Here is a 70,331-nt window from a genome sequence, read left to right as displayed (position 1 = left end):
CGAAACTTAAAGCCACCTCTTCCAAAGGCTTGGCAGAGTTCTGAAAAAGAGCCTAGGAATAGAAAAGCAAAGGGCCACAGCTGGAGCCTTGTGGCAGTCCACTGCCAGGGGGAGGGAAACGCAGAAGGGAAGCTTCTCAATCCAGCCCAGAGGCCCCAAATCTAAGGCTTCTTTCCTGGCTATAAACTGTACCACTCTCCTTTCCCACCTGATTACGAGCCTCTTGAGGGCAAGGGCTGTGTTATTTACTCCTACGTTCCGTGCCTAGCATATGGTTGGGCCTAACAAATAAATGTTAAGTCAATCCTGGAAATGCCTCTGCTCCTCATGCATAAGGAAAGACAAAGGATCGGAAGAGCATTTACAGTTAGAGCCCTCTTCATTCAAGGCCCTAAAGACTGGTATTTAGACTTGGTCTTCTATCAGAGATCTACTTTCTGATCTCCAAATGCTACCCCCCGACAAGGTCATAGCAACGACTCTATGGGATGGGAAACTGTGGAAGGAAACACCCCCAAAGAAAACAGGTGCTCCATAAAGGAAGGCAATCAAGGCCATGAGGCCTAGGTCAGTAACCACGCTTTCCAGAAGGCGGACCCACCCTGTTCTCTTACCTGGGAGGCTGCAGGGGGCTCCGCATTGGGCGGCTTGACAAAGAAAGGAATCCGGCCCCTCTGCCAGTCATTGAGAACCATCTTACCCACAGTCTGCAAGTCAGGCTCTCCACCCTGTCACAGGAAGACACCGGTTACATTCAAAGAACAAAACCACCTCCCAGCATTTTAGCTGCCCTGGTTGTTCATCACCATCTGCTTGCCAAGTTTCATACCGCTCACACAACACATACAAAAAAGGGTCCAGGGGCGCCTGGCTGGCTCAGTCGGTGGAGCATGCAACCCTTCAAGCCCCACATTGGGTGTAGGGACTACTTAAAAATAAAATCTTTAGGAGCGCCCGGGTGCCTCAGTCGTTAAGTGTCTGCCTTCGGCTCAGGTCATGATCCCAGGGTCCTGGGATCGAGCCCTGCATCGGGCTCCCTGCTCGGCAAGAAGCCTGCTTCTCCCTCTCCCACTCCCCCTGCTTGTGTTCCCTCTCTCGCTGTCTCTGTCAAATAAATAAATAAAATCTTTAAAAATAAATAAACAGAATCCTTAAAATGGAATAGACAAAAAATCCCCCCCACCCCCTAAAGAAAAGAAGGCCCATAGCACATACACACGTCTGCCGTGGGTCCTGGTCTACATTTGCACAAACCCTCGCTCACCTTCAGTAACTTCCCAGTCCGGAACGCCAGCTTCTCAAGAAAGTCCTCAGCATTCTCCCAAGAATCAATTTTGTATGTCTTGCTGATATATTCCGGCTTTGCTCGTTCAAGTACAGCACCAATGTGGTCTTCAGGAGCCTTTATTTTTTCAACTTGAACCTAGATGTTAACAGGAAATTTCTGCCTTACAGACTTTACATGGAAACAGTGAAGTTCACATTTGTAACAACATCTGAAAATAGATTTCAACACCACGATGCAAGTGGAGTGTAGCAGGGCCGGTCTCCGAGGTGGCCAGCTGCAGTCGGCTGAAAGGTCCCTGCACGCTGGCCACTGCCACAGAGCCCAGGACTCAGCGCTGACCCCTGCTCACCACAAACTAACTGTGTGGTTCTGCAAGCAGTCTCAAGTTGGACCGTCTCACGCTACTCACTTGTAGAAACAGCGAAAAGCCTGCCAATCCCAGGACACAAAGAGAACTCGATAGTTTAAGGAAAGAAGGGAGGAATGTGCACACGATGTATGGCCAGCAGCCCTGGCTAAGGTTAAGTGGAGCCATTTAAAGGTTTTGGTCATATTCAGAAACAAGTGAGGAAACGCCTGAGTTCCAAAATGACTCAGCCCATAAACCCTCGAAGATGAATGATCACTAAACATAAACAGGCCCCGCTTCTCTCTGGATCCCGTGTGTAAACTACAAACTCTTTTGTGGGATGACATTGACCAGATCTGCCCAGGGCTCCAGAGACTCCCCAGGCAGGCTTCAGTGGAATGGAGAGGCCGCCCTGCTGAGCGTCGTGTTCCTAAAGTCGTTCAGACGGGATGACCCCAAACTGCCTTCCCAATGAGTGAAACGCAAAGGTATCCAATGTTCCCCCACAGAATGCTCCCCACAAAGGGCAAACAAAGAGACTGTCAGGACCAAAAATACTCACCACCCCTTTCAGCACAATGTCTGTCTCCGAGTCTTCAGAGGGGTAAACCACACCTGGACAGTCGATAAGGAATATCCGACGCATCAAGGTGATATACTGCCAGACCTGAGGTCAGAAAGAAAGCTGGAGACTCCCCTGGGTCAAACACTCAGTCTAATCTCGCAAAGCTACAAAGTCTCTCCTCTACTTGGGCCTTGCATGAGGCACTTCCACTGAGTATAAACTGTTTCCACCAGCAAAGAGTCTAAAAGTAAGGCAGATAATACCAAGTCAACCTTTCCCTGACTTTTCAGAGTACTCTTCAAAGCTTAATACCGTCTGACTCCTCTTCCTTGCAGTAGAAGCATGCCGCTCCCCAAACACTCTATGCTTCAGGGTCTGTGCCCAGCTGCCAGAATCTACCGTAACACTGACTTTTCTTTCATAACCCAGGCACCAAATATTCTTGGGTTAGTTTTGTTTGTCAAATAAAAAGGCTGGAGTGACAATTTAAAACAGACTTAAAAATGAACAGCACCAATAAAAAATTTTTTAAAAATTAAAAAAAAAAAAAAAAAAAAATGAACAGCACCTCCCATATCATGCCAAAGGCACACAGTGCCATACAAAGTCTTCTCGGTCTTTACCCAAAAGGGCAGAGACAACTCTGGTACATTCCAAACTATCAATTGGAGACTAAACTCTCAATGGTGGCCTTCATTCAAAAGAAGTAGATAGAAATCTTCACGGCCTAAATACCCACCACCCATGGAAATAACACACGGAGACATAAGTAAGGCCCCCTGGAGCTGGACGTACCTTTGTTTCACCTGCAATGGGGGCCACGTTGCAAACTTTCTTGGAGCGCAATGTGTTTATCACAGAGCTCTTGCCAACATTTGGATAGCCAATGAACCCGACACTGATCTGCTTCTTGTCAGTGTGCAACTGTTCAAAAAAAGAATACATACCACATACACACAGTTATGAACATCCCCTGGGAAAAATAGGTTGTGTTACTTTGCTTTTATTAAACAAAGAATACAGGGCAAAAGTGTCACTAGAACTCGATCTAAAGCTTAGACACACACCACCTACATTGTCTGAGTGGGCTGCACACACACACACTTATTAATAAATCAGAGGTGACTCATTTCCTTGGTTGTCCATGTGTTATTGTTCTTGAATGTTTTAAGGTTCAAAGTATGTAGGTCGAGAAGCAAAGGAAGAAAGAACTTGTCATCAGTTTAGAATACCATCCACAGATACACCAACTGGCAATCCCAAGACCTATCCCTCCTTTTCTCTGCACAATACGTTTTACATTTTCACTGCCAAAGACAAACGACAGAAGAAGAAAAAAACCACCTCAGAAGTTAGACCACTGGGTGAGAGTCTCAAGGAGACAGAGCTCAACAACAGTCTATAGCTAGTTGAGGACTTCTGATTAAAGATGGCGGACCGAACGTCCACACTGGCCTCACTCGCGCCACAAACTCCACTATGATGACAGCAGTGGGAATGGACACATAGGAACCCCCAGAACCAGGCATATAAAACCAAAGAATGAGCTGGAAATGAGACAATAAAAACAAACATATGATGTTGGCAAAATACTAGCAGCTAAAAAGTAGTATCTAACTTGGCCCGCTACAAAGATAAAAGCTAAGGTAGAAAAACTAAAAATCCAGCAAAAATACTGCCAAAGAATCACAAAAACCCTCAGGAACTGGCAGGACAGCTACCACTAAGGGGGTCTGAAATCAAGACTAGCAAGACGTCTGCGGAGCAGTGACGCCGCTCTACCCCTCCGTCCCCCAGCACGGGCACCCAGCTTCTCTGCCCCAGCGCCTTACAGATACTGATTTTTTTTTGAAACCCTGCACCTCTGGAAAATATCTTTCATTCTCAGATCTAAATGGGAACCTAGATTTAGGGATAACAGCAGCTGAAGGCAAGCGTTCCCAGTGTGATTAACTGAAAGTCTTAAATATCGACAACCCTACCCCCGCTGAGTTCCCAGAACCCTGGCAGTCGAGCTTATACATCCCTGAGCTGGAGACTGGAAGACTCCTTTATGGGGAAAGTCACAGATCCAGGAGTAAAGACCTATAGACACTGATACCGAGGGTGCCCTCCAACAAAAGACTGGGTTTCTACCTAGTTACCCTACAGTGAAGTCTATTATTCAATAGGCCCACCCCCCCCCATAAAATTTCCATTGGCTTTTTAGTGGCTCACCCTTAAATATGAACAAAAAGCCAAGAATAACCAGGAATTTAAAGTGTGACACTAGTACAAGACAGAAAAATACAAAAAAAACTGGCAGGAAACAGAGTCAATGTAGGGAGAAAGGAAAATTTCAAAATACATTACCATTATCCTTCTCAGAAACAGATGATAGTTCATCGGTGAAACAAGAATAGGGGCAGGGCAATTCTTAAAAGTGAGAGGCAAAATAAATGTTGCTAAGAACAGCTAGATGATCAAGTCAGAGAAACGTCCCATAACATAGAGCAAAACATCACGAAGGCATTGAAATAAAGCAAAGAAAATTCAAGAATTAAACCAAGAGATAAAACCAATTTCCTGAACGAAAACAGATGATGGGGTGGAGGGCGGGAGGGATCTCCAAGAAATAATACGGGACAACATCAGACAAAGTCCCGTCCAGTGCCTAACTCCCTGAACAGTGAAAGACTCACCTTAAAGCACATCACTGTGAAACTTAAAACGGGAATTTTTTAAGAGATCCCAGCCACAACAGATCAGGAGTCACAATGGCCTCAGCTTTCTCAATGCCACACCAGAAGCCACCAGAAGACAATGTAGTGGTGCCCTCAGCATTCTGGGGACAAACAGTGTGAAGACAGAATAAAGGTATTTCCAAAACACAAGGTCTCAAAAAAGGTCTCCTCCAAGCACTGCTTCTCCAGAAGCTTTTGGAAAATATGTTCCATTAAAAGGAAGGAGTAAGCCAGGAAAGAAAAAAAAAACAAGAAAGAAGATCCTGTGTTGGATCCCTTGATCCCAATGAACAAGGGATCCAACCCAGGAGAGAGCCACGGGAATGCTCAGGATGACGGTGGAGGAGATCCCAGGAAGACGACTCTGCAGCCGGCCTAGGAGCAGCAGTCCCAACTGAAAGGGAGGTGCCCCAAGACTCTCAAAGCTCCCACTCTGCCAGAGGATTTGGTGACACGTTAGTGACAAAAGACAAGGAGCTAATTAACACCAGAGAAGACAGAAGGTTCTATTAGAAAGGAATTATAATCACAGCACTGTGTGGATCAGCTGGGACTGATATTCCACAGTCATAATAAGGTAAACGCTGAAAGAAATAGTCATCTAGCCAGATGATGTATAACGACAGAGGGAGAACAGAGGGAGGGGAGTATGTGTGGGGAGAGGACAGCTGTAAGAAACTTAGTCCTCACTTTCCATAGCAGAGACTCAGCAAGTGTCTAAAACAGCAGGTGGTGGGGCATGGGGAATGGGTTGGGGGAGATCAGAAATAGAATCGTAAGCAGGTATTAAAAATATGGAAGAAAATAATGGAGGTAACTAACAGCCAAGAGTTGGAAGTGTCCGCTTCCGGGAAGTGGGGAAGGGTAGGACAGAGGACGCACGTCCTTTGTTCGAAGCCAGGTAGAAGGAACGAGACATGCCAACACCAAGCTGCAGGTACAGAACGTGAAGCTCTGAGAACATCTGCGAGGGCGACCTGGTCGCAGGGCTTCCCAGAGAAAGGGCCATCAGACCAGGGATCAGCAGGGGGCCTCCCGGGGAGGGGGGCAGTATAGAAACTGCACAGGCCCGAGGTTGGAGGAGGCATGGCAGGCCTCGCAAAGCCAAGATGGGAAACACAGGGAGTGTGGGGAGGGGCCCGGCCCTAGGCAGAGGAGGGACTGTCAGGTGCCAGGTGCCAGGGATATGGCAGAAAGGGGAGCAATGCTCGTCAAAGACAGGGGCGCTGGCTGAGCTGGAAGATACTTTCCGAAATCCCTTATAACCCTGAGGCTCTGGAGGTTTTACGGCTCTCAAACCCACACTTCTCATTACCAAGATGGGGGAAGTGAGGTGCGTAACGTTCTGATGCACACCGGCAAGAGACATTCTTCCACGGACCCACAGCTCCACACTCCAGGAGAGGCAGGTCAGGTCCCAGTACCTTTCCAAACTGCCGGAGAAGCTGAATAAACGCTCCTTTGCCAAAGGGGTTGGTAAGACTTGCATGGAAGGCAAGGGTCGGATAATCCTGGGAGAGGACAGCCACCCAACGTTTCTAAAGGGGGAAGAGAAGATACTTGTTTATTCATAATCCAGGAAGACTCAGAGCTTGAGTTATAGACCATTTTTCACATAGACAGCTGTCTAAGGAAAATGTTAGCTGTAATTCTTTAAAATATATTTCTTTAAAGAACGACAGTTAATGCTTTGTTTTTTGTCTGACAAACACGGAACAATTACAAAACCGGCTTCGGTGTGACCGAACGCCGCTAATGTAACAGATGTGGAAAAGGCCTGTGGCTGCGGCACCTTCTCTTCCCGAACGGGCCACACCGCCCATCCCGTGGGTACCGCAGCCGTCCCTTCGCCAACCACCAGAGGGTAAAACGTGACTCCACTCGCGGTCGGTGAAGCACATTTTAGTTTTGTTTTCAGTGAGAATGCTCCCACAACTACTAGGTCAAAAAGTCCAGCACTTTAATGTCTCAAATCCCAAAAACCAGGAACGGCCTTATTGACAGAGAACTTGGCCTCCGACGAGCCAAGTGGCCTGGCAGTCTGTTCTGGGTAAGCAGCACACTTACTGTCGCCCACGTTGGAACAAGGTCACATTTGTTAAGAACAAAGATAAGGTGTTTCCAGGGTTTTTCCTTCTTCAAGTAAGTCTCGATGTGAGGGGAACGGGTACCCATCGGATCTCTAGCATCAAGAACTTGAACTACAACATCTGAGGAGTCTATCACCTGTGATTCAAAGAGGCGAAAATGAGTTGCTTTAGTACAGATGAGAAGTGGGAGACAGAGGACATTTAAAGGAACCAGGGAAAATAAAACAGTGAGAACTTCAAAACACGGGTAGGTTGTGGCCAATCTCAGTGCCCAGTGATCGGAATTCAAAACTTTTTCCATCCTGTGAGTAGAAGAAACTTGTCTAATTTCAAATAGGAAAACTAACTTAGATATAACCCACCTTACTAACGCGACTACTATTCATTATTGAATGAAATCATTTACTTCTTAGACTTCTAAAGGTTTCTACTGTCACAGGGTTTATGTATTTTACAAAAAACTAAAACATGTAGTTTGCCTTCAGGGTACTACTTTCCTGTTAGGTTACTGTTGGATTATGGGACTGTGCTTGAAAGCCTTTAGTCACCAAGGATTATCTCTAGTACGTGGACAAAACTCAGCCAAGTTGAAGAGCACTGGACCAGGACTCCGGACACGCGAAGGCTCCTCCACGAACCAGCTGGGTGAGCTGGGTAAGGTATTCAACCTTTCTACATGTGTGTTCTCATCTATAAATGACAGGGCTGGACTAAATAACTTAAAAACCCCCATGCAGCTCTAACCATGTATGATAAATCTAAAGTCTATGTAATGTAGCTTTTACTATTAAGAAAAAAAAAGGGGAGGGGCGCCTGGGTGGCTCAGATGGTTAAGCGTCTGCCTTTGGCTCAGGTCATGATCCCAGGGTCCTGGGGTCGAGCTCCGCATCGGGCTCCCTGCTCAGCGGGAAGCCCGCTTCTCCCTCTCCCACTCCCCCTGCTTGTGTTCCCTCTCTCGCTGTGTCTCTCTGTCAAATAAATAAATAAAATCTTAAAAAAAAAAAAAAAAAAGGCAGTTATCCAGAACAGTGGTAGTATGTGCTTAGCCACACCTGTCCTGGTTTTGGAGGGGAATGAGGGCAGTGGAGTTTGTGCTTTATTTGAGAGAGCTTCCATATATCAAGATCAGTTTTCTCATACAAGATCATGAAAGCCAAAGGAAGCAATCAACAAGAAGGAACTGAAAGTCTTACCTTATAGAGCTCACCCCATATTCTCTTGGACTGTCCCTTTTTATAAATCTCTTCTTGGGCTTCATTTCTAAATAAGAAAACACTCAAAGTGAGCAAGTGGACCCTATAAAGAGGATGTTTAGGGAGAAGTTGACCACATGCCACAGGAAAGGCATCAAAACTACTTGGAGATGGGGCAAAAGCAAATTTCATTGAAAAAGTGACTATACCCAAATGTCCATCAATGGATGGATGGATTAAAAATGTGTTGAACGTATAACGGAGTATTATTCAGCAACGAAAAAGAATAAAGTACTGACACAGGCTACAACATGGATGACCCCAGCGACATTCTGGTCATAAGCCAGACGGACAGAAACTGTAGGACTGCACCTAACATCAAGTACCTCTAGTCAGAGTAGTCAAACTGCTAAGAGACAGAACACAGAATGGTGGCCACCAAACGCTGGGAAGTTATTGTCTACAGTATATACTTTCAGTTTGGGATGACATGAAAGAGTTCTGGAAGCGGACATGGAGCCGTGAAGGCTGCAAAACCACATGGGTGTGCTTAATGCCACTGAACTGCAGGCTTCAAAATGACTGAAATGATACATTTTATGTACAGTTTACCACAGTAAAAAAATTTAATTTAAACAAAGTGACTCAAGAGGGGCGCTTGGGTGGCTCAGTCGTTAAGCATCTGCCTTCAGCTCAGGTCATGATCCCAGGGTCCTGGGATCGAGCCCCGCATCGGGCTCCCTGCTCCGCGGGAAGCCTGCTTCTCCCTCTCCCACTCCCCCTGCTTGTGTTCCCTCTCTCGCTGTGTCTCTCTCTGTCAAATAAATAAATAAAATCTTTAAAAAATAAATTAATTAAAAAAGTGATTCAAGAAACACCAGGTATTGACAAGGATGTGGAGAAAGGAGAACCCTCGTGCACTGCTGGTGGGAATGCAAACTGGTATAGCCACTCTGCAAAACAGAATGGAGGGTCCTCAAAAAGTTAAAAATAGAACTACCATGTGATCCAGTAATTGCACTCCTGGGTATCACCCAAAGAATACAAAAACACTAATTTTTAAGAGATATATGCAACCCTATGTTTATAGCAGCATGATTTACAGCAGCCAAATTATGAAGGCAGCCCAAGTGGCCAACAACTGGTGAATGGATAAAGAAGTTGCGGTACACACACACAATGGAACATTACTCAGCCATCAAAAAGAGTGAAATCTTGCCATTTGCAACAACATGGATGGAGCTAGAGAGTATAATGCTACGCAAAATAAGTCAGTCAGAGAAAGACAAATACCACAGGGCTTCACTCATATGTGGAATTTAAGAAACAAATGAGCAAAGGGGGAAAAAAAGAGAGAGAGAGAGAGAAACAAACCAAGAAACAGATTCTTAACTCTAGAGAACAAACTGATGGTTACCAGAGGGGAGGTAGATGAGGGGATGGGTGAAAGAGGTGATAGGAGTTAAAGAGTGCACTTATCATGATGAATAAATGATAAAAAATTTAAAAAAATTTTTAAACCATAGATCATACATAAAAAATATGAAAACATTTAGAAATTTCAAAAATAAAAATATTTTATTATTTTTTAAAGGCATGTTTTATTTTTATTTTAAGATTTTATTTTTAATTAATCTCTACACCCAATGTGGGGCTCAAACTTACAACCCTCGAAATCAAGGGTCACATGCTCTAACGACTGAGCCAGCCAGGTGCCCCCCAAAATAAAAATATTTTAAAAAGTGACTGCAGGTAGGGGCCCCTGGATGGCGCAGTCGGTTAAGCATCCAACTCTTGGTTTTGGCTCAGGTCATGATCTCAGGGCTGTGAGATCGAGTCCCCATGTCCAGGATGGGAGTCTGCTTGAGTTTCTCTCTCCCCTATCCCCCCCCCCCCACCCACCACCATACACTCACTCTCTCTCAAATTAAATCCTAAAAAAAAAAAAGTGACTGTAGCTATGTGACATGTCACGGAAGATTATGAAAAGGAATTGGCAGGACCTGAGTCATAATCTATACTTCCATAGGAAGAGTATTTTTCTGATAAGGCTGAGAATCTGTTTATCCACTAGCCTCACAGACATTTATCCAGTGTCCTGGAAACAAAAATGGTTGTCTTTTCCCCCATTATCTACTGCACCTTTTGGAGGAGGAAAAATTCCTATCAGCAGAAGCACACAAAGTCCAAATACTTCTACGAAGAAAAGAGCTGCCTCTCTTGCCTGGCCTCAAATGGCCTGACATCATCGGCAGGAGGCACACAGCTAGACGTGGGCCGTCCACAGCACCGGGGTGGCCCTGCTGCGGTTAAGTGACAGCACCTCAGTGCTGAGGCACCTGGCGCACTCACGAGGGTGAATAGGGAACACTGGTCAACCCTTTTGGAGGGTGCCAGGCAGCTGCCTGCCAAAAACACGCCTGTTCTCAGACATAGTCATTTCCCCATAAGAACGTATCTTAGGGGAAGAATTAAGAAGATTCCATCACACTCATGTTTTACCCTAGCCTTACTTACCACAGGGTAAAACTACAAACAGCATAAATGTTCCACAGCCGGACTGTCGATTAAGTACTGACACAGAAATCTATTGTTAATAATTTAGAAAAATATTTTTTCTAAATATTTATCTAAAATAAAAGGCCAGTTAGGGCGCCTGGGTGGCTCAGTTGGTTAAGCATCTGCCTTTGGCTCAGGTCATGATCCCAAGGTCCTGAGATCAAGTCCTGCATCGGGCTCCCTGCTTGGCGGGGAGTCTGCTTCTCCCTCTGCCTGTCCCCCCTGCTCATGATCTCTCTCTCTCTCTCTCACTTTCACTTTCTCTCTCAAATAAAAATCTTTAAAAAAATAAAATATTTTTAAAAAATAAAATAAAGGGCAAATTAAAATACAGTCTTAAGGTATTATATTTATAAGTGAACATGGAGTGTAAAAAAGATCTAGAATAATCTAGATTCTTGACCTTCCTTTGGGTATGAACTCCTATGAGAACACAAAGCTATCGATCCTTCTCCTCCCCTCCCCAAAACAAATATAAGACCAACAAAACACCACCACCTTTATGCTTGTACATACATTTTCCATATTATCTTCAGAGGGTCACAGGAAACTCAAAGGCCATCCGTGAATCCCCAGTGGTCCAGAGTCTCTGTTTAAGGAAGCCCTGACCTTCACAATTTTAACAAGTAACATGGTCAGTGGGATTATGAGTTCTTCTTAGTTTCTTTGTGTTGCATTTCTAATTTAACTATATATTCAAAACTATCTTTTCCTAGACTTTACTGCTATTATAATGAAGTAAAGAAAACTATTTATTTTTATTTGGGGAGTGAAAAAAGAGACCCAGAGGAAATAAGCCACCTCAAATTATTTTCATTCTGGCCCTAGCTTCACAAATTTTTCTAGTCAAAGGGAAGAAGAGCACTATCAATCTGGGAGTTAAAGCACCGGGGACGCCTAGGTGGCTCAGTCAAGTGTCCGCCTTTGGCTCAGGTCATGATCCCAGGGTCCTAGGATCGAGCCCTGTGTCGGGCTCCCTGTTGAGTTGGGGGGCCTGCTTCTCCTTCTCCCCGTGCCACTCCCCCTGCTTATATGCTGTCAAATAAATAGTATCTTTAAAAAAAAAAAAAAGGAGTTAAAGCACTGAGCTTCATGTGGGTAAAATAAAGGTAAAGACAATGTTTTGTTGCAGAAGAGCAAATGAGAGTGGTATGAACGTTCAAACTGTACCTGACACCAGTGTCTTCAGTGACCAGGTCACGATCCTTGCCCTGGTCGTAGCTCTCAGTGGACATTTCTGCGTTTTCTAGAAGAGACTGCATATCACTAGCAAATAAGTTTGGTCGCTTCCTCTGTGACTTCGGGCCGAATGTAGTTTCAAAGCTTTCAGTATCAAGAATGTGCACCTTTGAGTTCTAAAGAGAAAAGAGAATTATTCATAAAGCTAAGGAAGGCGCTGAGCAAAAGCGAAAGTGAAAAATCGACCCGGGAAAGGTTTTCTTCCTTTATTTTTCCAAAGCTCAACCCGTACCAAAAACTACAACATGGATGCAGCTTGGTTTCAAATCAGCCTGAAATCACAAAAGCACTTGTTCCCCAATTCTGAAATTCTGTAAGCCTCCTTGGAGAAATACAAAGTAATACAAATAGTCAAAGCAAGTACGAATAGTTGTGTAAGAGTTGCCAAAAACTCTGCTTTATTTCATTTATCATAAACTTCAGTCAAATGTAATTAAGGCTACAATGATGAACGTTAACTTATCTTTTCAGACTTTTTTTTTTGAGCTTTCAGACAAGTGCATAAAATTCGCCAAATTCACAGATTTTGTCAAGGACAATCATACTCAAATTTGTGTTTTTTTTTTTAAACCAACTGTAAATGCCAACTTTTTCTTGGAAGTTAATTTCTTTCATGGCTAAAAGGAATTGCTTGTTTTGTAAGATGCATTTTAGTTTCAGATAACATTTTCCCTAATTGAGGTAACATTTTTATTAAATGCACATGGAAAGTCTTCAGATGAAAAACATCTAGCAAAAGTCCAAAATAATAGTTTAGATGTGATAAAAAGGAACCTGATACTAACTAGAACTTGCTGTGCCTGTAAAGGAGTTACGGGCATAGGAATTTTTGAAGCAGGATAAAAGTCAAAGTTTGAGTTAGGATCTATCACGTAACAGATGTTAACAGCCGGCAGAGAATGCCCTCAAAAAAAAAAAAAAAGTGCCCTCTGCCCCGCAGTACAAAGCTCCTCTGTAAGCACCAGCTACTAAATGCGGATGATGGAGCCACGCCTGTGGCTTCTGACTTTGATTCTCCCCTCCAATTCCCAAAGATCCTTAAGCTATGGTCACCTTTTCAGATTCTCTAACCCATCTCCTCTTAGTTCAATTTTACCCACTTGCTACCCTCCCACAAGGGAACATCCCCAAACAGAAGGGTCGGGTTTTACATGGGAACTAGGGAACTAAGTACTAATGTCACTGGGAAAACTGTGATCAAAGTTATCCTTGGAAATCTCATAAATCACCTACAAAGCACAGTACACAAGGAGGTGTGCATGGAAAGCTAAACATTAACAAGTACCATGCAGTTATAGGCAGTAGGCAATAAAGGACACAAATCAAATCAGTTACAGTATTTTTGCTCTATTGCTACAGAATTAGTCATTTTAATGTGCACAAGCTAAAAGTTAAAGCATATCTGATTTGACTCCACTGTGCAGCCATCTCAGAATTAAGTTTTATAACCAGTAGTAGATACGGCACTAAAATAAACAGGTAAGGTTTCAAGGCCAAAGCACAAAACTCCTCCCTTATTCTGAGTACCAATCTGCATCAAAATCCCAGCTGACTGCTGCAGCTGTGGACCCTTCGGCCTACAGATCAGCGATTGAAGTCTGAATTTTAGAAGCACTGAACAACTGGAATGGGCAACAAAGCAATAAATCCATAATAAAAACCTCTCTGTTCTTCCATAAACAAGATTCAATAGTTTGTTAAAAGATGGCTTTAGGGAAAACAGACAAAAGAGAACAAGGGAAATGAGCAACTTGTCTGTGGTTCATGAATTACACTCATGTGTTTCCCTGAAAGAAAACAGTCATTCCACTAATAGGCGCCATTCTTCTAGTCCGTCATAAAACAAAGCATAATTGACAAAACCTGAGGCAATAACCAGGCCTTGGTTTTTATTTTGTTCTGCGAGTAAACAATTTTCTTTGAACTGTTTAATCCATGTATGCATGTCAATGTTTCCTTCCCCTCCTTACATTGGAACCAAGGCTTATGTACTGGCTACATTTCTGGGAATTATTATTCAATGCAAGTAAAAACGTGCAAACATTAGGCCATTTTTTTGGTTATGTGTGAAACTCATTCCACTTCAAGCCCGATTCCATCCTTACTGTCCTTCAACTCCAACGATTAAGAACCAATCTGACCAGCACCCTTTCCTTCACTGGAAAGAATTCCAAGGGTCTCACAGAAGCTGAAAGTACACAGCACCAAAGGGCTCCCCCCTATCAACCCAATCCCGACTCTACATTTCCCTAAAGTTTGATGGAGTCACCACTTAAACTAGTTTGCCTAACAAAAAAATGTACAACTAGTACTAGTAATAGCCATGATCTATTTAGCTATTAGGCGGTGTGCTATGTGCTCACTATATGCCAAATGCCTCATCTGCATCTGATCACCAAAGGAGGTAGGTTTCCTTGACTTTACAGCCAGGGAAGTGAAAGCTCATGGAGAAACCTAAGGCTCTACACGTCAGGGGAGAGCAAAAATTAAGTCAGGCCTGACTCCCAAGCCTGTGCTCTGATCCACTAGGTACTGCACCTTCCTGACACGATGTGCTTCATACCAAGGTGAGAGCCCTAACAAAGGGGAAAGCTCATCAGTACTGCATGATGAGAAGAGCCACTCTTCTCTACTGAAGAACAAAAGACAAAGCTGGTCGAGAAGGCTTGGCATGAACTGTGCCTAAGAAATTCCACTGCCAGGGATATCCTCCAACTTACATGAGGCTGGATCCGATCATGGAGAAGAGACATGGGTAACTTGCTTTGTTTCATGACAACTTTGTATGGATCCTTCATAACTGTGCCCATTTCCTCTTGAAATTTTTGTAACGATGACTGTTTAATCACACGTGTGTTTCCTGTTTTAAAGAAGAATGTTGCCATTTAATAAAGAACTCCTTTTTGCTTCTGCATCCTTCTTCCCAATGACACAGGGAAAAGCAAGACTTTGAATTACCCTGGCTTTACCCAAACACCCGATACATCCATCCCATGGATCCATTTTCAAACTTAAAAGGGGGGGGGACAAGAACAAAAAAACTGCCTCTCCTGCACTCATAGACTATGAACTAATCCACCAACCCAGACACACAAAGGGTTTCAAGAGTTTTCCAAGCCCAATTTCCTGACTGGATGAAACTGAAAAATCAACATCACTGAATGGAACTGAGATTTGACAAACATCCGACACTTCCTGCTATATCTGGCAAAGAAATTTGGAGCCAATCAGAGCTGATCTATCAGTCTACACAGAGAATCCTGAAGCACAGAACCCGGGTCAGAGCTACCGCTTTTTATGGTTATGAGTGTCTGAAAGGACTATTAAATTAGCCAATAAATCCACACAAGGGAACCAAATAAAGTTATATAACACTACCTGGAGAACACCTGGGAAGTGAGGGGGCCTGAAACACATATTCAACAGAACAGCTCGCTGGAGCACAAATGCAGAACCCAAGATGGCGAGGGCTACAAATCCGGTGCCGATGACACTGGGCTCACTGCGGGCTGGGTACAACTCTCAGCGCCGCACATGTGTTCACCCACCGAACTCCCACAGCAGTCCTACGAGATACGGACTGCTTTTAGCCTCATTTTAGAGACCGGAAACCAATGAACAGAGAGACGTAATAACTTGCCCACGGTCACAGAAATGGCAGAACGAGAATGCACACGCAGGTGATCGGGACCAGTATAGGGCCACCATGCTAAACACCTCTCTAAAAGGTTTTTCTTTGACACTTTCCCCGAGTTGCAGCTTCCTAGAGGGTATGCTGTCAAAAGACAGGCTGAAAGGTAGCTGCCACCTTCCACCAAGCACAGAGGTCAAGCACCGGGCAAACAATGGGGTCTGACCATCTGACTGGCCCACACACCTAGCAGGGACTAAGGGAAAGCCCAGACTGAAATGAAGGTGGAGTTTCCAAGAAAGAAGCCCCAATCCCCTTCTATTCATTCTTGGGAAAAACCAACAAGAGATCCTTCCACTGGCACTCAGTGCAAATCCCCATTAAGAAACGTTTCAAAGGAACGGCCAACGATTGCACTTACACTTGTGTTAAAGGTACCAACATATCTGCAAGGCCTCTCTCAAACAGCCATCTCTCCAGGCCACCAGAACTGAAGAGCTGTGAGAGTTCTCAGGTCTGTGAAGGCCACTCACTAAGATGTAAAGGATGGCTTTATCTGTTTAGGAGGGTTCACTTACAATTAACGACGATGAGCTCTTTACAAAAAGTATGTATGTATGTATGTATGTATGTATTTATTTTTAAGATTTTATTTATTTGACAGAGAGAGACACAGCGAGAGAGGGAACACAAGCGGGGGGAGAGGGAGAAGCAGGCTTCCCGCGGAGCAGGGAGCCCGATGTGGGGCTCAATCCCAGGACCCCGTGATCATGACCTGAGCCGAAGGCAGACGCTTAACGACTGAGCCACCCAGGTGCCCCTACAAAAAGAACTTATTTATGGAATCCACCACCACTACTACTTTTCTCAGCACTTTTCCCACTATGGGTACTTCTCAGCCATTTCTCATATAATCTTTGACAGTTCGACTCACCCCCAAACTTCTGCCCTTTAGACACCTTTTAAGCCTACCCTTTTCCATACAGCACCCGTCCGGTAGAGCAGAAGTGACAGAGGCCGATACTCACCAAACCACTTAATATTTGGTTCCACTCTCGCCACCGTGCCAGAAGCCACTGTGGACTGATACTGCAGAGGCTTAATCACTTTACCACGACTGTTCCTAAATTGAGGAAGTAACAGATTCTGGTTGATGACAGAAGAAAGGCAAGAGCAAAGCCTGGTTTCCAGAACACTCTTTCCATCAAAAGGAGCTTTTTTCTTTTTTTGGTTTTAAATGATCATGAAATACAGATTTCAGTAAACAAAAAGTACTTCTACATTTGAAACAGATTGTCCAAAAGTCATTTAACCTCTTGCAACAGAGCACGTAATGATTTCTGCTGGATGAATAACAAATAATGCTGATGTTTAAAAATCTGTTTACTGTTTGCTTTAAAAAAAAAAAAACCCACATACTTAAGTTTTTTGGGTAATTATTTGAAGACTGGTTTAAATGGATTTTAAGTAGACGGTGATTTATGCTGGAACTCAAAATTCTAAAACAAACAGCAGAGTAGGTGACTAAGGCAGATTAAGTTCATTGACGTTTGTGTTTTAGACACATCTTTCAGAACGGATGAAGAATCTAATTACCAAACAAATTAAGACCAGCTAGCAAAATGCCACGCTCAGCAAGTCCCCGTGGTAGAGGCTGCCTCAGCAGAACTCACAGTTGTGATGAGTTTCCAAGTGCCACAATGTTGTGATCTAAAGTTTCGCATTAAAAAACAAGTTTCCTGGCTGCTTTCATAACTACAGTCCTATACGTTTTGTTAAAGAAAACCAGAGTTCTCTTGCGGGATATTTAACTTGAGATTTAATGTGCTATCCGTGAAGGCCGAGGCTGTGAGGAATAGAACCTCCACTGGCCGTACAGTATTGTTACACAAACACCATTTCACCACCTGCTACCCATGTCTTGAACCGAAAATTTGCCATTTATCTTAACAGCACCCGTATCAGATGGTATTTGAAAATATGCTATTCCTATTTGGGGGATGTGGGGGTGGGAACGTTAAAGGTGATTAGGTCTCAACTAGGAGTCCAGGGCACAAAGGAAAGGAGAGGATGACAACGTGGAATGCTCACCTGCGCTCCTTCTGCCGGTACATATTCAGGCGCCGGATTGTGGCCCGGTCCCTCATGTTTTGGCCTCCTGCTCCCTGCACTCGATCTAGGAAAGACAGAAGTAGACCGCAAACTATTTGATAACCAAGTTTAAGTATGGCCATTGCCTCAAACTCACCAACGCGCTCACTCAAAGTAGGCAAGCTGCCGCCTCGCTGCAAAACATCTACTCTCTCCCTCTATCACCCCAACAAAATTATTATCACTGGAAGCTACCTGGTATGACAAAGCTGACTTAATCTTGGATTCTCAATATGACTGAGTTTGATAAGAGTTAATAATTTTGAGCATTAATTGTGGCACTGTGCGATCCACATTACAGGCATCACCTCATGTAATCCATAGAATAATCCTACAAAGAGAGATACATTAGCCTCATTCCTCAGGCTAAGAAACTGAGGCACAGGTGGCCAGACACCTTGCCCAAGATCACACAGCTACTAAATCGCAGAGCCAGAATTTAAACAAAAGCATTAGCTCGCCACCTGTGCTCTTACCTGGGGGTCTCAGTTGAGCAAATACCGAGTGCCTGCTACGTGCAAGGCACCACGGAGACTACGATTTTGATACTTAAGTGTTCCTTCTGTACCAGTTTCTTAATTTCCTAATGTTTTTGTTTAATCAACAGCAAAGTAGGTAGCGATTCTTGCCTTACATCTCAGAGAGAAAGAGGACAAATAAGCATGCTAATACTAGCCTAGGCTTTGCCTTTTGGGGATATCTTCCAGTCACCTGTCTACTCCTGAAGTGATGCAGTAGAAAACAGGCTGAAATCCCAGCCCTGGCGGCTCTACCGTTCACCAACTGTGCCAGCTGTGATGAGCCACTTCCCCATTTTGGCTCCACCTCTTCACCTATCACATCATAACCTCTAAGGGCCTTTTTGGGTCTAACAGTCTAAGATTCCAGTCTACGCAAATTGAATAATTTATCAGCAATCCAGGGAGAACGTTCGATGTGATCAGTTCAAGTCCTCAAAAACTTTAAACCATATTTAAAAACAAAGTGTTATTAACTAAACCCAATAGAAGGGACACCCCCAAAGACTATCTTGTTCATCCTGCAGGTGGAAACTCAGCAAAACTCATAAACATCTCTAAAAACATCCTTATTGAAATGATCATTAGTTATCTAACTGTAGGGTTTTCTGTGCCCTTTACCAGGTGGGATGACTCCGAGAGCCAAGTGTACAAACCCTTTCTCATTTAAATGATCAAAGCAAGAGTGGCAGGCAAGTGTGGTCAAGTGTGAAACGTCAGCTGGGTCGGCCCTAACACCACTTGTAATCTGACTTTATCTAATTTACTTCTAACAATTCCCTGAGCTGGAAAGCTGGAATCATACAAGACTGAAATACGTTGGGGGAGGGGCTGACATACACAGGAACGCGAGAGGAGGTCAAGATCACTACCCTTTCCAACGCAGAGCTTCCCAGTCTCCGCATCTCACAACTGGAGATGCCCCAAGGCTGCCAGGCCTGAATGTTCACTTTCCCCGACGTTAGACCGGGGGCCTGGCACCTGGCCCTGAGAGGCGTGCAAGATGTCAGCCCTCCTCAGTGCCTCCGAATGAAAAAACCACCTTCTCCCTTCTCGTCCCCAATAGCCACTCGGCGAGAGGCCACTCCAAGCAACGCCGCCCGGGTGTCCCTCCTCCCCCCGACCTTCTCGGAGCCCTCCCCACCAAGCTTCCTTCAAGCTTCACCCTCCGCGAGCCCCGCCGCCTGTACCAGGGTTTGTGCTGGCCTTGGAGGGGTTGATGGTGCTCCGTCCTTTGTACTTGGGCTTCACCATCTTGCCGACGGGACGGGAACCGGAGCGCTAGACCGGGCCTCGGACGGGTACACGAGCTCGTAATTTCCCAAGCCCTGCCGAAGGGACCCTCCGGAACCACGCTCAACCACGTGTGCGCCGGCGACGTCACTTCCGCTCGCGCCCCTTGCTTCCCCTGTGCGACTTCCTGCGAACGAGCGGCGCGCGCCGCCGCTCTCCTGACTCCGCCCCCGTCCCGGCCGCTTAGCCGTCACGCAGCGTTGGAGCCCCCGCCCCTTTCGTTGCCTAGCAACCGCCAAGCTGCCCCGCCCCAGCAGCCGCCTAGGTGCTCGGCACGCGCGGCCCCGAGCCCCTAGTGGGTCCACCCGCACGTCCCAGGTCAATGGCACAAGCTTAAGTTCAGTTATCTCCTGAGGTTGTCCTCTAACCCTTCCAAAAGTGCCTGACCAAATATCAGTCAGACCTTGCCACCCTTCTTAAAACTCCGGTCGCGCATCATCACACTTAAAGAGAGAAAGAGAGAAAGAAACTCAAAACTCCTAGCCATCCCTACAGAATTCTGCAGGATCTGGCCCCTGCCTATTTATCTGTCCTCACTTGTACCTCCCTCCCTCAGATTATTCTGACATTTACACTGGATCCGTCCGCCTGAGTCACTCTTCCTTGAACCTTTGCATAGCTAGTTCCCTCTGGTCATTCTGTTCTTGGCTGGGATGTCACCTACTGGTAGGGTTGCAAGATTTCGCAAATAAAAATACAGGATACCCAGTTAAATTTGAATTTCAGATAAACAATAATTTTTAGTGTAAGTATGTCCCATGCAATATTTGGGACATAACTTTACTTAAAAAAAAAGTAATAGTTTATCTGAAATTCAAATTTAACTGGGCATCCGGGATTTTATCTGGCAATCCCTTCTACTGGGAGAAGACTTTCCTGGCTGATCTTTCCAAATCAGCCATCTCCTGCCCTTCTGCATTTATTCGTTTTATTTATTTCATGACATTTATCACCAGCTGAAATTATGTTATTTACAGGTTTATCTGAGCTTCCCCAAAACTGGAATGTAAGTTTTTTGAGAGCAGGGACCTTGTAAGTTTGTTCACTGCTGTAACTCCAAGACTTAGAATAGCACTTGACACACAGTAGTGACTCAATAAATATTCACGGAATGAAAGAATGAATACATGGTGTTTTTAGCTCAGCCTGTTGTAACAAAATACCATGGACTGAGTGCCTTAAACAACAAACATTTATTTGTCACAGTTCTGGAGGTTGGGAAGTCCAAAGTCAGAGTGCCCGCATAGTTGCATTCCTAGAACTCTCTCCCCAGCTTGCAGACAGCTGTCTTCTCACTATGTCCTCCCTCACAGGGTGGAAAGAGAAGGACTCTGGTCTCTTCCTCTTCTTATAAGGGCACTAATCCCATCACAGGGGCTCCACCCTCACGACCTCATCTAAATCTAATTACCTCCCACAGGCCACACAGCACCACATTGGAAATTAGAGCTTCAGTGGGTGAATTTTAGGGGAACACAAACATTTAGTCAATAGCAGATGGGAATGCTTCTTGCCCTGAGGGTGACTAAGGTAAAAACCCAGCCATTGCTATTTCTACAGCCAAAATACGGAAAATCTCTAGATGCCTGTGCTTCAACCAAGAAGGCCTCCCTCTGTTTTTCGCACTTCAAGTTATCAGGAAGTGCCCATCACTGTGCCTTGAGGATAGGCCAGAGAAGAGGTGGTTAGGCAGGAGGGAGGTGGATTCCCACCTGTGGTGTAGCTCAGTCCCTAAAAACAAACAACTTGGTATAAAGTGAATACTCTGTGGGATGCTGGGGAGGGGAGGATGATTGAGTCTTTATTTTCTGAGTCTGAAGCAAACCAACCAAAAAACATTCTTTCAAGAGCAAAAGCAGGTCACATCCTGGACAACAGCAGGAAAGACCTTCTCTTCCTTGAGATTCCCTTTTATTGCCCCAAGGACAAGTGTCATGAGATTAAACACAACTTTGCTACAAAGGCCCTGACCCAGACCTGGTGTCCCAAGGGAGTCTCTGAGAGCCAGTCAGAAACAACTTCATGACCAGTGGGGATCCAAAGATGTCCCCCTCTTTCTCACACTGTCCCTTCGGCCCCCCAAAGCGGCTGCAATAGCCCACTCCTGGAGAAAAGCCTAGGATAATGTGTTTCTGATGCCTCAGTTTGGTTCGAACCAGAATAAACACAAATGGCAAAAATCAGCCCATGAGCTCATTCAGGCTTTGATCAGAGACATAATTTCATTATGAAATTTTGAATCAGGCTGTTGTGAAGTCTTGCCAAGGAGTTTCATTTTCCCAGATGATATGGTGGGTTGTTTCTCTCCTGTTCTCATACTCAGCTGCGTTTCTCGTACGAACTTTCCATCTATTTTTATAATCTGATCCATCAATCCTTTTACAAGTATTTGCCGATCCCAACAACCAACCTCAGTTCAACCAGCCAATAATATGTTTGATCTATGAAGGTCAGGCCAAAGTTGTTGGTTTGGTTTGCCTGCCCTGATCACTGCAATTGTAATACATTGACTATTTTTCACCCTCCTTCCTCATGTCATGGTGACCAGAGGAGGCAAGACGCACCTCCAGGCCTGTGATTCCTCAGCTTTTAAACAGATGTATTTAGTTAACTACACCGAAAGGTTACAGTATGGTCATATGAATTACGGTATATGAAAACATCGCAGACATGCTACACACCATGCAGATGGGCTGTTTGCTCTTTTCCCTCCAGACCTATGGTTAGATCCTCCTTTCCTAGAATCTTGCTCCCAATAACCACAGGTTGGTCTGAATGAGAAGATCGCAGCAGGAACTGGCTGGAGATGCCACCTTTCTGAGACAGCCTCAGACAGCCTTGTGCCAAGTTCTGATAGGAAAGATGGGGCTGCCGTTTTCACAGGAAGCGGAGAATCTTGCTTGACCTCATGTTCGTCTTCGTTCTGTAAAAACATTTTCTTTGGGATCTAATGGGCAAGTAACAGCAGCTTCCTCAGTAGCATTTTTCAAAGTGTGGTCTAAAGACCACCAGCATCAGAACCACATGGGGAAACTGATTACAAATGCAGACTCCTGGGCTTTGCCCCAGAGCTACTGAAATCAAACCCTCTAGAGGGGGGAGGTGGGGGGAGGATATGCATTTTAATGAGCTCCTCAGGTAATTCTGGTACACTCAAAAGTTACAGATCTGAAAAGCAGTTTCTTTCCCCAAAGTCACCCTGAGGCTTTCTGACCAACTGACCAGAAGGCAGCCCTAGTGCAACCCTGCTCCTTCCCCACCTACCTTAAATCCTCTTTTTTCTTGCAGAGCCAGGGTGAGGAAGGCTGCCGCAGTGTCTAATGTACTCAGAAAATGTATGTCTTGGCTCTGCCCCAAACGTCTTGATATTTATGCTGTAGCCTGAGGGTCGTTATCCTTTGGCAATGCTCCATTGTAAGGCCATTAGCTCTTAATTAGTGCCAGCTTGTTGGTTTATCCTTCCCAGTTGAACTGAGAGAGGAGGCTTCTCTATTCAGTCTCTTGTGTCTCTCCTCCGGCAAGTCCATGATGAATTGACCCCCGCCAACTGGGGCCAAGAGTCAGGCCCCTGGCTGAGTGCTGCTCAATGTGAAACGCTTACTGGCCCCCAAGCAGAGGCTCTCGGACCCTGGAAGAACAGAGAAGCACTCCAAAGAGATTTTTCAGGGTTTTGTGGTTTTGTGTCATTTGTACAAAACAAAAAGAGAGAGTCCTCAGTCATATAACCTCAACAGTTCATAAGGGAATGCAAGAAAAATAAGGTGCGTTAACTTGGAGTTTTGTGGGCTAGATTGCCTGGGATGCGCCGTTTTCATTCTAGGATGCCTGGGAAGTTTGGGGACAAGGGTATAGCTAGCTGGTGGCCTGAGTGGCTATGAAAAGTGGCTGAGAGGCTCACCTCTGGGAACCTCAGGAAGCTTCTCCACATGAGCGATGTATCTGGTCACCACTTCTAAGTGGGAAAAACATGGTCTGTATTGGTCTTGGCATTCATCTTCTTGCTGGGCAAGGAGCTCTTCAAAAAGATCCCTAGATTAAGCTTCAGAAAAATAACTAGCAGCATTTTGCTCCTTCCTATCACTGAATCCCTGTGGCCCTCAGCAGATTCTGCTTATGAAAATCTGAGAAGCAATTTTATGAGAGCCTATTAATGGCTTCTAATTTTCAGCCTAGTTTAGATAACTCGAGATTGCTGGCTGCGTCCCGAAAAATGGATCCAGAACACACACCAATGTGGGAATTTAAAGTATAATTCCAAGTCGTGGGTAATTGTTTAAGCTCCAAAGAGACTGAAGGGCCCATATTAAGTCATCTCCCCAGGATCAGTGTGTTTCCTATTACACTTGATATCTATCTGTCCAATGATCCTTTTGATTTTTAAGCCATTAGACTAAATCTGTGTGTAATTCTTTACCCCCTCTTCTCCTGCCTACCTCCCCCCTTTTCCTTAGGAAAACACTTTTAAAAATGTTAACCAGGTCCCTTCGATTGTTTCCAGAAGAAAAATGTCACATTAAAGAATCTGAAAAGTCAACTCCTGAAACCAGTGTGTCAGAGGGCCTCTGTCTGTCAGAAGGTCATTCTTGCCCTAGAGGCGGCTTCTGCCCAGCAAGACGCTAAGGTTTTCCTTGGCCTCCTGCAACCCTCTTGCCCCCTTGTTTGGTCTAGTCTAGACTGGAAACAAAATCTGTCTCCCAAAGTAGAGACGAAGGCTGAGGTGTGGAAGAAAGTTCGGATGAATACCTTTTCAAGCAGCAGAGGAAGAACAGATCAAAATCTTGATTTATGTGACTTTTTAGAGGCTTGATTAGAAAATGACAAGTCTGCCACTCCCTCATCGGGGCGGGGGGGGGGGGGGGGTGCGGTGCAAAGCACTCCTTCTGACTCAGTGTGCAACCAGGTTGGAGGAATCTTCCAAATGCTTTAAAGGTCTCTTTGAGAGACTTTAGAGTTGATCGTTTTGCTTCCAACCAGAGCTGGGCAAATCCCCAGGATGCCTGGACATGGTGCGCCCAGGACGTGGGGACTCAGGTTTCTGCTGTGTACCCCCCCATCCCGTCCCACCTCACTGGTGCACCAGGCATAAACCAAGTAGCTCATCTCCAAGGGCAGGGGTAGGCAAACTATAGGCTGCCCACAAAATCCTACCAGCTGCCTTTTTTCTATGGCCCACAAGCTAGAAATGATCTTTGCATTTTTAAATGGTTGAAAGAATCAAAGTAAGAATATTGTTTTGTTGGGGCAACTGGGTGGCTCAGTGGGTTAAGCATCTGACCCTTGATCTCAGCTCAGATCTCCTTCTCAGGGTCATGAGTTCAAGCCCCATGTTGGGCTCCATGCTGGGTATGGAGCCTACTTAAAAAATAATAATAATGTTTTGTGACACGTGAAGATGACATGAAATGCAAGTTTCAGTGCTCATAAAGTTTTATTGGAACACAGCCCCACCATTTGTTTACACATGATCTACACCTGCTTTTTTGCACTGCAATGACATAGATGAGTAGCTCTGTGGCTCTTTGCAGAAAAAGCTTGCCCACACCCCATGCTAGGGCTCTGGAGTATGTCCTATGCATTGAGTAGGCATGTACCTGACTCTAGCTGGCTGGCAGTTGCCACTGCCCTCTGAGAGTGGACCCTGTCTGTCCCAATACGGAGGGACATTTAGTTTTGTTTTTGGTTTTTTTTTTCTGCCTGGGGGATTCAAACGAGGGGGTTGGCCGTACCCCTGAGTGCAGCTGATACATTAGTGGACTAGCAGGGGGCTCTCCACAGAGGTTTAAATTTCCTGGGGAGGGGGCAGAGGGAGCCTTGTGTAGGGGAAAGGGGGGTCTGGGTGGATCAGCACGGGTGTATCGGTCCCCCGGCAGAGCCCTGAGATTTTTTTTCTAGGCCCCAAAGAGAATGAAGCTTCAGCCAGAAATCCAAAGAGCCCCTTTGTCCAGGGTCTTTATGGGACCACCTTTGGTGACCTTGAGGCCAAGCACAACACAGGTAGAGAAGAGACTCTCAGCTTGGCCCAAAGTGGTTCCGGTGCATCGGAATCTTCGGGAGCTGCTGTCAGCGTGGGCGGCTGTAGGAGCAGAGTGTCCCGAGGCGGTCCCCGTGGCCCGACACTGGCCCCCACGGTGGCGGCCATGCGGTACGAAGGCAGTCTTGAGCAGCTTCATGAGCAATGGACCCTGGGGAGGGGCGGAGGGGAGAGGCAGGGCCTGGCAGCAGGGCCGTGAGGACCCTCTGGCATTATTGGTGAGCTCATGGGATCCACCCCCTGGATCCCGTTCCTCTTCCCAATAAACAAGTGAGACCTGAACGGGCTGGGAATCACAGCCCGCAGGTGAGGAAAAGCATGTGCAAAAATGTGAGTTTTCACACCGCTGGGCGGTAATGCAGCCAAACTTCCTGAGTTCCAGTCCCGGCTCCACCATTCATTAGATGCGTGCCCTTGGTCACATACCTTCACCAGGTCGCGTCTTGGTGTCCTCATCGGCAGAATGGGCATGATCGCAGGATTCACCTCGCAGGGCTGGGTTGAGGATTAAGTGAGGCGGCACAAGTAAAGGGCTGAGAGTAGTGTCAGGGCTGTATAAACGATCGCCATGGTTATTACTTGTATGCTTCCAACGGTTACCCACCCCTTGGTGGGACGTGTAAGAGCAGGGAATGCAACAATGAATCCCACAGTCCCTGCTCTCAGGAGCTGGCGTATGGCTGGGGACATCGACATGGGGGTGTGATAAAGGTGCGCAGGCCTAGAAATACAGAGAGGGGAGGAGATAGCCGTATGGGGAGCTTCTTCACACAATTATTTGGTCTGGGTAGGAGATAAAAGTAGAAGATCCACAGATAAGAGCACAGGGGAAGCACATTTCAGGGAGAGGGAACAGTGCAGACAAAGTCACTGAACTCTGAAATTTCATTTGTATCAGGCCCCACTGAGTAGTTCTGAGTAGATGAGTAGATGGGAAGGGGGATGGGAGTGGCTGGAGATGACTGGGAAGCTGGGTTGTCCCCACTGGTGGCGGCCAAATGACAAAAAGATCAAGATCAGGTTGCTTTTGGTTCCAGGCCCTAATGAACTTTGATTCTGGCCTTGCTTTTCCTCCCAGAAGGAAAAAAAGAGTAGTCACAATCAATAATTATGCTCTCCAGGGATAGTAGGACAACAAACCCACTCAAGGGGGACCTCTCCATTCATTCACTTTTTTTCATTCATTCAACGAACATCTAGGCTGTCGTAACAAAGGCCAAAAGCAATTGGTCAAAAATGCAGAGGAAATATGGGCTGGGAAGAACCTGTGTCTGCACCTCAAAAGGAAAGTTGGGAAGGACCCCAAAGAAGCTCTTGGGAGAGTGGAAACGCCCACTCGGCCAACATGGAGAGCAATCAGTAGGACCAGAAGGATGAGCAGGTTGCTTGGTTGGTGTTTTCTTTTCTTTTCTTTTTTTTTTAAAGAGGGAACTAGGAGAAGGGCAAGCCATGGGAATGTGATGAGAATGTGCTTGTGAGAAATTGAGATGCAATGTCTGTGGACATTTTGTTGGTTTGGTGGCAGGGAAAGAATTATAAATATGCGTGGTAGGCAAATACCTCGTACAATAAAGTACCTTGTGAGAGCAAGTGAGAGGGCAGGGGAGAAATCCAACGCAGTCTGTCGGCAGCAGTCCTGCCCCTGGGAGAAAAACCAAGTATAGATTCGAGGCAGTTGTTGCCAGGCTCCCAGCCCCAGGGGCGGATCCGAGGAGGGCTGAACGGGATGGGTTCTCCGTATCGTATCTCGGCTGCTGGGCCAGCATCAGGCTTTTGTGTCCCAAGCGAGGAGGCACTGCTCCCCACCCTCCATTCGGAGCCCAGCCCTTGAGGTGGCCCTGGCAGGCCCTAACGCCACTCAGTGCCCAAAGGGAGGTGGCCCTGGCTTCAGGCCAGTCCCAGAGTGCAGCTCACTTTGGGCTCTGCTCTGCCATTGGCTCCCCAGGCCCACAGCGCCTTGGATCCAGTGACCCAGAGCAGCCTGATGCCATTAAAGGTGTGGATTCCTCATGCCCCTGGTGGTCAAGAGCACAGAAGTGAGCCACGGGCTCAGCTCAGGAACCATTATCCAAATGCAAAGCCCTTGGAGATAAATAAATGTAGTAACAGAGATGCTCAGACTAAAATGCCAGGTTCCAACAATCGTGAGCCGGCTCTTCACGTGGCCTTCACACCTAGGTCCTCCTGCATCCATCCTCCAGCAGGAGACAGTGGAGCTCACCGGCCCCAGTGTCCATCCTCATCTGCCCACAAGACAGGCCGGGGAACAGCAGAGTCCCAGAGCTCACGGATGCACCAGCCCCACCGCCCGAGCCTCGTTCCATGTCGGTGTCTTGCTGCAGCACCCAGTCCTTGAGAGGACACTTCCCATGGTCCCTGGGATTGTGACATCCTTATTGTGACCACCTTTGCCAAGTGAGCTTTCCAGGGCTGGCCTGGGAAAGCACTTTTCTTTGTTCCTGGAGCTGCCAGCTTGTTTGACAGGCTTGGATCTGGTCTGGCTGTTCCAGCATCACTTAACCCCCTCCACTGCCCCCCAATCCCTGCTCCCCCCCCTTCCTGTTCCCCTGCCCTGAAGGCTGCCGGCTTATTCCTTTTGGAGATGAACTCATTGTTGACTTTAACTCACTTCGATGTTTCCCAGGGAAGCATGCTGGCGGGAAGCCCACCCCAGCTCCTTGAAGAAGACAGCCGGGCTAGTGCCAAGACTGGGTGCCAGGGGCCTTGGAACTGCCAAAATGCCTCCCATTTTATGGATAGGCCTGGCTCGACCTGAAGACATTCCAAGTATTTAATCAGCAGCCCATGGTACATATTGGGTTGCAGAGGGAGCCCTCAGAAGCCAGCCTTTTTGGCCAGAGGAAGGAACTGGCCTTCTCCATGGGCCAGGCTGATGCTCAACAGATGGTAAAAGTACATCCCAATCACAATAATCAATAATCAAAGGCTGGCAGCTGGTGTGGCCTGGCCCAAGGGGCCCTTGGGGGCTTGGCTCTGCCCTCTTTCCCACACCCGCCTGAGTCTAGCCAGGAATCCATCTCACCCACCTCCCTGCACCAAGCTCCGGGAGAGCGAACAGGCGAGGGAGGAGCCATATTTCACATACTTTCTCTTTCAAAATGTAGCTCTGTTTCGCAATTTCCTACTTAAGTTCTGGAAGGCTCTAGGGTAGGACCCAAGCCACCTTCTCTAGCCACTGGCCTGGGTCTCTAATCCTTCTCACCACCGACCTGGCAGGCTGAAGGGGCCAGAGAAAGGGGGTCCCAGTTTCGTAGCTCTCCCACCATCCCCATCCGCGGCTGCTCGTCCAGGGTCTCTGTGATGCTGAGGGAGCCTCCACCAAGCCTCCAGCCAAAACCTGTTTATTCTTCACCCCATGTCAGTTCTTTCCCTTGGGAGAGCCAGGAGGTACACCACACCAAAGCAGGTGCACCCAGCTCTGGTATGCTCGGCCTCAGCAACCCTGGGGGCATCTAATCTTTAGATCTCCTCTACTCCCCTAGAACAAGGCTTTTGTTCCTGCTCACTTTTACTAGCCAGACAGTGCTCCAACCCCTTTGCAGTGAATCTCTTTAATCCTCCAAAATGGAACTTGCACTCTCTGGTTGCTTTTCCCCTTCCTTACCACTTTCACCGGGGTTTTCACCTGCTGTCCACTTAGTCTGGTCCGGACCACAGCTGGAGAAGTTGGGGCACAAAGGCATCACCTCAGTGACTGGCCCTGGGTCAAAGGCTTGAATGGGGCCCAGGAAGCTGACCCTTTTTCCTAAATTCTCTCTCATTCCTTCTAAACCAAACCAAACCAAACAAACCAGAGACGGGAAAAACCACTTAAAAAAACAAATCCAGAAAACAACTCCATCACTCAAAATACTGAAGTGGAAAACAAATCCATTCTCTAGAGACTTGTCCTGAAACATACCAGAGCTGGCACTGGCTAAGGTGGCCAGAAATGTCTTAGTTGGGGCAGATCTGAGACCCCGTCGAGACCCCGTCGAGAGGCAAAGCTAACACTTCCCAAATGACAACGTGGGCACATAACAGCCACATACGAATCAGGTGCTGTGTTTGTCTAAACCCGGGAGTAGGGTTAGGAATCTCGCCAGGACTCCTTCTCTCCAGCACCTGCTCACTCTGAAACTCACCTGCTGTGACTTCTGGTCAATCTTTACGGTCTCCAGCCTCAGGTGTGTTGCTTCTGGGGCTGTGCGCAGGTAACTGAACCCCATCGTGAAACCCACACCCTACCACCAGCTCAAAAAACCATTCTTAGTCTTGAAAGGATAAGAAGAGACAGACAGGGGCGAGACAGGTCCAGGTGGGCTAACTTTTCAAGGAGGGACTAGAGTCCCACTGGGAAGCACACAGCGCATTGGTGTCAGGAGACTTCCCTCCCACCAGTAATTCTGCAGGCATGGAAGCTCAGGACCCACAGAAGCCCACGTTATGTTCCCTTCCTTAGTGGCCTAGAGCTTCAGGAGCAACTTTAGGAGGCTCGAGGAGGTGATGCAGAGAAGCTGAATGCCTTAGAGTATCACCAAGGTGACACAGGAGATTCAGGTGGATTCGGATCATTCCAAGTTCTAAGATTCTGATTTTTGCTTTGATGTTGTTTTAAAGGAAAGCTTAAGGCAATGCTTCTCAAACACTTAACATGCATGTGAATGACTTGGGGATCTAAGGCAGATTCAGAGTCTTTAGGTCAAGGAGGGGAGTGAGATTTTGCACTCTTAGGCTCTGAGGTTGCTGATCTATGGCCACACTTTGAGTATTGAGGACCTAGGGGATCTGGGAGATTAGGACACGCCAGGGCCAGAGGCAGCCAAGACACAGAGGGGCTGAGGGTTGATGCCCAGAAGAGAGGCAGAAGAACAGAGAGACTAGAATCAGAGGCTGAGGTGGGAAAAGAGAAAGACATAGTGATGGAAAGAGGGACAGAGGAGGACAGAGTCAGAGAAACAGGGAGGGGCAGAGGTAGAGACCAAAACCGGAGATGAAGACAGATGACCAGAGAGATGGCAAAGATAGCACCAGGGTCAGGGAGAGGAGGCAGTGGGCAGCCGGATCCCCAGGCTGCAGCTCAGGCTCCAAATCCTGGCCTGCAGTGAGGGGGCTCTCTGGTATGGGTGGGAAGAGCCCCACAGAGGGTCAAGTGCACGCACCTGAGATCCCCCACCTTCCAAACCTCCATCCTTCCCTCACCTGCACCAGCCTCTCCAGGCTCCCGTCTAGCTGTCCCTCCGCTGGGAGCCTTCCACCACTGATTTCCCCTTTGTTCTCCTGTGGATCAACCTCTTTCTCTGAACTGGACACTTCCCAGTGGGTTTTAAATATGTTCAAGTCTTTCCCACCTTAAAAAAAAAGAAAAGAAAAGAAAAAAAGGACTCTCTCTACCTCCATCTCTCTTTCCAGCCCCTGTCAGGCTTTTCCCCTTTTCTCTGCTCAACTTCCTGAAGGAATTGTCTGTACTGATTTCTGCCCCGTGCCCGCTCTGAATGGCTCCTGCTGAGGTTACCATCGGCACACGTGTTATAAGTCCAACGGTCAATTTCCAGTCCTCGTTTACTTGGTCCCTGAGCACCTTAGGTCCTCGTGACCGCTCTATGGCTTGCGGACTCCCTGGCTCCCTCTCCTCTGCGCCTGCTCTGCCTTCTTGGCCGACTGATCCCCATTATCTGATCTTTGTACCTGGAAGGCCGCACAGCTGAGTCCCCAGCTCTCTTTTTATGCGACCTCTTCCAAACCCTCAATTACCTTCTCTACACCAGTTCATGCTCCAGCTCCGACATGCCCTGCGCACATTAGACCTGCATTTGTGTCTACACACCATCTACTCGCCGAGGTCACCAGGATGTTTCAAAGACACCTCACACTTAACGTGATCAAAACCTTGTCCTCCCAATCTGGCCTTCCTGACCGGTTCCCCATCTCAGAACACTGAACCATCACCCTGGGGGTGTTCGAACCAGAAATGGGGACTTTGTCCTTGACACCTCCTCTCCCTTTCTTCCCTCTTCCACATCCAGTTTATCACCAAACTCTGCCAACTTTATTCTCCAAATGCCTTGTCACTTTATCCACTTCTCTCCATTTCCACCCTAGTCCGTGTCTCCGACACCTCTCACCTGGATGACAGCAATAGCCCCCGATGCAGCTTCCCTCCAGTCTGTCTTGTACACTACAGCCACCAGGATTTTTGCCAAATACAAATCTGGTCATCTTGGCTGGCTGCTTAAAACCCTTTAGCAGCTTCCTCTGGCTCTGAGAATAAAGACCCAACTACAGGAGACCTTTCTAGAATCATCTCATCTCACTTGCCCTCCAGGCCTTCCAGCTATATTGGGCCTTCTTTCAGTTCCTTGAGCACCATGCTCCTTTCTGCCACAGGACATTTGCATGTGCAATGCCGTCTATACAGAACTCTGCTGTCCAACACAGTAGCCACTAGCCACGTGTAGCTAGCGAGCACTTGAAACACAGCTGGTACAACCAAAGAACTGAATCGTTAATGTTACCTAATTTTAATTATTAAACTTGAAATTTAAAACATAGTCAATTCAATCTTTGGAAAACTGTTACCTATTCCTGAAGCAGGAATTCAGGATGTGAGTCTACTTTTCAATTTTTATGAAATCTAAATACAAGTCAAGTATTTCTGGTGAAAATTTATAGTGTCCAAATTAAGCTATGCTGTGAGGTGTAAAAATACAGAGAATGTTGAAGACTTAGTTTGAAAAAAAAAAAAGAATGTAAAAGATGTTGTTAATTTTTATATTGATTACGTTAAAAAGATAGCATTTTAGCATATATTTGGTGTAATAAAAGCTATAATTAAAATTAACTTCACCTGTTGCTTTTTACTCGTTAAATGTGGCTACTAGAAAAATTTTAAATTACATAAGTGGCTCATCTGGTATTTCTAGCAGACAGCACTGGTCTAGAATACCATTCCTTCTCTTTGTCTTAACTCCTACTCATCCTTCAGAGCTTGGCTCAAATACCACCTCCTCTGAAAAGCTTCCCTGAGATAAAGTCTTATTTTTATTCACTTTTATTCACTTTCATAGCTCTGTGTATGTGCCAGTGGTTGCCTGGCCTTAACCCCACCCATTTGTAACTACACATTTATTGGAATGATCCCTTGGTTCATGCCTGTCACCCCTATCAACTTCTTATTCCAGGAGAGCAAGGCCCACGCCTGGCTCCCCCAAGAAACCCCTCAGTCCAGGGCCTGGCGCGCATATGGTTGCCAGCGGACACTTCAGATGCCACAGGAGGTCATGCTGTCCGCTGTCCTGCCTTTGGATCCAACGGTCCCCAACCGTCCTCGGAGCCCCTCCGGAAGCCACAGAGAGCCTCAGAGAGCCTGAGCACCCCCTCCCCCTAGGGTGCCACTATAGTGTTCTAGGACTCAGATTCTACTGCTCCCAGTTGGGAAGTCTTCCTTTATAGTGGACCAGAATCCCTCTTGTGGCAAGCTGGCCAGGACCTTTGTTCTATCCATAGAGGTGATCGGAGCAGAGCTTCTTAAACTTGAATGTGCATGCCCGTCACCCGGGACCTCGTTATAATGCAGACTCTGGTTCATCAGGTCTGGGATGGGACCTGAGACTCTCCCTTCTAACAAGCTGCCCGGTGAGAACATGGATGCTAGTCCACAGACCACACTCTGAGTAACAAGGCTGTAGAGAAGCCGGGTATCACCCTCAGAGTATCCTCGAAGTTTTTTTCCTGCCCTGGACCCTCTGTCCAGGAGGCCATTAGGGGGGTCTCTCAAAATTCAGCCCTGTCCCGTCTTGCTCCCACATACCCCACGAATCCCTGCACCCTGTGAAGGAATGTGGTGCCCGTGGCTACCGTTGTCATTTGGTTTTGTTTTTAATTTGAAATAAACCTGTAAGCAGTTTTCAGAGTCGGGGCAGCCCTGATACGGATCATGGGTGTGAAACAATACTCTCCAATGATAAAGTCACACAGCTGGAAATGCTGAACAGTCCTCAAGCTTTGGTTCCTGTCTGCCACACTGGGCAGATCCTATCGGCTCCTCCAGAAGGCTCCACTCTGTTTGGGCTTGGATGCTGGGAAATGGTCCCTCTGACATATCCCTTGGGAGCATCTCAAACCAAGTCTGTTCCACTGGGCCCTCTGCCAGGCAAAGGTGACCCCTCCACCTCCCCACCCTGTTCATGCGGTGATGTCCGAGAGAGAAGTGTCTTCCAGTGGCCTTGATTGTGTGTGTGTGTGTGTGTGTGTGTGCGCGCGCATGTATGTTGGTTGCATGTTTGGACATGAGCCCTGTGTGTGTGTCTGTGTGTCCATATATGTATGGAGAGTGTGTGCACACTTTGCCCCCAGCGCTCCAGTTCGGTAAAGCTTCCATCACACAGAGCAGCGCTGGACTCTTTCTGCGAGGGCCTGGAGGTGACGAATGTCCCTAGGTGGGCCCCGCAGGCGTGACCGGCCCCACTGTCCCTTGGTGCTGCGGCTGTTGCTGGCCCTTGCGTCTCCGAGCGCCGGCACCCACCTCCTTGCTCTCCTTCCTGCTCAGGTTCCTGTTGGCGTTCTCCCCCCGGCCCCCTTTCCTCCTCTTCTGTCCTGCAATCCCAACAGCAGGAAGAGTCAACAAAGGATGTCCTGCAGCAAGTAAGGAGGCCCCAGGCATGGCCCAGGGCTCTAGGAGGGGCGTGGGGAGGAAGCTGGGCAGGGGGTGGGGTGGGGGGGTTGGAGTCACTGCCTTTTGGCAGTGGGGGTCCCCCTCAAAGCCTCTTCTGACTACTGGCCACTTCAGGGGACCCTGCAACATGGGTATGGAGACGGGGGTCCCAGGAGCCTTTTGCCCCCCATCCCTCGATGAACCAGACACCCTCCTCTTCCTTGTGTTTCCTCAGACCTTGGACCCCAACGGGCTAAGATGTTTGGCACAGCCCTCAGGACAAGCAGGACAGCCCCCAGCTCCTCTGCCCCACTCCACTGCCTCCGGGGGTAGCTGCCGCATCATTGCCAACTACAGGCTGTGTGGCCTTGGTCACATCACTACACCTCCCTGGGTCTTAGCACCCCCCTCTGCAGCCCCATCTGACCTCTGAGGGTCCTTCCAATGCCAACCTCTGCCGGTTCAGAGGAAATGGGGCAATTGGAGGACACAGACACTAAAGCTTCCAACTCCCACCACACAGTTCTGGGGACTGCTCTCTGCCAGCACCCAGCACTGGTTCCCCCAGCATGGCATCTTGAGCTGGGGATTCCCATCTGGCCCTGGCCTGAGGCCCTTTCCCCAGGCAGAAGTGGTCAGACCTCCATGGCTGTCCCTGACTCCCAGCCCCGGGGAGGCAGAGGCCGCAGCTCACCCTCGGGACAGGGCGTCCTCCGCACTGTGCACCTGCGGGTCTCCTTGGTGTCAGAGCAGACGGCGTGGTCCCCACCAGGGGCATGGAGCACCCTTCGAGTCCGCTCCTCGGAGCCCCTCCGGAAGCCACAGAGCCTCTTCTTCTTGGAGCATTGCCCCCACAAGGACCACTCGCTCATTTCACATTGTGCTGGCAGGAAGGGAAGGAAGAGGGGGAGAAAGAAGGGGAGGAGGGGGTCACCCCTGGGTACCCCAGAATGCCCCAGGGGAGCCCTTCCCACCCGCTCTCTGCCTGAGCCTGAGGCTGGAGGCATCTTCAGTCCAGAGGGCAGAAAAGCCCTGGGACGAACCCCACATGGTGGTCGGGGGAGGGGGTGCGGGTGGGAGGTAAGCAGGCTCTCCCTGTCCCTCCCCTGCCTCCACCCCCAGCACCCCCACAAACTCACCAGGACTGCTGCACTCCATGGTGCCGTTGGCGGCCGCCGAGCCCTCGGGACAGGCCGGATAGCAGCGGCCCTTGTGCAGGTACAAGTTCTCCTTACACTTGGTACAGAAGTTGTGGCTGAAGCAGGCCTCACAGTGCTCAATCTTGCACTCTGAGGAGAGGGCCAGATTGGGGGCCTCTGGCTCATCCCCTGTTCCCAAAGTCCCCCACCCGAGGGCACCTCCCCCCAAGGGCAGGACCCTGGCCTGGACCTGCCATGACCACGGGAGAGTCCTGGGAGGGAGGGAAGGCAAGGACAGGGTGGGCAGAGGAAGCCAAAGTGGCCACTCTTCGGGGCTGGCGGGGCCGGTCAGCTAACACCACCCCAAACCCAATCCCAGGCCCTGGAACCAAGGTGAGGCCCAAGCGAGCTGGTTTCAGAGGAGGAGGGCGGGACCCTCTGGGGTTCGTGGGCAGGGAGAGAGAAGGGTCCCGGCATGTCATGGCACCCCAGAGGGCCACCTAATCAAAGGTGAACTGAGGGATGCAATGACCCCCGCTCATGGCTGTGTGGTTTCCTCTCCCCATTGCTGGGTGTCCACAACACCCCAAACCCTGGTTCCCCTCCTGCCCTGAGAAAAAAATCTGCTTGGAGCGGGGAGGAGAGATCCCAGGGCAAATTCCTCTCCCTCTGCAAGGCCCAGTTCCAGGAATGACCTTGGTTGGACTCCTGGGTCCCTCCCTGATCCCCTCCGGTCATCTCTCCCTCCTCTGGGGAAGTTGGGGGAGGGAGGGTCCCAGGGCCCCAGCTGGGAGCAGCCAGAGTCTTTCACAACCTCTCCCTTCCCAGACCGTGGGCAGGGCTGACTTCCTCCCAGTCTCTGGCACCTGAGGCTTGGGCTGCCAGTTTCACAGGAGCTGACACAGCCAGGAATTCCTACCCCAAATACCCTGAGGACCAAGAGGGCAGCCCCAGGGTCCCCCTTCCATCCTCAAAAGCTTCCCACCCTACCACACCAGACCCCTCCTCTGTGCCTCCTGGGCTCTGTGGCTTCTTCGTCTGGCCCCCTCCCTCCTCTCTTGCTCAGGGCCCTGGGTCTGGTTGCAGGTGACATACGGTAAGGACAGCCACTACTGTGTGTGGCGCACCAGACACTAAGGGCTTTCCATATGCCCCTGGCGACAGCCCTAGGGGGTGAAAACTAGCACTCTCATCTTAGAGATGAGGTTTTGAGAGGCTGCAACACACCTGAAGTTATCCAACGAGAAAGAAGCAGAGTAGAGATTAGAACCCAAGGCCGATCTCGGGTCAGCCATTTCCCCTGCCAGCCTCACTGTTGTCAGCCCCCAAAAAGGGCTCCTGTCACTTAGGTCCCATCTCCCTCCAAAGGCTGTTGTGAGACTCAGCTGATACGTGATCTGGAAATGCGTTCTAATCTCCAAGGCTCTGAGCAAACGGGAGGGGCACCGGCATTGTTCACCGGAGTAGGTTCCCTGCCTGTCCCCCAGTAGGTCACAGTGAGCCTGAACAGAGGTGGGACAGCACGTGCCTTAGAGCACGTGGAACTGCAGCTGCTGTGGGAGAGCCACGCCCAGCCAGCAAGAAGACCTGGGCACAGGGGTGGGGGGCGGGGAGTGGACAGGCTAACAGGGGCTCGGATTTCCCTGCAGTCTGTGGAGCCGGGGTGGTTTTCAAGCAGAAGTGTGATGGGACAGGACACATGTTTCAGAAGCATCTTTCTGGCTGCAGCGTGGAGGGAGGGCTCAAGGGAACCGGATGAGTGCTGGAGGACAGAGAAGCAGGCTACTGGGATGGTCCAGGAGAGACTATAGCCGTGAGGATGGAAAGGAAAGGCAGCAGGCAGGGTTTGGTCATTAGATGGATGGGAGAGGACATGAATGACAGGCTGGCTCTCAGGTCGATGACATGAGTGGCCCAGGACACCACCGGAGTGCAGGTTTAGAGGAGGGAGATACGGTTCTGATATGGACTCGTGGAGCTGGAAAGGTGGATGGACTCTCTGAGATGTGGGGCTGGCAGCTGGATACTTGAATCAGGAGCCTCATCTCCCCTCCTCTGTGTCCCCTCTACTCCTCTTGCCTGCCCCCAACAATTCAAAGCACCCTCCCCCAGTGTCCAGAGCCTTCTCCAGCCCTCCCCACACTCACTGATGCACTTGTTCATGTCGGGGTTGCGGGCATCGAAGTATCCAGGTGGGCAGGAAGGCAAGCAGACGCCCACCTGGCGAATGTCGTTCCTCTCCAGCAGGATGAACAGCTTGGGCGAGCACTTGAGGCAGCCGTTGACCTCAGAGCAGAGCTCACAACCTTTGGCACAGGCCTGGCTCCCCTCGGCACTGACTGCAAGGGTAGAACAGGGGTAAGAAGGCGGCTGTAGGAGAAACCTCCCTCTTTCCCAGGCTCCCACAAGGGTGGGAAGTGAGGAGACTGGAGTTTCTTCGTACACAACGAATGTGCTATTCAGAAAGTACAGGCCAGGATGACAGCTCCTCGAAAAGCTGCTTGACAAACCTCCCAGCATCATCTCCCAGGAGAACTGGCACAGATGCCCGAAGCAGGAGACCCCCCCCCAAAATGTCTCCCCAGCTCCAGGTACAACACGGGCTCACTCTCCAGGCTGCCTCGGCCATTTCCCAAGGAGCTACTGAAGCTGCACTTTTCCTGGAACCTACCCTGTCCCTCCCCAGAGGAAGAAAAGCTCAGCCTCTGGTGTGGAAGGAGGGGATTTTTTATCCATGAGAAAGTTTTAAGGTCAAGAAGGACAACGGGTTAAACTGTCTGAGAAAAAGATCGTCTGCTCGGAGACAGGAAAACAACTGGAATAGCTTAGGTCTGGAGCAGTGGTCTCAACCAGAGACGATTTTGCTCCCCAGGGGGTATTTGGCAAAGTCTAGAGACATTTCTGATTGTCACACTGGGGAGGGGGTTGTTGCTGGCATCTAGGGGAGACAGGCCGGGGATGCTGCTAAACATCCTACCATGCATGGGGTGGGGGTGAGGCCACAACAAGTTGTCTGGCTCAAAATGTCAATGATGCTGAGGTTGGGAAACACTGGCCATCCTTTGAGGCAGTGTGATCTCCAGCCCCAGCACGGGGTCTCAACCCTTTGATGCCACTTGTTTAACCAATACTCCCCGTGCCCCTCCCAAGTACCCTGTGCCAGGTGAGCGCTAGGGACATGGAGGGAGGCTCGCCTGACCACTCCAAACTGATCTTTCAGTGGTGACAGACCTGCAAACAGGCAAATGCTGACAGCCGCAAGGCCTAGCAATAGTGAACCCAAAAAGAAGAGAGGGGAAGGAGTCACAAAGAAGGTGCCCTTTGGGCCAACTCTTGAAGAATTAGTAGAGATTTGTCCATCACAAAGTAGAGATGAGGGTCCTTCTAGGAACAGGCCCACAGAGGTAGAAAAGAACCCAAAGGGAACTGCAGGTGATTTGGGGTGCAGCAGGGGTGGAGAGGGGAATGGTGAAAGGCAATCATGCTAAGGAACCTGAACTTGATCCTGCCAGGCAGCGTTTCCCAAAGAGCATTCCTGGAACACACTTTCCCCTAGATGTTCATCAGAGGCTGTGGAGGAAAGGCCACTACGTCAGGGAAGACAGAACCACTGGGTCCGACAGGTCTAAATAGGATTCTTTTTTTTTTTTTTTTTTTAAAGATTTTATTTATTTATTCATGAGAGACAGAGAGAGAGAGAGGCAGAGGGAGAAGCAGGCTCCCAAGGAGCAGAGAGCCCGATGCGGGACTCGATCCCAGGACCCCGGGATCATGACCTGAGCCGAAGGCAGACGCCCAACCATCTGAGCCACCCAGGCGCCCTAAATAGGATTCTTTACCGCAGGGCTTCTTCAACCCTTATTACGCTCCTGTGCAGACGGACTCCCTAAAAGGGGGACAGAGGAAGTTTTATTTCCCAAACATTTTGGCCAAAGAACCCTTGTTTTGCAGCGTTTTTCTTGGGAACGTTCTGACTACTGGCTATTTTTATTTATTTATTTATTTTATGAATACTTTTTAGATAGTTGAAAGCCATCGGCCAAGGTGTGGGACCTGGGCTCATTTACACGTTGGAAGGTTCCTCTGGCAGCCTGGATGGAGACCAGAGACCGAAGGACCATTTGGAAGGAAGCTAACCAGATCATCCAGGTGAGAAAGATGAGAAACATCTTAAACAAAATTCTGCTCAGTTGGAGATGGACAGAAGAAGATTTAAGAGAATCTGGCAAAGGAGACCAACAGGAGGGAGGAGCCTGGGGTGAGTGCTACTGTAGGTGGTGGAACAGTGGGGCCGGTCACTAAACAAGGTCCATCCCACAGGAAGAGAAGCAAGTGGAGAAGGTAACACAAAGAGAGGTTTATGAGCCACTTAGGAGCAAGCATGAAGCGAGGAGCTGGAGATGCAGGCTGGGAGCAGAGCGCCAGGGGGGATCAGAACAGATGGCAGGAGATCACGCAGCATAGCGGACCCTGAGCTCAGGCTGGACCTGTGCCCCAGGGCAAAACACAGTGTCTCGTGTGCCTCCTTTCCCACCACTGGAAACGGACGTGAGGATGTCCTCTCTGGAGGGCCCTGGGAGAAGCACCTGCTGCAGGAGTGATCCCTGATTTCAGAACAGGAATGAGCAAGAGTTAAGAAGGTGAGCAGAAGGGGAAGGGTCAGGAACAAACAGCCATACAACGACCACCAGGACCATAGTAGTGGCTGCTAACTCCTAAATGTGGTGCGCTTACTCTGTTCCCAGGGCTCCTCACGCATTCACTTACTTAATCCTTACAATCCACGAAGCAGGCGTGATTGTTAGTTTGTAAACCTCATTTTTACAGAGGAGGACATGGAGAAGTTAAATGACTTGAACGAGGCATTGCAGCCAGCATGTATGCCAGGCAGAGGGAACAAAGTTTAGGAAGGCCAAGGGCAGGACCACACAAGGTGATGTGGAGGCCAGAAGTACAGGCAGATTGATTTTTTTTAAATATAGAATTGATTTGTATAGAGCCAATGTTAATTAATCAATACATTTAAAAATTAATATTGTTCTTGGTTTAGTTCTTCTAAGAACAAAAATACTCAAATGTTGCATTTGACGTTATGAGGGAGCCCTTGGGTTTAATTTTCCACTTTGGGCCCTTATTTGGCTGTATTACAAATTAATAAGTTACTGTAGATTTTACGTACTGCTTCTACTTCAAAGCTACCATATCCTCTATTATTCAAGGTTTTTACTGAGTTCATTGTTCAAATGAATGTTCCCAAATAAAAATTTAAAAAATCTTTTTTTTAAAAAAAAAAGTGGGGCACCTGGGTGGCTCAGTCATTAAGCGTCTGCCTTCGGCTCAGGTCATGATCCCAGGGTCCTGGCATCGAGCCCCGCATCGGGCTCCCTGCTCAGTGGGAAGTCTGCTTCTCCCTCTCCCACTCCCCCTGCTTGTGTTCCTGCTCTCGCTATCTCTCTCTCTGGCAAATAAATAAAAATGTTTAAAAATCTTAAAAAAAAAAAAAAAGAAATGAATGTTCCCTCTATTCTTGCCTTGGTTTCAATAACTGAACTGATCCCGGCATCCCATTTGCCAGCCAGATAGCTATGTTCCCATGCTTATGGATTCCATCCTTGTCACTTTTTTTAAGGACAGATTTGCAAAAGGCCTTCTCAGAATCCTGCTGCCCACTTCCCATTCAACCAACAACTCATCTCTGTGCGCATTTCTCTTCAGATCTCTCAGTGACAAAGCAAGAGAAAGCGCGGAGCACTAGGGGTCTGAAACCAACATGGGGGGGGGAGCATGGAGGGAGTGGTTAAACGTGAAGCTGGAGAGGGAGGCAGACCAAGATGAGGAAGGGTCTTGACTCTGTACAAAGGAGTTTGGACATTGTGAAGGCAGTGAAGAATTACTGGGGGCTTTAAAATCAGAGACATGGTCAGGATCACTCTGTGATATGGAGAATGGGTTGCAGGGATGGCAAGTCTGAAGGCAAGAAGACGCCTCAAGCTCGAAGAGACAGGGCTGAACTGAGAAGTTGCAGAGGAGTTTACACAGGTGAGATACTCAGGTGGGAGAATCAATAAAACCAGGTGGTAGGCACTCTGGTTGGATGGACCTGGGACTGAGGGCTGGGGAATGCGCAAGCTGAGGGTGACTCCAAGGTGTTGGGCTTGTGTGACAGGGTGGCCCTTGGCCCTTCACCGAAAGGGGACCACAGGAGGAGGAGCAGGTTTGGGTGGAGGAATGATGAGTAGTCAGGTTTTAGATGTGTTGAGGTTGTGGCTCCTGTGGGACATCTGGGGGAAGGTGTCTATTAGGCAGTTGAACCTGTGGGTCTGGAACTCAAGAGAAACATTTTGCCTGGAGACTGCAATGTGGAGTACTTAACATGAAAACAGTCATAAAGGCATGGGGGTCCATGAGACAGAAAGGACAGTGGGTCGAGAGAGTGAACAAAGGAACCAGGAATTTAAGGGAAGGGCAGAAAAAAGAAAGGCCATTCAAAAGCACAGTGAATATGAAAGCCAAGAGCAGAGAGCACTGGGCAGGGCAGAGAGGGGTCGCCATGCCAATGCTGCTGAGGTGTCAGGCAAGGAGGCAGCAATAGCGCCCCTGATGGGGGCAGAGGGCAGTGGTCGAGGAGTAGAGGAAGGAGAGCCATCTCATTCAAGAAATCAGCTATGGAGCAGGGGAGAGAACCCAGGGATCCATCTGTGGAAACCATGGTCATCAGTGGTTAAATCATGTGAGTGGGAGTCATCCTGAGGCAGAGGCTGAGCAGTGGGTCAACACCCACTCAACAGGTCAGCAAGGAGGAGGGGCTCGGAAAGAATCTGAGAAGGAATCCTGGGGTAGGGGGGGTCGCTGAGGGAGAGTGGGCACAGGAACCAAGTTGCAAAGGGGGAGATGTGCAGGGACAGCTGGGGGGAGACCACGGCTGGCACGGGGAGGTGACCGACTGGCTGACCCCAAGAGGAGCAATTCTGGTGGAGTGGGGGATGGGAAGTGAGTGGGAGGGGTAGAGGTGGAGGTAAAGGGAGGAGAGGGCCAGAGAGCATCGGAGAACATAGGAACAGAGAGGGGAGAGCAGCTGGGAGCAGGGGCTGTGATCATGAGCCTCTGAGACTCCGAGGCTGGGTGAACTGATGGAGTGAAGACCCAAGGATACAGGAGAGTCGCAATGCAGAGCTCAGGTGGTAAGACTGGCCTTGGGGCTTGAGAAAGGGACAAAAGGAATTGAGTTCTATGAAGTTTGGGGGCTCAGGAAGAGGAAGGAGAGCTTATCAAGGAGGAGAGGGGTTCAGTGATGGGCAGGGGTCAGTTCAATGAGGAAAGCGATGCTGGTCAAGAAGGATAGGAACCCAAAGGTGTTCTCAGCTTAGTGATACAGATGCATGGGCAGTGGGGTGCTAGACAGCCACAGGGAGGGGGCTCTGTGTGTGGGAAATGGAGACCAAGGAAGATGGTGGGCATTGGGGGGGGGTGCATAATGATTCAAAGGGAAAAACTGACGCTCATTCATTCCATAGACATTTACTGCACACCTAACACTTTCCCAGAAGTGCTAGGAGCTGGGGACCTAGAGCTAGAGCTGAGGTATAAACAAAGGCCCACCCAGGGATGCGGCAAGCAGGACTGGCTCACACCGTGTAAGTGGATGAGTAATGGAAGGCACTCCCTTACCCAGCCGGCTAGGTGAAGAGGGTGTGCCACACAGGAGGAACAGCCTGTGCAAAGGCTCTGAGGCACTGAACATCCTAGTGCATTCACAGAATGGAAAATAGGGCTTTATGCTACTGGCAGGGAAGGGGACCTCAGAAGGGCATGGCCAGATTCACCACATGCAAGGTTCCTATGCCTATGATGGAGGAAGGTGCGCAGGGGAGGCAGCCTTGTAGGGCTGTAACCTCGCTGTGGAGGCTGGGTGGGCTGGGTGAAGTGGAGGGCCCTCGGAGAGGTCCTGGAGCCTGCTTCCCAACCTCTTCACAAAACCCGCTCACACAGCTCTGCTCCCCCTCCCCCAAGTCCTCAGTGTAGCCCACTTCGCCAGGCCAGGAAGGCAAGGCTGTGCTCCCCTCCATTCCCCTGGGGCTTCTCAGGCTCCTTCATCCATTCTTGTGTAAAACGCTTGCAAATTGATGTTCCTAAAACCAAAACACCCCTGCCTAAAGTCCATCCATGCCTCCCTATTACCAGCAGAATTGAGACCCAACTGGTCTTATTAACTTCTCCACCTGGCCTAAAAAGCTTCCATGAGCTGATCCTATCCGCCTCATCTCTCAACACTACCCCTCAGCTATATAGAACTATTTTTGTTTGTCTGGACACATCACACTATTGCACACCTCTGTGCCTTTGCTCAAGTTGGTCCTTCTGCCCGGAACATTCTCTGCCACCTCCTGAGCCTGACGAACTCCTTCAAGCCTCAGAACTAATGTCACCTCCTCCAGGAAGTCTACCCTGATCTCACTTCCCCACAAAGTCTGGATGGGGTCAGATGGGGGAGTCGGGCTTCAGTGAAGGAATGAGGGCTTCATGGGGGCAGGACTTGAGTAAGGGGCCCAGGAATCACATAGGAGAAGGGTCTCAGTAAGGGGAAGGAGTACTCAATGCGAGGAGTAGTGAATAAAGGTGGGCACCCTGAGGAGCAGGAAATCCCAGCCAGGAAAACATTCAGGAGAGCAGGTGAGGGCCAGCGAGGAGACAAGAGGCTGAGTGAGTGAAGAGGGGGCTCGGGGAGGGGATGGGTCCTCAGTGAATGGGAGAGGAGGAAGTCGCTCCGCCAGGGTTCCTAACTCACAGCTAAAGAGCGCTTTGCTCAATTTCACCCCCTCCGTGCAGGGAGACCATCACCCAGGCCTGAGATCAGCCATTTCTGGACTCAAAACTGGTGTATGCCTCGTGATCAGAGTTCTATCTGGTGTCTTCTGACAGTCCTACCGACTTGCAGTTCCAGATGGCAGACAGAGTGGACAGACCTGATGCTCATCCGCACAGCCAGCCCACCTCCGCACGCTTGCTCCCCACTGCCCCCCGCCCCCTACCCCGTGGCTGCAACGTCTGAGGAGCCACACACCGCATCATGGGCCTCCTTCTTCCCTCCCCACTCCCTGGAAACCCTAGGGCCACATGGTTCATATAACAACGACATGCATCCCGAAGTCTAGACAGAGCTTGATATTTTATAAAGGGTTCCCAACCAATTTACACACAGAAATAAAATCTCCCATAGGCTTTAATATATCCCTTTACAATGACCCTGGCAGCTTTATGGTTTCTATTCAACAAGCATCATCCAGCAACATCTACCCTCATCCCTCTCTGGGTCCTCACTGCACCCCGAGTCTCTCCCCACCCTCACATGTCACTATCAGGGACGTTTGTCACTCACACCACTTGGTAATAAGAACAGGGTTCCCACTGCCGGGGCTGTGACCGGGGGCTGCCTCATAAGTGGACCCGTCAAACTGCTGCCGTCGCCTGGCTGTTGAGGGGACCGGGTCTTTCTGATGCTCAGGCCAGTCCTCTGTTGTTGCTGTTTTCAGTACAACAGACTTGAACCCCGATCTTCGACCCCTGGCTTAGGGAGGGGTGTGTGTGGCTCTGCCTGTGAGTGGAAGTGTGACCACTAGTGTGCGTTGCACGAGCATGAGTGGCCCCTCTCGTTCGCTCGCGTGTTCTCTCTCTCTCTCCTCTCGGAAACAGAGGAGACTGCTTACAGACCGCTAAACTGCATCGGGCCCGTGGAGTCCAAAATACCGGCCGCAAGAGATGAGCAGGGAGGAAAATCAAGGCCTCGCTGCTGATTAAACCTAACCGTCTCTAATTGTGTGTTAAGCCAGGGATTTTCAGCTTCACCAATTCTCTGAGCTTCTCTCCCTGGGCTGGGTTCTGGCCTTGGCCCTGTCGGTCAAGACCCAACAAAACTCCGCTGCCTTTTGACCTTTCCGGGTGGGCCTCAGTCTGAAGGCCTCAGAGTGAAGCAAGAGGTGCTCATGCTGCACGTCAGAGGAGCGTGACATCCCTGATGGGGGACGCTGAAAGGGAGAGAGGCCTTGGGGTGTACCAGAGGCCCCCTCCCACTCCCTAGCCCCGGAGTGGCCACTCCCATCCGTACTGGGCAGGTACAGGCCCCCCATCCCCATCACAGGAGCCTGGCTGAGGCCCCAGGGCTCTCAGGGCTGCCTGGGATGGGATTCTGTGGGGACAGGTTAATCGTGAGCTCCATCAAGCTCGTTTTTAGGAAGACGGGACTCACGGGAATTGGGTTCCAGTATCGACAGGGTGTCCTTAGGCCTATCTGTACAATAAGAGAATTTTAAACTGTGAGAACCCCTCCTTCCAGTGACATCTCACATGAAATCTTGCCAAAAACAGGAAAGAGTGAGGCACTCTGGTTGGATGGGCAGTGGGGCCAGACTCCTTCCCACTGCCTCCCCTTCTGCCCCCAGTATAGCTCCCTGAATCCTACCGCGCAGAGTTAAAAACCACAGGAGTGGACAGTCTCACGAGCCTCCCTACTCTGCTGTCTCTGCCCCCGTGATCTTGGCAGGGAAAGCTGTTGCCCAAGCTGAGTAGGGTTCCTGGCCCCAAGGGGTTACCGGGGGCTGCACTTCAGCCAAGACCCAAAGAAAAGAGCCGTGAACTCCTATCCGTGAGGAGGGGGCCAAACACCCTGGGGCTGGGGCCACAGCAGCAGGGGGACACATCTCCATGGATACCACACAAAGCTGGTGTTATGTCAAAGGGCATAATCCACACACTGGATCCTCACAAGAGAGGGGTTAATCTAGAAAGCAGAGTCTACAAAGGGGAAAATAGACAAAGTGGGTAATCTACAGAGTGGGTAATCTCAACCAATTAATCCACACACCGGATAATCCACAAACAGGATAATCTATTGAGTAATCTACGCAGTTGTAATAGACAAAGTAGAATCTGCAATGGTCATCACAGAATGAAACCACCGATGACCCTCTAGTCCCCAGGCGGCCCCCTCCCGCTCCCAAGGCCAGGGGTGGTCCAGCCCCACTCCATTACTCACTCCGCCTCTGCCTCTTCCCCTTGAGCCCCCGGCTGCCGGCAGCGAGATGCATCCAGCTCAGAACCAGGGCCACCACACACAGCCCAAGCCGCATAGTCACTTGCCAGCTCCCGGCCCCTGGTAGGAGGGGTGGTCTCTGGGGGGGGTGGACAACACAGGGCTCTTGCTAATGCCTGCGGGGCTGGGTCAGCAGCACGAGGCCCAGGCCTGGGCCGTATCCCAAATCCACCATAATCTTAGTTGGGGACAGAGAGGGTGTGGGGAGCCCACTTCTTCATCAGCCCATTGGGAGGTCCAGAGAGCTTTCCCCAAAGGCACCTCAGGGTGTGTCACATGGGAGAACTCTTTGTCACTTCAGCAGGGACACCTCCAAAAACCAACCTGTTGGGGGAGAAGAAAGAAAGGTTAATTCTGGGGCACCATGGGGTTCCCCCAACTTATGCCTCCTACCCTCCCATGTGGTCCCCTGCCCTGAAGACTGTGAGGAACTCAGCATGGTTGAATATGACAAGTTACCCACCTGGCCCCCCTGTAGAAGAAATCTGCTCCTTCTCCTAGGAATTTTGCAGAATCCCCTAACCTGGGACTAGAGGCAGCTGGCTACCCACACAGCTGGAATATGGTAGACACTCACATCCAATCTGTGGATCCCTGGAAACCAGTTGGCCCCACCCCTGCCCAATATTGGCCAGCTCTAACTGGAAGTGCTTCTTTAGATCTATCCTCCAGACCTCATGCTGCAGTAATAGCCTGTGTCTTGAAGAGGAGCTCTCTCTGCCCTTCTGTGAGTGACCCCTCAGCCCTCTCTTCCCTGTGCTGAGTCACCCCTGTGCCTTTCACCTGTGAAACTAGAGCAGTGGCCCCCGACAAGCTGGCAGACTCTGCGTGGCCCTCTGGGCTTGGCGGGAGAAAAGGAAGTAAGGCTTCCCCCGGCCACAGAAACTCTGACACAGCAGGCCCTGCGGGCCTGGCCTTTGTGCGAGGATAAAAGAGGCAGTGATGCCCGCCCTGGCCAGAGACACAGAGAATGGGGATAATCCCCCAGCCCAGCGAGAGCCAGGTCTCTGGACCCGATGGCCGGGTGATGGGGGCAGGGGGAGCCGGTCCCTCCCCAGTGCAATGTGTCTGGAGCCCGACCTGGGAGTCCGGGCCCCGAACACCGCACTGCACACTCGGGATCACACACTCCCGCACATTCTCCCAGCCGAGGCCTGCTCGAAAGCGTGGCCCCGCACACTTGGCTGCAGACCCACCCACGCTCGCCCAGGGACAGGAGGAACCAGCCAGCCTTCAGGAAGCTTTGAAGATGCCAGGGAAGCATCGCCATCCCACCCACTAGCTAGATGCCTCTGGACAAGTCACTCAGCCTCTCGGAACGTCAGTTTCTTCATCTATAAAATGGGGATAAAGATGCCGGTTTCACAGGCTTGCTCTCAGAGTTGGCTGAGTTTTGGCTTAGTAATGAGAAATCTGAAATGCTGGAGTGGCAGTGCCCCTCCCACCCTGTCCCAACCCCTTTCCCCTTGGCCTCTGGGGGAGGCCCCAGGGAGCCCACCTGCATGGGAGATAAATCATTATCCCTCAAGGGAGTTCAGCACTTCCCTCCTCGGCCTCTCCCACCAGCTTTGAAGGCCAGTCACACTCAAGTGGTTAAGCTGCCCCTGTGAGAAGTGTTTACACGAGGCTGACGGGTCCCACCTGGCTCTGCAGCCGGAGCTGAGCCGGGGCGGGGACGCCCCCAGCCACCCCCAAACACCAGCCTCTGCATGCCCCTCCAGTACTCCCTGCGTGAGCTGCGTGAGCCTTCCTCCTCCCCAGCGCCCACCACACACTTCCCTCACCTGCAAATTGCGGTGGGTTGGTCGTCCAGCTGAGTTTATCAAACTGGGGTCTTTAGCCAGAGGCTGGCTGTAGAGCATGATGGTTAAGGGAGGAAGCAGAGTGCTTGGCTTCCAATGTGGGCAATGCTATGTATTAGCTGTTACCACAGGCTAGTTGCTTAGCTGGTCCGAGCCTCGGTTTCCTTATCTGCGGGCGGGTGGTGGTTTTTTATACTTTAAATGAGCTAATACATGAAACTGCTTAGAATGGCACCTGGCACATCAGGAGGACTCACTAATAATTTTATTTTCTATGACCAAGAAGACACAATTCTGTGTCTACATGCCAATGGTCATCTAAAAAGCAACACAGGTGTTTTGCTTTGCTTTGGTATCATCTGGATACGGACCTAATACTGAGCACTGTTATGCAATTTCCATATTTGCATTTATCCCAGTGTGATCACTCACTATCTCAGGGTTAACATTTAATCGAGGCATTTGTGAAACTGAGGTCTGAGGACTCCTGGCAGATACACTCTCAGGGCGCCATAAGTCCTGACACTGGACAAACACTGGAGGAGAAGGCCACATCAGACAAACCTGGTGTTAAATCCGGGGCCTCTGAGAATTTGGTCTCACGGTGTGATCAGTATCAATGGGATCCTAGGGGCAGAAAAGATCTTTGCCTCTCCTGTGCCTGCCCGGCTCGGTGCCTGGCACACCAGGCTGGGTGCTCAACAAATTGTCAGCTCCCTTCCTCACCCTCCCTCTACTTCGCCTCTATCCCCCCTCAATCCTCCTCCGTCTTAGCGTTCAGCCTTCCTTTTGCCATGCTCATCCGGTCCTTGCCCGTGAAGATCTTCTGGCCCACTCCCACGTGAATCACTATGGAACCGTGATCTCAGCTGAGAAATGGACAGGAGGATCCAGATCTGAATATCACCAACACTGGCCTCGCTCACCTACCACTGGATGGGAAGAGATTCCAGCACTTTAAAAAGTATATACATATAGAATCAACCCTGAAAAGGAGCTAAGTGTTCCTTATGCCGGGAGTATAAGCAACAAATAGGAGGGCAGCTAGCTAGCTGTGGAGGGGGTGCACTGGAGGGCAAATGTCCCATCTAAAGGGAGCATGTGCTATTCAACTCCAGTGCACTGTCGATAGGCAGAAATAATGATTTAATATTGTCAGACCTTCTGATTTTCTTTTTTTAAAGAGAAGTTGAAAATTCAGAATTTGATGTGAAATCCGATTTTAAAAGCTGGACAGGTCTCAGACTAAGGACGCTGCAGTACCAAGCCCCAGAAGATCACAGGTCCCTGCATCCATCTCCCCGCAGCTAGTCCCTGCCCCCCCACCCCCCCCCCCATACAAGCGCGGTGGGCACACACACAGACTACCCTGGACAGACAGAGCCAGCAGTGGGAACTGCTGGTAGTAATCACGGTCTCAGGCATCATTTTGTCTCTGCCAGGTTCAGGGTGAAGGGCTTATATTCATGAGGTGCCTGCACCACCTGCCATGTGTTAGGCAGGCCCTCATTTACTCAGCATAACTCTAAGAAGGAGGTAGAATATTCCTATTTTACTGGCACTGAGAGGTTAAGAGTCTCGGGGTGACAAACCTAGTCCAGTGACCAGCGAGTGGGGTTTGTTGCTCAGGACTGGGTGTCTGGAGGGCGGGGCAGGGGACAGGGAGCTGACCACGGAGGTAGGGAAGGAACTGGCGGCAGAGGCAGAGCTGGGGCGGGAGGCCGTGCATAGGCGAGGTGGTCTGGGGAGGGGAGGACACAGGCTGCCGAGGGGAACACAGCTGGGGGTGGAGCTGAGGGTGGGGACTCGCTAACCCCCACAAGGTTGCAGTAACTTTCACCTTCTTGCCTGTAACACTATCAGGATAAATTGGTACTCCGTCCAGGGCCGGATACAGACCCAAAAATGTAAACCATCCCGATAATTTCTCATCAACCCTCCCCGGGACCGGCTGCGGGTGGGGAGTTTCGGCCGCGGAGCGGGCTGGCGGGCGGGGGCAGAAGTATTGCTGGGCGGGGGGCGGGACCAAGTGCGTGCCTGCCCGACCTGTCGGGATTAGCGTGTCCGCCAGAGCCAAGCCAGGTGCTGGGGCCGCCCCCCACCCCTCCAACACCGAGGGCAGCCAGGAAAGGCTCCTTCACGTCCCTCCATCTCTGCCCCATGCGCGCAAATTCTTCTTCCCTCCCCACTGTCCCGGAGAGGCCCAGCAGGTGCAGGGGGAGGGGAGGCGGGCCTGAAGTCCCTCTCACTGTCCCCCCAAATCCAAGAGAATTCTCCAAATCCAAGAGGCCAGTTTCACAAGAAAGCCCCTGCCCCCAACCACCCGCACCCAGAATCCGTCTTTGCCCTCCTCTGAGCCCGGGGCGAACACAGCCCCCCACCTCTCCCCAACCGAGCAGTACCATCCGTCCCTCAGCGCCCGACCTGAGGGCCAGTGAGTCGCGCCACCTCGCAGCACACTGGGGGCGGTCGTGCTCGCAGCCTGCCACGTCGGACCCGGACCGGGGCTGCGGGACCGAGATGGGAAGAACCAGGGGCCGTGGGACTCAGGGGAATCCGAGGCGACGGCACCAGGGCTCAAGAGCTTCTGGACGGGGGAGGAGGGGCGAATAGGACTGAGTGGCTCGGGGGATCCAGAACGATCAGTTTCGATCAGTTTCAGATTCAGAGTCGGGTGAGATCAGATTCAGAGTGAGGACGATCACAGGGGGCTGCGGGGTTGAGGGAAGCCGAGGCAGCAACCGGGAGGGGGCTGCCCAGTGGCTTGAGGGATGACGGGGGTGGAGGCGGCAAGGAGTAGCCGGAGAGGCTGCAAGAGGTGCCCTCTCCCACCCTCTGACCGGACAGCAGCCAGAAGTCCCCTTCCCCTCGCTGTCGCCCCCTTGCCCCCCGCCCAACGGCACTCAGCTCAGCCGAGCCCCGACGGGAGGGCCCCGGCACCCCAGGTCCCGGGAAAGGGGGCGCTAGGGAGGTGGACGGAGCAGCTCAGGGGGGACTCACCTCCGCGCTGCCAGCCGCGGCGGGGGCAGGCCCGGGAGGGGCGAGGGCGCGGCCGGCTCACCCGCCTGCCGCAGGACTGTCCTGGGCGCCCGGCTCGCCCGCGCTCCGCCCGCGCGTTCCTAAGTTGCTCAATCTGCGGGCGGCTCACGCCCTCCGGGGCCAGCGCCCCACCCGGCGCATCGGTCCTTTGGGGCGGCTCGGTCCGGCCCTCACTCTCCGCAATGCCCCACTCCGGCGGTCCGCTCCCCGCTCTCCGCCCCGTGCTGGGGCTCTCCGTCGCGCCTCCGCTCTGCCCGAGCTCCCAGCCCGGAGAGGGGCCAGTCCTCCGCTCGCACGAGGGAGGGAATCCCCCCCTTTGCAGTCCCACCCCCCGAGCCGGCCCCCCTTGCCGGGATCCGCAGCAAAAAACGGACTGGAGTGCCAGGCCCGGGAGTCCCTAGCCCCCTCCCGCAAGCCCTTGCCCGCAGCTGGGGCACTGCGCTTGGAGCGCGGGACCGGCAACCGCACAAGTCCTCTGGACCCCGGCGCAGACCCTCTGCCCTTGCCTCCTCCCCTCCCCACGCCCCGCACCCTGGGGATTCCACGCAGCCGCAGCTCCAGGCATCTTGGGGGTCAGAACAGGGTCTGAGAGCCTCGAGAAACCTCAGTTTCCCTATCAAGAATCCAGAAAGTGACAAGGAACAGGCTCACCAGGGCCTGTGGTCCTGGCCACGCCCTCCTCCTCTCAGGGTCAAGTCTTCAGAGCATCTTCCCAGTTCAAAAGAAATGTGAGGCTGTAAGATCCTGGGAATCCGGGTGAGCTGCTGCAGACAAGTGAGGGAAATTTTTAAATAAACCCTAAATTCAAATCCCTGCTCCATCACTTACCAGCTGTGTGGCCATACCTCAGTTACTTAGCCTCTCTGAGCCTCATCTGTTTTGAGGGTTCAGGGAAATGAAAGATCCAACAGCCTAGTAAATGGCAGGGGCTCTACGAATGCATGTGGGATGAGTCTTGAAGGGCTGCAGACACCTGCGGTGACCCAGATGGTGTTGAAGTCAAGCCTGAGGAAGGGAGGGAGACACTTCTTGGGGCGGCCAACAGCTGTTCTTTAGCTTCATCTCAGATTGGGTAAAGGAAAATGGGCTAAAACTGTAGTTAGCAGGAGTTAAGTTAGAGCAGAAAAGCTATACTGATGGGGGGAGGCGGATAGGGGTGGTGAGTAATCAAGACAGGCTGTGAAATCTCAGGGAGGTGGGAGCCCTAACTCTTGAGTCCCCTTGAGACAAGGGTACAGGGTGTTTTACAGTGACAGGGGAGTAGATGGAATGACCCCTGGGGTGTCCTGATGACCAGGGAACAGGGATGGTGGATGGCCAGAGAATGTAGAGCTCTTGGGTCCCTAATGCCCAGTGTCTGGGTTCATTCAGCCACAGCATTGCCAAGTGTGCGGGAGGATAACAGCCACTTCCAAGTTGCTCCTGCCCCCACCCCCAACTCCCTCTCAAGCGACTCCCCTCTCTCCTCTGCCCTGAGCTTTCCCTATGTCTCACCGGCCCTTGGCTCTGCTCCGCGCCTAATCAAACAAGCCCCAAATGCTGAAAACTCAATGTTTATTTTATTTTATTTTTTTACACACTTGCATAACTCCCTGACAAGCCACGCCAGGCGTTGGGCTTTTTTGTTTGGTTTTATTTTGTTGCATTTAGGGGAAAAAAGAGAGAGAGAGAAAAGAAGGAATCACACAAACCACCCAGCCCTAGAAGATGTCTTAGGCCAGACCGTGGGCTCGGGTTTCCTGCCTGAGGAAAAGTCTGCGGGAGTTGGGGGGCCTCACTACTAGGCTCAGGAATGAGCAAGGGAAGAAAGCCACCTGGGTCAGGGAAGATAATGAATTAGAACCATGTGACAATAATAAAGGGCATTTCTTGTGCACCTACTATATGCCAAGCCCTGGGCTTTGCTTATATATTCTGTTGCCTAATTTCACAACCACTTTACTGTCCTCCTTTTCTCCTTTTCTCTTTTTCTTATATATGTGAATTCCGAACCTCAGAAACATCAAGCAATTTGCTCAGAGACATATGACCTGTAAGTGGCCAGCCCGGCTCCCATTATGCTAAATGACTTGTAATTTCCTTGAGAGAGCCGTGTTGCCCTGAGTTTGCATATGTTGTTCATTCTGCCAAGAAATGTCTTTTTCTCTGACCTTCTCTTATCATCCTTCAAAATGCCTACATGAAGTTTCACCCGGCCACCTTGCACGTCAGGCTCTGGACCTTGTGTGGACCTGTCCATCACTCATCACTGGCCTGTGATGGTCTCTCCCACTGCACTGTGAGCCCCTTATGGGCAAAAACTGTCTGATTCATCCTTAGGATCCCAGCACCATGGACATGCCTAACTGATGTTTGCTGAACTGAACCTCCAGATGGCTAGGATTGTACCTTTTGTAGATCCTGACCGCTTATTCAGATGATGTCTCAGGTCATTATCGTTCCTCACCCAAACCAAGATCACCATTCTTATTAGAAGACCAAAGGTCAGTGGATCCAGACCTGGGCAGTAGCTCCTGGAGATTAGCAAAATTCTTTATAGTTTATGTCATCCTTTACCAGGTGAGAATTATTTGCCCACTTGGGTTGTCCCTTCACCAGTATACTCTCAGCTACAAGTAATAGAAGACCAGGTCAAAATAGCTTAGACAGCAGGGTGGTTTATTATCTCATGTATCAAGAAGGGCAGAGGTAGGAATGATCCAGCAGCTCAGCAACCACATCAAGAATCAGATTCTTTCCTATTCTCATTCTGCCATCCTCAGTGCATCAGCTACCGCCCTTCTGATCACAAGATGGCTGCAGCAGCTCCAGGCTCCACATCTTCACCAACTAAGTCTAGCAACAAGTCCAGCAGTCTCTTTCTAAAGAGTTAACTGCCATTTAAAAATGGTTAAAATGAGGGGCGCCTGAGTGGCTCAGTCATTAAACGTCTGCCTTCGGCTCAGGTCAAAAATATATTTTACAAACATCTTTAGGGATGCCTGGGTGGCTCGGTTGTTGGGTGTCTGCCTTCGGCTCAGGTCATGGTCCCAGGGTCCTGGGATCAAGCCCCACATCAGGCTCCCTGCTCAGCCGGAAGCCTGCTTCTCCCTCTCCCACTCCCCCTGCTTGTGTTCCCTCTCTCTCGCTCTCTCTCTGTCAAATAAATAAACAAAATCTTAAAAAAAAAAAATGATTAAAATGATAAATTCTGTGTTATGTATATTTATCACAATTAAAAAAAATTTTTTTAAGTTAACTGGATCACACGCCCACCAACAAACCCATTACAGACAAGAAGGATGCTACTGCTAGGATTAGCGTACATCCGTCAGGATTACACGGGGAGGAGTATTCACAGATTAAAGCAGAACTCTGTTGCACTGAAGAAGGGAAAATGGGCTTTGGGGCAGGCAACCAACAATGTTTGTGATCATCACTGTTATTCAAAAAAAAAAAAGCTGACCTTTGTTGTCAATTTATCACAGAGTCCCCTGCACCCTTAGTCTTGTTGATCCTGTTATTCTCTGAGATCTTGTTATTCTCTCTTTCATAGAGGCAATATAGGATAATGGCTAATTGCATGGACACTGGAATTAGCCCTGAGTTCGAAGCCCATTTCTACCACCAACTAGCTCAATGCCCTTGGGCAAGTCACTTTACCTACCTGAGGCTCAGTTCCTTCATCTGTAAAATGGGTGTAGGAATAATACATACACCGGCCTTCTTATGGGGATAACACACGGTGATGCATTCAAAGAGCTTAACACAATGCTGGGAATGATAGTAAGTATTTAGTACATGCTTAACTACACATTTGTCCTTTCCTTCATTAAATATTAACTGAGTGTGATTGTATCCCAGGTACCAGGCTGGGAACGGAGGACAGAGAAATGAACGTCATGCTGTCTGTCCTACTAAGGAGCTCCAGGTCTAGTGGGAGAGACAGATTTATAAGACAAGGAAGATGAGGTAGAGTGACAGCACAAAGGAAGGAGTGATCGTGATTCCTTGAGGGAGTCAGAGAAGCTTCTCCAAGGAGGAGATGTTTGAAAGGATTGTTGGCATTTTCTAGGCACATGAGATGAAAAAGGCGTCCCAGACAGAGGGGACGGCGAGCGCAAGGGCCCAGAGGCCTCATGCATTATGGTGCCCTTGGAGACCGAAGTGGTTCTGCTGTGTGGAGATTTAGGATGAGAGAGGTGGGAGGAGGGCAGGAGATGAGATCTTTCCAGAAGGGCCTTGTGTACCAGGCTGAAGAGCAGGGACTTTACCTTGAGGGCAGTGGGCGACCCCTAGAGTTTATGAGGTGCGTGAGAGGCAGATTTGGGGCTGCCTGACAGCTCTTGTGAAGGCTCAGTTTGAAGGGGGGAGATGGGAGGGGGTCGTTCCAAAGAGCACAGCTCTGCTTTTCCCCTTTCCCTCCTCAACATCCCTTCCAGAGGGCTGGCTGTGTCCTCTAGAAGCCCGATACACCAGAAACACACCCTTCCAGATTCTCCACCTCGACGTAATGGAGATGGGGCTCCCAACACACACCTGGGACATGCAGCCCTCATCCTGCAGGGTCTGGGAAAACCACTCATTCTTCCCCATGAGGAGTGAGGAGCCTGTGCACCACCTCCTTCCCCCACGCCCAAACCCTCCCTTCATGGCCCTCCTTCCATCATCCTCCAAATGCCCCCCATCTTTCTGACTCCTGCTGTGCTACCTCCCTCCCTCTTCTCCTCACCTAAGATCCCTGCCACACAGCCTGTGGTACCCGCTTTGCTCACACAGGACTCTGACAACCACCTCCAGGTCCTCTTCTCCATAGCAGGCTCAAGCATCATCCTGGGGACCTCCTTGTCCATGTCCGAACCGCTCTCACCCCCTGGACCTCCCGGACAGTGCTGGTCTTGTCCATTTCCCTTCAGCCTCCCACTCACACGACCACTCCCTCATGGCCTCCAACAGCTCCATCACTGAGACCACAGACTCTAAGACCCCCAGACCCCCAGACCCCAGATCCCTACCATAACCTCCTTCTGCTCCAGACCTCTTGCTCCCTTCCTCCTAATTCAGGTTCTTGACATTTTGACCACTCAGTAATGATTTCGGCGCTGGCCTTGCCCCAAAGGCTCAACGGCACGACAAGCCCTCTGCCTCTTCCTGCTGAGCTCCGCAGGAGCATCCCCCAGCTACCTGGGATGGTGTCTCTGCAGATCCACAGCCAGGCTCAACTGGGCCCTCGGCCACTGGTGTTGACCCCTCAAGCCACCCGGGGCCCCACCCTGGTCAAAACAGCTGGGACAGCCAGGGGACTCCTTCAATTTCCTTCTGCTACCTCTAAACTTGTGATCCCTACGCAGAACCTCTTTCTCCCCAGATTCCCCCTTCTTGGTAAACAGCAGTGAACCTGATAAACAGGAAACTGGGGTTTGTTTTCATTCTCACCCCTCTCCCTTCCCACACCCACTCCATTGGCAAATCCTGTTGGATCTACCTCCGGACCATCCCCAAACCCAGGAACTGCTCACCTCACAGCTGCTGCTGCTTACCTGGCCGATCGGAAAAGTCCCTGACTGTCCCCTCGGCTTCCACTCGCTCCACCCCCCCACCCACCAGCACAGGCTTCACACAGTAGCCAGAGAAAAATCTTAAAAATTATAAAGCAGATCCCATCACTCACAACCCTGCTTAAACCTTCCAGTGATTTTCCATTGTACTTGGAATCAAATACAAACACCATCCCTTATAAGGCCGCATCCCTCCGGCTTCATCTGTCTTCTCTCTTGGCTTCAGCCTCACTGGGCTTCTTTCAAGTCTTGGACCACTTCCTCATCTCAGGGCCTTTGCACAGCTCTTCAGATGGGTGGCTTCAACATCCCTTTGTTGGAAGGGCCACCCTGACCTGTCTGTCTCCGTAGTTCCCCCATCCTTCCCAACCACCGCCTCCTTCTCCTGTTCGTTCTATTGGGCACGAGTTTGGTAATGATTTCGTTGCTTGTTCCCCTCCCAGCCTCGGGTTCCTGGTGCCTGTATGTGAGAGAGCCCTCCTCTCTTTCTCGGCCCTCTCGCCCTACAGGACCCATTGCTAAGGTCACCAACGAGCTCCGAATCGCCATATTCTGCAACTCCTTTGTGTTCCTCCTTCTCTATCTAGCTCTCTGCAATTCTTGATACCCTCTCCTTCTTGGAATGCTTCTCTCCACTGTCCTGGTTCCAGTTTCTTGTCCTTCTGCCCACCTCTCCTCCAGGCCTTCCCTGTAGGCAGGCGCAAGTTTATTCCTGGCCCTCTGCCCTTCCCTTCCACCATGTACTACTACAGATAAAAAGCACAATATCCAATAGTAAGAGAAGTAAATGTGATGGTTAATTTTATGTCAACTTGGGTAGGCCATGGTACAAACATAATTCTAGATGTTTCTGTGAAGGTAGTTTTTAATGAGATTAACATTTAAGTCAGTGGACTCTGAGTAAAGCAGATGAACCTCCACGGTGTGGGTGGGCCTCATCCAATCAGTCGAAGGCCTTCATTAAAAACAAGATTGATGTCCACTGAGCAAGAAAGAATTCTGCCAGCAGACACCCTTTGGACTCAAACTGCAACCCCAAGTCTTCCCCAGGTCTCTAGCCTGCCAGCCTACCCTGCAGATTTTGGACTTGCTAAGCCTCCACAATCACGTGAGACGGTTACTTAAAATACACACGCACACACTATTGGTTCTGTTTCTCTGGGAACTCTAATACACTAAGTGATAACTAAATGTTAACTAAAACCCTCCCAAACTCTTTTCCTTAATGAGATTACTCTCACAGATCCAAGGCTGTTGGGCCCGAGAGTCCAGATGCCCAGGTCTTAGTCCCGGGTCTGCCCCTGGCTGGGTGGATCCTCTTATCCAAGTCCCAGTCTTGCTCGTATCAATAAACAGCCACTCCAGCTGCCCAACCCCTCAAGGCAAAACCCAAGAGATTTGGTTGGCATCTCCTTTACTCCCCAGGTCTGATCCAGCAGCAAGCTGTTTCCCTTTTGCCTCCAGAGGGTCTCCTGGATGCACCCATTGCGCTCCATCTGGTCGGCCAGCACCCGGCCTGCTGGTGCTGTCTCCCACCTGCCCGCCTACCCCACCATCCACAGCAGCCAGAGCGATTTCTAAAATCACTCTGATTCTTAAAAAACATAAATCATCTCATAGCAATGTATTAGTTTCCTATGGTTGCTGTGACAAATCACCCCCCCTCAGCAGCTTCAAACACACAAACGTATCATCTTACAGTTCTAGAGGTCAGAAGTCTGAGACGGGTTACTGGGGCTGTGTGCCTTTTCCACCTTCCAGAGGCCACCCAACTGCGGGGCTCACGGCCCCTCCTTGCATCACTTTGACCTTCGCTCCGGTCATCACATCTCCTCTGATGCCAATCCTCCCACCTCCCACTTATTAGGTCCCTTGTGATTCTATGAGCCCACCTGGATGACCCAGGATAGTGTCCCCATCTCAAGAGCCTTAACATATGCACAGGTTTTGGGGATTCAGATACAGACATCATTGGGGGTGTCTAGCATAGCTCTTAAATCCTCCCAATGGGTCCCCCTCTGCACTTAGAATTAGAAGCAAACATCCCCCCCACTTCAAAGACCCCTGGGGCCTGCCCCTACTCACCTACTCTGCTGTGGCAGCTACATTGCTGTCCCCTGCATGCGCCAAACACGCTTTCCCTTCTTCCTTCAATGTTCTTCTGCTCCTTCTTGTCATTTCAGGTTCTGCTCAGATGTTACCTCCTCAGAGAGGCTTTCTCTAGTCCGAAGTAGCGTTCATGGGCCATTTTGAATTATTTTCTTCATTGCCCTTAATTGCTGCCTGATGTTCTCTTGTTGATTATTTGTTTGTTGGTTGTTCATCTCCCCCATTAGAATACAGACATCTTCAAAGCTAGGACCCTGTCGCACCAGTTCCGCCGACCCTGGAATTCAACTAGTATTCATGGAATGCATCAGTGAGCCTTGGTCTCCTCATTTTCCCAATAATCATACGTTCTGTCTTATGCTTCTTTTTTTCTTTTTAAGATTTTATTTATTTATTTGTTTGAGAGAGAGAACGTGGGGGGACGGCAAAGGGAGAGGGGAAAGAGAATCCTCAGGCAGACTTCCTGCTGAGTGCAGAACAAGGCATGGTGCTCGATCCCAGGACACTGAGATCATCACCTGAGCCGAAACCAAGAGTTGGACGCTTAAAAGACTGAGCCCCCCAAGCGCCCCATTGTCAGCTTCTTTTGAGGAGTAAATGAGGTAATGATAGCTACCACTTTTTGTTGCCAATAATGAGTCAAGCCCTGCACTAGGAACTTTACCCTTAACATAGAATGTTCATGTCTTAGTTCAAGGTCATTAGTGGCAAGCCAGCTCAAGGAAAAGGAGGTTTATTGGAAGGCTGCAACCCATGATCTGCAAGCATCTAAGGAGAGGAAACAAAAATAGGAGATATGGGCTGCTTCCTGGGGACCAGGGAGGTGATGGTCATCATTCCCCATCCCTCCCTCTAGAGGCCACCTGGTCCTTCATCACCACTCTGTCTGCACAAGGGTGCCTTCTCTCTGCAGACCAGCTTCTTCTGCTTCCACATGGCCACTCATGGCCCAACAGAGCCTCAACTCTGCTACCTAACAGCGTAGCTGCCTAGGATCTACTTCTGTCTCCCAGGGTCCCCAGCCCATTCCAGAAAGAGAGCATCCAATTGCCCTGCAGAGAGTCCATTATCGACCCCTGGTGCCGTCACCTGTAGGCAGGATGATGAGGTCATGAGACACCTGTGGCTGCCTGGGCACGTGCCCTCAGGAGTGATTGTGGACGGGGAACAATTCCAAAGAAAGGAGTGTCGTGACCAAAACACGGCTGCCGTGATGCAGAGCGCTTGTCACACTCTGACACGTAGCGCGTCCTCATCAAACATTCTCCCCCTCCCACCTCCCTTCCATTTTACAGGCCCGTAGTTCTCTGGCTTCCTAATACACCTGTCTCCAGCCCGGTTCTCTTATCTTCACACCTGTCAATACTTCAAGCTGCCCGCCATGTCTTCAGATTCAGCTTAGAAAAAGCCAGATTGGGATGCCTGGTTGGCTCAGTCAGTTGAGCATCTGCCTTCGGCTCAGGTCATGATCTCAGGGTCCTGGGATCAAGCCCCGCATTGGGCTCCCTGCTCAGCAGGGAGCCTGCTTCTCCCTCTCCCTCTGCTGTTCCCCCTGCCTGTGCACTCTCTCTCTCTGACAAATAAATAAATAAAATCTTTAAAAAAAAGAAAAAGCCAGACTCCTCTTCCCCTGAAATTGGCTCATGTCCCCAGTTCTCCTGTCTCTGACCCAGCCCAACTCCAAACCCTGCATCTCCCTTTGCCCATCTCAGGCCCTCGGAAGGAGTGCCTGCCTTCCTGCTCCCACCCCTGGGCGCATCACTGTCTCCTCCCGACCGTTGGTCTCTATCCCTTGAGAGTGAGTGTCCACACTCGCCCACCGCAGGGCAGAGCACAGTGGCGAAGCTCGATGCTCTGGAGCCAAACCTGGGCTCTGACCAGCTCTGCTCGTTCATTCTGTCTCTTGAACTTGACAAGTTCAGTTTCCTCGTGTGTAAAATGACAATAATGATTGTTCCCGCCTTATAGGGCCATTGTGAGAACTGATATAATTCACGTGAAGCAGGCATATGCATATTTTCTCAGTAATTGATTAGGTTCTAGCAAAATGTGCCAGGAAAACAAAGATAAGTAAGACAGAGTCCCTGGCTCTAAGAAACCTGAAGTTTCCTGACAGGTCTGCATCACTCACGACAATAGCCTTTTGACTTCCTGCCCGACAAGGCCCCTCTGGCCATACATGCACTACTCATTATATTGTATAACATTAATTATACTTAACTAGCTCCCAGTTATAAGAGCAATGACGATTATTTAGAAAACATATAGGAGGATTAGAATGGCCCTTAATACCCGCTCCGTGGTAGAATTCCTTCCTTCCAGGTATGTTGTTTTGCAACAATCATGTCACTCATCACGTACAGTTTGTATCAATTGTCGTTTTGCAAGTATTGGGCTAGGCCATTAAAGGTCCTTTGAAGTATCATTTTGAACAGCTTCTGGAGGCAGAGTGACGAATGTTAACAACACATATTTACCCCCTTCCATTGTTAGACCCTTGGGGGTGGGTTTGCCCCCGTGACAAGTAATGCACAATGCACAGCATCACTGCACGGGCCCTGCCGCTGGAGGCCTGGTGTTTACACCTGCAGTTGACTTAGTGCTCACGACAATGCTGGGAGCGGATATTATCGTCCTCATCGTACGGGACGAGGCGACAGGGCTTGACCCTTCAGGCTGCTCCCCCTGAGGTGCCCCAGCCACTGATGACACACTCTGGGTCTGGGTCTACATCTGTGTGACCCATCTTCCCCAGGTCAGTTAATGCCGTAGACGCTGGCGTGAACGCATCCAAGGCTCTTCATCCGTCTCGCCAATGTGCTTTCCTGCACCCAGACGGTGCCTGGCACGTGGGAGACGCCTGAGAAACGCCGAACTGACAAGTGAAAAAGGTGACAGCGTTTGTCTTTTTCATCATTTCACCTACACTGGCTAGTCTCTTTAAAGAAAAAAAAAACCTGTGCTAATTTGACAGGCAGAAATGTTCTCGTTGCTTTAACTTGCATTTCTTCAATGACTGATAAAATGGAATATATTTTACAAACGTCTTTAGGGACGCCTGGGTGGCTCGATTGTTGGGTGTCTGCCTTCGGCTCAGGTCATGGTCCCAGGGTCCGGGGATCGAGCCCCGCATCAGGCTCCCTGCTCAGGGGGAAGCCTGCTTCTCCCTCTCCCACTCCCCCTGCTTGTATTCCCTCTCTCGATGTGTCTCTCTCTGTCAAATAAATAAATAAAATCTTTTTTTAAAAAGTCTCACATTTCTCTCCTGCGAATTTTGTATCCGTATCATTTGCCCCCTTAATCTACTGGGGTCTTTGTGGGTTCCCCCTGCCGTAAGCTGTGTAAGATTGTTATATGGCAAGAATATGAATTATCTGCTTATCAGATTCATTGCGACTATTTCCCTCGGCCTCTTGTTAGCCCTTCACCTCGGATTACATTATTTTGTCCCCCAGGGCTCCTGAGTGTGCATCCGTTCGCTTGGTTCGACCATGAGGCTCAAAAAGCAGGCAGCCACGGCACCTCAGACTTTCCCTGTATCTCTCAGATCCTTGTCAGGAGCCTGAGCACAAAGCAGGTTCCTAAGAATCATTCTTCGGGGTCACGTGACATTTTGTAGCTTTGTGGACACTCTCACTTCTTTTGATCAAACGTTCCCCCACAGGGAAGGGATTACCATTTCCATTTTGCCAATGTGACACAGAGAGGCTAAGTGACCTGCCTGTGAGCCAGACCGATTGTAAGTGGCCAAGCCCGGATCTGAATTCAAACCGTCTGGCCCTATGTCCTACCTCATCGGGCCACCGAGATGCAGCAGAAAGCCCCAAGCAATACTCCAGCAACTGCAGCTGGTCTAGGCCCCAAACTCCTTTTTCTTGCAGGTTGGACTCACAGCTTCTGCCGAGCTATTGTTTTCGCCAGTGTCCATGATTCTGTGTGTGTGTGTGTGTGTGTGTGTGTGTGTGTGTGTGTGTTGCATAGGAGGAGGGGAGGGAATGAAATAAGGTAGAGAATGGGGCTGAGAAGGATTGTGGAAGGCCTTGAATGCCAAACCAGAGAGTCAGACTGTACTTTGTAAAGGATACTCAGATTCTCCACCCACATCCCTGCCCCTTCCAGAAAACAAGGGCCAGCTCCACCCAGACTGCAGGGCCCATGGTGGGGAAGCCCGAGACCTTGGCTGTGGGAGGTGGCAGAGCTGGGAGAACCTCAGGAAGGCTTGGCCATCAGTGCTCCTTCACCTCGCAGAGGAGGGAAGCAGGCCCAGCGATGGAAAGTGACTTGCCTAAGGTCACACTACAATTTAGAGACTGGAAGCCAGGCATCCCAACTCCCCGCTGAAGCTCCCACCTCCTAACCACCCAGCATCTCCAAAAAAACCCGGGTGTCTATAAGGAGACAGGGCTGAAGCTTTCATTCACTCTCTCTCGCTCATTTCATTTACTCAACTCGTACATATGAAGCATTTACTATATACCAACTTCTAAACTGAAACCAAACAAAACTAGACAGCAATGGCAAACAAAACAGACTGGTCCCTGCCCTTGAGGGCAGCCCAGAGGAGGAGAGGGACAAGTAATGTAGCAATCACAATTCAGGGGAATGGTGCTCGCTTTGGGATGAATCAGAGGTAGTGGGACCCCTGGGCAAGGTGGACAAGCCATGAAGGGTCCTGAAGAAAGTGACTCTCAGCTGGGCCCAGAGAGCACAAGCTGGTTAGGCCAAGAGTGGTAGGGGAGGTCTATATTGAGAGCAAGAGCATGGGGGCAGTCCTGGAGGCTGAAGGTGAGTTATCAACAGAGACCCACAGGAGGGAGGAGGTGCCTGAATGCACACTGTGGGGGGAGGGGGAATTGAGAGAAGATGCTACATACACAGAGCTGCTGGGGGCGGCCTGAGACCGAGTGCACGTGGGCTTGTGCTGGCCCCTCCTCCTGCCAGCCTGCCCTAGACACGAGTCACCCAGAACAGCCCACACAGTTTGTCAGGGTCAGGTGCTGCAGCCCCCGGACTCTGGAGGGAGGGGACAATGGACAGCCCCTCGCCATCCTGCAGGGCGACCCTCCAGTGCGTTTCAGGGCCTGAGCGAGCTCAGGTGTGGGGACAACAGGTATTGGTGGAGGGACGGGGTGGCCAGGGCAGGTGCAGGAGTCAGGCGGGAACTCCTCCGAGGAGAGTGAGTCTGTGCTTCATGGTGGGTATGTCTGTGGATCTGCACGCTCGTCAGTGTCGCGTGGGTGGATGCCTGCGATACGAATCTGCGTCCATGGGGATGTGAGCCCGTGTCAGTGTGTGTGTCCATGCGTGTGTGTTTGGATGTGTGGCAATCAATGGTTATGGGCACGTGCTTGCACCAGCAGGGGTTGGTAGAGGCCCAGGTTTCTGAATGCAGAACATACATGGAAGCCCTCACAGGCATCCTGAGAACATGTAAGGATTTCTGTGTGTGTCCATGAGACTGGGGGGCGGGGACAACATACCCCATCATATGACATTCTCATGCTAGGGCACGTACCCACACAGAATAGCTGTGGTCATCTGGGCCTGCTTAGCAGGGAAGTGGACAGAGCAAGGGCTTTATAGCCAGACAGGCCCAGCTCTGCTACTTACTTGGCTGTGCGACCTTGAGAGAGTCACTTAACCTCTCTGAGCTTCAGGCGAAGAGAATAATTGACCTACCTCCTAGAGGTATGAGAGAATGACCGGTACAAATTCATTTCTTCAACACGTATTTACTGAGCACCTACCAGGTGCCAGGAACAGTGTTAGGCACTGGGGTTACAACACTGAGAAAAATCTCAGCCCTCATGGAGTTACGTTCTGGTATGTACGTACTAATGTGTGCATTGCCCTGAGGCAATGCCTGGCACACAGTAGGTACTCAATAAATGCTTACTTCTTGCCCTTTCCTCCTGCCTCGTATTATTTCCCAGGTGAGGAGCTCGGCCGTTCTTGACTCCAGCCCCGATTCCTGCAGAAGCCTCCTTCAAGGGCAGGAATCAGCTGGGAAATGCTGTGAACCCTGCAGGTGTGCAATAGTTAAAAGCACAGCAGTAGCCAGTGCTGCCCTTGGCCTTGGGGCAGGGAGGGGAAGGGTTTCTGTCCTGACTGCTCCCCCTTGCGGCTGGGAGAAGAGGTCCCCATCAGGGGTCGCTGGGCAGCCCCAAGCATGCCCAGCACCACCGGCCACCCCGCAGGGCCCCTCCTTTCCCAAAGGCGGATGGTCCTGAGGATTCGGGGGCTGGACAGGAAAACAGTAAAAGCCAGAAAAGGCTGCTGCCCCTCCTCATCCAGGCAGGATGCTGTCCTACCGAGGTGGAGGCCCAAATGGGAATGTTTGCCAAAGGAGAGAATTCCTAAGGGTGTAGCCTACCCTGGAGTGGGGACAGGTCACCTGGCTTCAGGATAGAGTCACCCAGCTTTTACTGAGCACCTACTTAGGGTCAGGTGCTTTGGTGGCCACGACTTCAGAGGGTCCTCACCACAAAGCTTGTATTGTGCCCAGCTTGCAGGGAAGCAAACCAAAGCTCGGAGAGGTGAAATGTTTTGCCCCAAATCTCAGAGCAAGTCAATGGCTGAGAGGATCTGAGCTTGGGTCTGTTCTGACTCCAAGATCAAAGGAGAGAAGGAGGAGGCCCTGGTTTGCCTAAGAGCCCAGGGTATGAGCAGGGAAGGGAGGGGCTGGGGGCACTGGGGGGGCCTCTGACAGTGGGGCTCTGACTTGGGCCCCCAATGAACACGTGTGCCGAGCTCCCTAGCTGTTCTGGGCTCATCGAGACCTAACAAGGAAAATCCTCCCACCTGCTTTGGAGGTCTGGGCTGGGGGAGCAGCGGCTGTGAGTCATAGACTGGAGGGTCAGCATGGGGGAAGCAGAGGGAGGTAAGGTGAGCCCTGGAGAACCCAGCTCCTTACTCACCGGTTCTCAGAGCTCCTCAGCCCCACAGCAGCCCACCACGATGCCTGCCCTCTAGGGACTTGGGGATCCTGGTGGAGGGTTGGTGAGCCTGCCTGGAATGCCCCAGGCGGGAGCTGTCTGGTTTGGTCTGACTGAGCCATGATGGAAGCCACCTGTGGTTGGCAGGCACTGGGTAGGTGGGAGGGCAGAGAGGGGGGACTCCTGTTTCCAAGTTCATGGCTCAGATCTGGGAACTAGGATTGGTGGACAGGAGGTGCCAACCCATGGACTATTGGGGCAGGGGAGTCATCACCCTGACCCTTCAGCCTACTGATTTGTCCCCCCCCCCCCCCCCCGAGCCTCCCTTTCACCTGGAGCTTCTGGAGAGTTCTCCTGGGGTGTGTGTGTGACTAGGCGGAGCCCTGACAGACATTAGGAGAGGTGTTTATCATCTCCCATCCTACCAACCCCGGGCCCCCAGAGTCAGGTGGGGCTGGTCCCCCTTCAGTAATGTTTCCACTCTGCCCAGAAGCAGGGGAGCGGTTGACTTCCTCCCTCAGCCCCCATCCCAGCAAGTCCACCTCTGGTCCTAGGAACCCAGCAACCCTCCCACCCATCTAATCCCCAGCCCCTTCCCCAGGGCTTCCAGCAAGTGGAACTGGGTGGGAATGTGGGAATGAGCTGAGCATGCAAAGTGTGCGTGAGTGTGTAGAAAAGTGTGGGTGTGTTAAGGAGTGTGAATGTGGGAGTTTTCACTTCTGAGGGTATGTACCCTCGTTTCCGTGTGTGTCTGTGTTGTGGGAGACTGGGTTGCTGAGCATGCGCACATGCGCAGCTGTGTACATGGGGGGTGGAGTCAGGGATCACGGACCCTCACTGTTCTCAGGGACCCTGGAAATCTTTCGATCCCACCCGGTGCCCCTGCATTTAGTGTAGGAGCAAATAGGCACGTGGGGGTGCCTGCGGGGGCGGGAAGGAGGGAGTAGTAAGTTACAATGGCCGGGGCTCTGTTCCAGAAGCGCAGGCTGGCCGCCAGGCACCAGCCCAGATGCTCGCACACAGGACTTCAGCCGCCACAGCAGTCCCGTGAGGTAAGGAAGGTTTGACGACCCCATCTTATAAGCAAGGAAACTGAGAGGCTCGGAGGACGAGGGCAAGGTCACATGACTCAGAGGGTCAGCATCTAGACTGGAGCCCAAGACTCCATCCCGGCCCCCCTCTGGCGTGCGAGGCTCACCTGTGACTTGTGAGCTGTTCAGATAGTGGAGGACCTGGGCGGGGGTGGGGTGGGGGGCTGCGTGTGAGGCCCCCGGAGGGGACAGGTGCATAGGCGTGAGGCTGTGCACACCGAGCGGTGTGTGTGGACTCACGCACATCTGTGGCAGCCGAGGCACGATGGCGGTGTGCACACCCACGCGTGGTGGAGTGGAGGTGAATGTGACGTGAGCGCGGGGAGGGTCAGGGAGTGGACCCGGAAGGTCTGGGTTGGCGGGGAGGAGGAGGGGAGAAGGAGGGGGGAAGGGAGGGAGGGAGGGGGGAGAGGAAGGGGGGTGATGTGGGAGTCCGTGTGCGTTTGAGTGAGGGTGTGTGAAGCTCCAGTTTTCCTTTCTTCTCTCTCTCGCTGACTTCAACCAGGAACAGATGTCTGAGAGGCTAACGAATTGGAAACATCTGAAACAACTGTCCGAGCTGAAGTATAATAAATAGACCTTTCATCACGTTCCCTGGAAGGGGGTCGCTGGGGACAGGCTCCAGGGAGTATCCAGAGGGGCTGGGAATTGAGAGTGGCCGGAGGATGGGTGGGTGGAAAGACAGACAGACTGGCCTCCCCTCTCCAGGGATGGAGCTGCTGCCCCAGGAGGATGGGCAGGGAGACCTGCCCCCAGCCCCTCCTAGCAAGCACAAGGCTGGTTTTTCTGTCTGCGTGGTGGGCTTAGTGTCAGTTCTGGGGTCTGAAGCCTGGCACCCTGAGGAGGAAACATTGTTAGCTTGGAGACAGGGTGACAGTTGACCACACGTGATCTGAAGGCTATAAGCCGGCCCGAGCAACCCTGCAGACACACGCCCTCACCCCCTTGGCCCGGAGCTCCTCGGCCTGGCTTCTGCATCCCCCCGACGATGCACACCAAGGCCTCCTCCTGGACTTCAGCTTTCCAAAGGAAGGTGCGTTGTCCTTCCTGCCCCCAGATGTCTGGGTTTGAAGGGTCCGCTAAGAAAACAACGGAGACTGGAGCTGGTGGGGGCAGGCAGGGGCCTGGAGACGGGTGTCCAACATGGGGTGTCCTGGCAGGCCTCACCCCAGGCCCACATCTGCCACAGCGGTAGACACACATTCCTGAGAACCACCCCAGGAATGGAGGCCCAGAGGCCTCAACCTGACAGGAGCTGGATGCAGCACCCAGGAATTCCAGGGAAGGAGGGATGGGCAGAGGTGGGCCCAGTGAGTGGGAGACTCCAGTCTAGGCCATTGAGAGCCCGGGTGTGGGAGGAGGTCAGACCACAGGCTTAGGATGGACAAAGGCTTCTGAGAAATTTGGGCTCTGGGGAATTTGTCTCGGAAACCCCAGGGGCTGCATCCCCAAGGAAAGGGCCTCAGGGGCCGGTCCCCAGCTCATGCTTGGGTCTTTGTTTAGGGGTCTCTAAGTAGCAGAGAAACTTTCCCCTGATCTATCAAAGCCAAATAAAAGAGAAGGTAGAGGGTCCTGACTCCACAACTCACCCACCAGCTGTGTGACCTTGCCCACATTTGTAAGCTGCTGGGCCTCAGTGTGTCTCTGTATGATAGGGGTACATTAGCCCCTGCCTCGCAGGGCTGCTACAAAGATTCTATGGGATGAAATGTGAGTGCCCACTATAGGAGTTGGGCAAAGATCAATGCTCCATTCAACAGCTGTTGACTGAGGCTTTACTCTGGGCCAGGCTCTGGGCTCGACTCTGGAATTTATAACAATGACCTAGACATCCTGCCCTCCGGGCCTTTGCACCTGCTGTTCCTTCTGCCTGCAACACCCTTCTTCCCACTCTTCACCTGGCTGATCCTACTTATCCTGCAGGTCTCACCTTGAACGTCCCTGCCTCAGGAGACCCTTCCCCAATCCAGTGCCTCGGTTAGGACCCCCTGCTTTGTGCTCCCCTAAGACCCTGCCTTCACCCACTACAGCACCCATTGCACATCACCGGGACTACGGGATCAAGGATGACATCCCATTCTATTTTCTAGCCCCCGAGACTTGGAGCTCATCGAGAGCAGGCACTACGTCGTCCACCTTACTCATTGCCGTATCCCCAGCACCTATAGGCTGTGGCCAGCAGTTGCCAATTTTTTAAGCTAACATTTACTTGGCACTGACTGGGTACCCATTGGTGTGCTCCGAGTTTACCTACAATAACTCATTCAATCTTAACAATCCTTGAGGAGGGTACTCTTACTATCTATCTTTTAGAGAAGATAATTAATGGCCGCAGGTTAGGCAGTTAGTAAGAATGACGAGTAAATAAATGAATGAGTCCCAGACATCCCCCCCCCCAACCCTGGGAGGAAGGCTTTAACCCAGGAATGAATGAGGGGAGTAAATGAAAGGAGCCGGGGTGACCTAGAGCTCAGGCCTTAGGCCCAATAGAGGCAAGTCTTGTTATAGCTCACTCTCAAGGTGCTCATTCTGGTCCCTTTGGCCCCAGGCAGGGTGAGGTGCCTCCTCCTTCACAAAACCCTCGTCCCTTGTCTCTCCCCTACCTCAAAGCCCAGGCCCCTGCCCCTCCCTGCTAAGCCCCTGCCCAGACTTGGGGGGCCAAATCGGCTCACCTGCTCAGATTTCCTGACCCACCCTGCCTTGGTCCCCACCCCTACATTTTCCCTGTCTGCTGAGGGCATCGGCCTTTGGCCATCAGCCATGGTCATTGTAGGGATAGAGGCCTGAGCCTCTTGCCCCTCCTCCTTTGTTTAAGCAAACAAATAAGCCGAATGTTCTCAGCTTGGACCAGACAAGGTGTCCTCCCTAATCCAAACCAATGCTTCCCTTTGGCAAGGGCTCCCTGTGAATCTTCCTACCCACCCACCCATCCCCAGAGCCCCATCTCTTTGAAGACCAGCCTCAGGCTCTAGCACCTGAGGTTTGGAGTCACTGGAGGTGGTTCCCAAAGGACCAGAGCAATAAGATCCATCTGACCGAAGTTCTCATGTCATGAGAACTCCTTGACCTTGGAGCCAGGACCAAGAGCTGGGCTCTCCCTGGGTGACGCCACAGCAGCTGGAGAGGGCTGGGGAGAGCCCGCCAGGCAGGGGCTGGATGATACACTTTCAAGGTCCTTTCCAGCGCTGGAACCTAGGGTTCCTTGCATGTAGCCCTGCCCTACGAATGAGGACACGTCTGAGTGTGTCTGTAACGAGCGTCAGCACGTGTGTCTTTGGGCATGCCTATTTGTGCCTGCCCGGGCATGTGA

The 70,331-nt window shown here is 50.6% G+C and overlaps 2 protein-coding genes across 2 annotated transcripts in view; both read right to left on the bottom strand.

Moving 5' to 3' along the window:
• Window positions 1-19,684, bottom strand: part of GNL2 (G protein nucleolar 2) — a 25,230-nt gene extending 5,546 nt beyond the window's left edge. Inside the window, exons 1-12 of the mRNA XM_032387556.1 lie at window positions 19,497-19,684; window positions 17,729-17,813; window positions 16,666-16,760; window positions 14,727-14,866; window positions 11,938-12,122; window positions 8,209-8,275; window positions 6,993-7,151; window positions 6,350-6,463; window positions 2,998-3,126; window positions 2,200-2,304; window positions 1,265-1,423; window positions 615-728 (exon numbers count right to left, since the gene is read on the bottom strand). Of these exons, the coding sequence (XP_032243447.1) occupies window positions 615-728; window positions 1,265-1,423; window positions 2,200-2,304; window positions 2,998-3,126; window positions 6,350-6,463; window positions 6,993-7,151; window positions 8,209-8,275; window positions 11,938-12,122; window positions 14,727-14,866; window positions 16,666-16,760; window positions 17,729-17,813; window positions 19,497-19,560 (1,416 nt within the window). The 5' untranslated portion in view covers window positions 19,561-19,684. The remainder of the gene's footprint in view (window positions 1-614; window positions 729-1,264; window positions 1,424-2,199; window positions 2,305-2,997; window positions 3,127-6,349; window positions 6,464-6,992; window positions 7,152-8,208; window positions 8,276-11,937; window positions 12,123-14,726; window positions 14,867-16,665; window positions 16,761-17,728; window positions 17,814-19,496) is intronic.
• Window positions 19,685-34,064: 14,380 nt separating this feature from the next.
• On the bottom strand, window positions 34,065-46,545 carry RSPO1 (R-spondin 1). Its single transcript, XM_032417407.1, has 5 exons — window positions 46,452-46,545; window positions 37,570-37,761; window positions 35,423-35,572; window positions 34,978-35,166; window positions 34,065-34,225 (listed from the first exon to the last, which is right to left on the bottom strand). The coding sequence occupies exons 1-5, from the start codon at window positions 46,543-46,545 to the stop codon at window positions 34,065-34,067; spliced, it is 786 nt and encodes a 261-aa protein (XP_032273298.1).
• Between the last annotated feature and the right edge of the window lie 23,786 nt (window positions 46,546-70,331).

This window comes from Phoca vitulina, unplaced genomic scaffold, assembly GCF_004348235.1.
Source record: "Phoca vitulina isolate PV1807 unplaced genomic scaffold, GSC_HSeal_1.0 scaffold2, whole genome shotgun sequence".
NCBI lineage: Eukaryota > Metazoa > Chordata > Mammalia > Carnivora > Phocidae > Phoca > Phoca vitulina.
The sequence above is the reverse complement of the archived record's forward strand: the minus strand, read 5'-3'. Positions and strand labels throughout refer to the sequence as shown.

Excerpts from the sequence above, each read along its gene's own strand:
- RSPO1 (XM_032417407.1), bottom strand. The coding sequence starts at position 46,545 with ATGCGGCTTGGGCTGTGTGTGGTGGCCCTGGTTCTGAGCTGGATGCAT. Across the intron at positions 35,167-35,422 it reads CATGGAGTGCAGCAGTCCTG|CACAATGTGAAATGAGCGAG; the intron begins GTGAGTTTGTGG and ends CCTTCCTGCCAG. Across the intron at positions 34,226-34,977 it reads GAGGACGCCCTGTCCCGAGG|GACAGAAGAGGAGGAAAGGG; the intron begins GTGAGCTGCGGC and ends TTGGGATTGCAG.